The 72,089-nt window shown below is 43.2% G+C and overlaps 1 protein-coding gene across 1 annotated transcript; it reads right to left on the bottom strand.

Moving 5' to 3' along the window:
* Positions 1–22,911: 22,911 nt before the first annotated feature.
* On the bottom strand, positions 22,912–29,156 carry LOC120066578 (prosaposin receptor GPR37-like). Its single transcript, XM_039018004.1, has 2 exons — positions 28,695–29,156; positions 22,912–23,745 (listed from the first exon to the last, which is right to left on the bottom strand). The coding sequence occupies exons 1-2, from the start codon at positions 29,154–29,156 to the stop codon at positions 22,912–22,914; spliced, it is 1,296 nt and encodes a 431-aa protein (XP_038873932.1).
* Positions 29,157–72,089: the final 42,933 nt, after the last annotated feature.

Genomic DNA, 72,089 nt, shown 5'->3' with positions numbered 1-72,089 from the left:
CACTACTTCCTGAATGTAATGTAAGAGAAGCAGAGCAAGCATAGGCCCCTTCCCAGCAATAGGCTTCAGCTGACTGTATGGCTACATCCCTCCAGAGGGTTCACATACTAAGGCATCCATAAAATACATCTGTATAGGTCCCAATAAAGAGAAATGTGTGTCTATGTTTGTGTGTCTATCAGGGAGTGTTGGGGAAGTTGGAGGGACTTTTTTCTATCATCCTCTGGATCTAGGTATTATAGCAGAAGGGGATCAAGGGTCCCAGTGACATACATCCTTAACCCCCCACTTAACTGCTCTGTCCATCTGCTGTGGAGCCTCTGTGGTTCTAAAGCTCTCTCACTCACTTACGCACGCATACACACACGCACGCACAAAAGGAAATGAATTTACAGCTGGAAAGTGTCTTCAACAAACACAACCAGAAGTGGATGTTGATAGATCTCTACCTGATCAGTGAAAACTCACATGCGAGAATTCCTTTTTACACAAGGCTAATTGTGTAATGTGTGTTTAATGACAAAGTGATAACAATAGTAAGTTATAGCTGAATCTGATCCTTAATCATGTCGTTATAAATCCTAATATTAAGATTTTTTTAGGACCCGATTAAGAATCATATTTTGAAGAATCATATCCTTTGTATACACTGTTGTGTGCAAGATAAGGCTTTCATGTGCTTAGGCTTGGTGCCACTTATTAGTTAGCCATTTGTGTTAATCAAGTTGCCTGTCATTATCCCTCCCCATGGCCCTGTAACTCAGTGACAAAATTTAATTCAACTAAATTAAAATAAACTGATTTCAACTGATCTGAATTGAGTTGGAGAGTTGAACTGACTTAACTTGAAGTGAACTGATTGTCTACTGACCCACTTTAGCATCATGAATCACTTTCATGCAATAATAGTTCTCACTGTGACAGAGAATGAATCTGCTCATTAAAAATCTGCAAATGCCTTCACTTTTAGCTTTGATGCAAACACAAGCACTCACTAGCCTCATTGTTTTAGACTACTTGGTTACCTACACTACATGACCAAAAGTATGTGGACACCTGCTCGTCGAAACATCTAATTTCAAAATAATTTGCAGAAGGAAAGCCTTCTGGGAAGGCTTTCCACTAGATGTTGGAACATTTATGTGGGGACTTGCTTCCATTCAGCCACAAGAGCATTAGTGAGGCCGGGCACTGATTTTGGGTGATTAGGCCTGGCTCGCAGTCGGCGTTCCAATTCATCCCAAAGGTGTTCGATAGGGTTGAGGGCTCTGTGGAGGCCAGTCAAGTTCTTCCACACCGATTTCGACAAACCATTTCTGTATGGACTTCACTTTGTGAATGGAGGCATTGTCAAGCTGAAACAGGAAAGGGCCTTCCCCAAACTGTTGCTACAAAATTGGAAGCACAGAATTGTCTAAAAAAAGCCCTAGACCATTATTAGTCCTCCACCAAACTTTACAGTTGGCACTATGCATTGGGGCAGGTAGCATTCTCCTGGTATCCGCCAAACACAGATTTGTCCGTCGGACTGCCAGATGGTGAAGCGTGATTCATCCCTCCAGAGAACGCATTTCCACTACTCCAGAGTCCAATGGCATTGCGCATGGTGATCTTAGGCTTGTGTGCAGCTGCTTAGCCATGGAAACCCATTTCATGAAGCTCCTGATGAACAGTTCTTGTGCTGATGTTGCTTCCAGAGGCAGTTTGGAACCCAGTAGGGTGTGTTTCAACCGAGGACGGACAATTTCAGCACTCTGTGGTCTGTTCTGTGAGCTTGTGTGGCCTACCACTCCCTCTGGTGTCCTTCGCATCTTGCACAAATGCTTAGCATGAGGTTTGTACTGTAGAGTAACCATGTTTATAAGAATAACGTGTTTACATGGCAGTGTCCAAAATAATTAATTTCACAATCATGGAGTTTCCAGATTTTTTTATTTTATTTTTATTTCACCTTTATTTAACCAGGTAAGCTAGTTGAGAACAAGTTCTCATTTACAACTGCGACCTGGCCAAGATAAAGCAAAGCAGTGCGACACAAACAACAACACAGAGTTACACATGGAATAAACAAGTGTACAGTCAATAACACAATAGAAAAAAAGAAAGTCTATATACAGTGTGTGCAAATAGCGTGGGGAGGTAAGGCAATAAATAGGCCATAGTAGCGAAGTAATTACAGTTTAGAAAATGAACACTGGAGTGATAGATGAGCAAATGATGATGTGCAAGTAGAAATACTGGTGTGCAAAAGAGCAGAAAAGTAAATTAAAACAATATGGGGATGAGGTAGGTAGATTGGGTGGGCTTTTTACAGATGGGCTATGTACAGCTGCAGCGATCGTATAGCTGATCTGACAGCTGATGCTTAAAGTTAGTGAGGGAAATATATGTCTTCAGCTTCAATGATTTTTGCAATTCCTTCCAGTCATTGGCAGTAGAGAACTGGAAGGAAAGGCAGCTTTGGGGATGACCAGTGAGATATACCTGCTGGAACGCGTGCTACGGGTGGGACCAGTGAGCTGAGATAAGGCGGAGCTTTACCTAGCAAAGACTTATAGAGGACCTGGAGCCAGTGGGTCTGACGACAAATATGTAGTGAGGGCCAGCCGACTCGATCATACAGGTTGCGGTGGTGGGTGGTTTAAGTGGCTTTGGTGACAAAGCAGATGGCACTGTGATAGACTGCATCCAGTTTGCTGAGTAGAGTATTGGAAGCTTTTTTGTAAATGACATCGCCAAAGTCGAGGATCGGTAGGATAGTCAGTTTTACGAGGGTATGTTTGGCGGCGTGAGAGAAGGAGGCTTTGTTGCGAAATAGGAAGCCGATTCTAGATCAAATTTTGGATTGGATATGTTTAATATGAGTCTGGAAGGAGAGTTTACAGTCTAGCCAGACACCTAGATATTTGTAGTTGTCCACATATTCTAAGTCAGAACCGTCCAGAGTGGTGATGCTAGTCGGGCGGGCAGCGAACGGTTGAAAAGCATGCATTTGGTTTTACTAGCGTTTAAGAGCAGTTGGAGGCCACGGAAGGAGTGTTGTATGGCATTGAAGTTTGTTTGGAGGTTAGTTAACACAGTGTCCAAAGAAGGGCCAGATGTATACAGAATGGTGTCGTCTGCGTAGAGGTGGATCAGGGAATCACCCGCAGCAAGAGCGACATCGTTGGTATATACAGAAAAAAGAGTCGGCCCGAGAAATTAACCCTGTGGTACCCCCATAGAGACTGCCAGAGGTCCGGACAACAGGCCCTACGATTTGACACACTAAACTCTATTTGAGAAGTAGTTGGTGAACCAGGCGAGGCAGTCATTAGAGAAACCAAGGCTGTTGAGTCTGCCGATAAGGATACGGTGATTGACAGAGTCGAAAGCCTTGGCCAGGTCGATGACGACAGCTGCACAGTACTGTCTTTTATCGATGGCGGTTATGATATCGTTTAGTACCTTGATCGTTGCTGAGGTGCACCCGAGACCAGTGGGATTCGAAATAGTCAGTGATCTGATTATTAACTTGGCTTTCGAAAGCTTTAAAAAGGCGGGGCAGGATGGATATAGGTCTATAACAGTTTGAGTCTAGAGTGTGACCCCCTTTGAAGAGGGGGATGACCGCGGCAGCTTTCCAATCTTTAGGGATCTCGGACGATACGAAAGAGAGGTTGAACAGACTGGTAATAGGGGTTGCAACAATGGCGGCGGATAATTTTAGAAAGAGAGGGTCCAGGTTGTCTAGCCCAGCTGATTTGTACGGGTCCAGGTTTTGCAGGTCTTTCAGAACATCTGCTATCTGGATTTGGGTGAAGGAGAAGCTGGGGAGGCTTGGGCAAGTAGCTGCGGGGGGTGCTGAGCTGTTGGCCGGGGTTGGAGTAGCCAGGAGGAAAGCATGGCCAGCCGTAGAGAAATGCTTATTGAAATTCTTGATTATCGTGGATTTATCGGTGGTGACAGTGTTACCTAGCCTCAGTGCAGTGGGCAGCTGGGAAGAGGTGCTCTAATTCTCCATGGACTTTACAGTGTCCCAAAACTTTTTGGAGTTAGAGCTACAGGATGCAAATCTCTGTTTGAAAAAGCTAGCCTTTGCTTTCCTGACTGACTGTGTGTATTGGTTCCTGATTTCCCTGAAAAGTTGCATATCGCGGGGACTATTCAATGCTAGTGCAGTCCGCACCCGGATGTTTTTGTGCTGGTCGAGAGCAGTCAGGTCTGGAATGAACCAAGGGCTATATCGGTTCCTAGTTCTACATTTTATTAAATGGGCATGCTTATTTAAGATGGTGAGGAAATTACTTTTAAAGAACGACCAGGCATCCTCGACTGACGGGATGAGGTCAATATCCTTTCAGAATTCTCGGGCCAGGTCGATTAGAAAGGCCTGCTCGCAGAAGTGTTTTAGGTAGTGTTTGACAGTGATGAGGGGTGGTCATTTGACCGCGGACCCATAGCGGATGCAGGCAATGAGGCAGTGATCAATGAGATCCTGATTGGAAACAGCAGAGGTGTATTTGGAGGGCATGTTGGTCCGGATAATATCTATGAGGGTGCCCATGTTTACAGATTTAGGATTGTACCTGTTGGGTTCCTTGATAATTTGTGTGAGATTGAGGGCATCTAGCTTAGATTGTAGGACTGCTGAAGTGTTAAGCATATTCCAGTTTAGGTCACCTAGCAGAACGAACTCTGAAGATAGATGGGGTGCAATCATTTCACATATGGTGTCCAGGGCACAGCTGGGAGCTGATGCCTATAACAGGCGGCAACAGTGAGAGACATATTTCTGGAAAGGTGGATTTTTAAAAGAAGAAGCTTGAACTGTTTGGGCATAGACCTGGTAAGTATGACAGAACTTTGCAGGCTATCTCTGCAGAGATTGCAACTCCTCCCCCTTTGGCAGTTCTATCTTGCTGGAAAATGTTGTAGTTGGGGATGGAAATCTCAGAATTTTTGGTGGCCTTCCTTAGCCAGGATTCAGACACGGCATGGACATCAGGGTTGGCGGAGTGTGCTAAAGCAGTGAGTAAAACAAACTTAGGGAGGAGGCTTCTCATGTTAACATGCATGAAACAAAGGCTTTTTCGGTTACAGAAGTCAACAAATGAGAGTGCCTGGGGACACGCAGGGCTTGGGTTAACGTCCACATCACCCGAGGAACAGAGGAGTAGGATGAGGCTACGGCTAAAGGCTACCAAAACTGGTTGTCTAGTGCATTGGGGACAGAGAATAAAAGGAGCAGATTTCTGGGTGTGGTAGAATAGATTCAGGCATAATGTACAGACAGGGGTATGGTGGGGAGCGGGTACAGTGGAGGTAGGCCCAGGCACCGAGTAATGATAAGAGAGGTTGCATCTCTGGACGGGCTAGTTATGCTGGGTGAGGTCATCATGTGTGTGGGAGGTGGGGAGGTGGGACAAAGGGGACAAAGAAGGTATCTGAGGCATGCTGAGTGAGACTAGGGCAAGACTAAGACAATAATAACTATCCTAAATAACAGTGTACAAGGAATATTGACATTTGAGAGAGACATAAAGCGAGGCATAAAGCAATCACAGGTGTTGATTGGGAGAGCTAGCTTAGGCAACAACGGGTAAGACAACAACAGCTAATCAGCTAAGACAAAAACAACATGTAAAATGGCGATGAATGGGGAGAGAGGCTTGGTTAACTACACACAGGGCCTGAGTTGGGGCCGACAGATAAACAAAAAATAAACAAAATGGAGTACTGTGATCAATGAACAGTCCAGCAGGCATCAGCTATGTAGCCAAGTGATCATAGGGTCCAGTGAACAGCAATAGATGGAACAGAGAAGCAGCGGGGTAGTCGTTACTACGCTAGCCCGCGGGAGACACAGCGTTTAAAGTTAGCAGGCTGAGGTAAGTAAAAGCGTCTGCTTCGACGTCCGGTGAAGGCCGGTTGAGGGCACAGCGGATGGAGTTAAGTCGGCGGACTAGTCGTGGTGGTACGGCGGGGCACCGTGTCGACAAAGGGTCCAGACCAGATGGTGAAAGAGGTAATTGTAGTTGTAGTAATTTAGTTTGCTAGCCGGGAGATGCGCCTGGCTCGCGGCTAACTGGTGCTAGCTTCGGGGCAGGGGCATTAGCCACTATAGCCACTCGGTAGCAGCGATGATCCGATGCATAGGTCCAGAGCTTACGGCAGGGAACCGGCGGAGTGGTGGATTCTAGCCGTGTTGGGGTAGCGTCCGGAAGGCATCGGCTGGCAGATCTGGCAGATAACTCTCAGAAGACCACATTATAGATATGTTGTTAGCTACACATGTTAGCTACACTCATTTGTTTTTTTGCCAGACAAACAACAAGAAAAGTATTGAAGGCCTAAGCAAAACATATTACACTTGTCTAAGTATCAACAGGGATGGGCAAAACAGCAACAATATTCCCAGTAACGGTTACAGAAACGTTTTACTTGTCACGACTTCCGCCGAAGTCGGCCCTTCTCCTTGTTCGGGTGGTGTTCGGCAGTCGACGTCACCGGCTTTCTAGTCACCATCGATCCATTTTTCAGTTTCGTTTTGTTTTGTCTGTATTATACACACCTGGTTTCAATTCCCCCATCATGTTCCCTATTTAACCCTCTGGCTTTCATTTCTGTTTTGTCCGTGATTGTTTGTGCGTTAGTGGTTGTGGTTGATACGTGTATGTATCTGTTTATTTCCATTTGTGGAATTTTGCCTTAATGTTGAGTAAAACACTGTGGTTTCGCTCAACACCTGTGTCCTGCGTTTGACTCCGAATATTCTCCGCACACAACCCTGACAGAATCACGGACCAACTTCAAATGGAGTCAGCAGGCGCAGCCAGCCCTTCTCTCCCAGTAGAGGAGCAGGTTCAACAGCACGCGACCATATTGCATAGTTTAGGGACAGCCATGGATCGCGTGCTGCAAACTATGGACAGATGGGAGAGAGGAGGTCTCCCAGTAAATCATACCCCAGCACCAATACCCGCACCTCAACCTACACCACCATCCATCCCTCCACCGGTCGGAACCAGTGGAATTCGGCTCTCGCTCCCAGGAGCGTATGACGGAACAGCAGCCGGGTGTCAGGGTTTCCTCCTACAGCTGGAGCTATACCTGGCATCTGTTCATCCGTCCCCTTCGGGACACGAGAAGGTGGGCGCCCTCATCTCCTGTCTGACTGGTAAAGCCCTGGAGTGGGCTAACGCCATCTGGGGAAGAGAGGGATCTACCCGGGATAACTATGATGACTTCTCTCGCCGCTTCCGGGCAGTCTTTGATCATCCACCTGAAGGGAGAGCGGCGGGAGAGCGATTGTTCCATCTAAGACAGGGGATGAGGAGCGCTCAAGATTTCGCCTTGGACTTCCGTACTCTGGCCGCTGGTGCGGGAAAGTATTCAGACCCCTTGACTTTTTCCACCTTTTGTTACGTTACAGCCTTATTCTAAAATGGATCACATTTTTCAAAAAATCCTCAGCAATCTACACACAATACCCCACAATGACAAAACAGGTTTTTAGAAATTTTTGACATAATATGGACTTGGTCTTTTACCAAATATGGCTATCTTCTGTATTCCACCCCTACCTTGTAACAACAAGTCTAAGAAGGAAAGAAATTCCACAAATTAACTTTTAACAAAGCACACCTGTGAATTGAAATGCATTCCAGGTGACTACCTCATGAATATGTTTGGGAGAATGTCAACAGTGTGCATAGATGTTATCAAGGCAAAGGGTGGCTGCATTGAAAAATATAAAATATATTTTGATTTATATAACACTTTTTTGGTTACTACATGATTCCAAATGTGTTATTTCATAGTTTTGATGTCTTCATTATTATTCTACAATGTAGAAAATAGTACAAATAAAGAAAACCCTTTGAATGAGTAGGTGTATCCAAACTTTTTACTGGTACTGTATATTTAGATAATTTAGCAGACACTCTTATCACACCATAGTGCCATCAGTACTCTGATACCAATGCAGGTTGAAAGGGTGCCACAAAATTGTGAACCGCAATAATAAATGGTATACAAAAGTATTTAGTATTTTGAAAATACAAATAACAGCTTTCGAAAGTATCTTGTTACATAAATTGGAGTGGAGTTCAGCCCAGTGTAATATAAATTACAAAATACTCTCAAATACAGTTGAAGTCGGAAGTTTACATACACCTTAGCCAAATACATTTAAACTCAGTTTTTCACAATTCCTGACATTTAATCCAAGTAAAAATTCCCTATGTTAGGTCAGTTAGGATCACCACTTTATTTTAAGAATGTGAAATGTCAGAATAATAGTAGAGAGAGTGATTTATTTCAGCTTTTATATATTTCATCTCATTCCCAGTGGGTCTGAAGTTAACATACACTCAATTAGTATTTGGTAGCATTGCCTTTAAATTGTTTAACTTGGGTCAAACGTTTCGGGTAGCCTTCCACAAGCTTCCCACAATAGGTTGGGTGAATTTTAGCCCATTCCTCATGACAGAGCTGGTGTAACTGAGTCAGGTTTGTAGGCCTCCTTGCTCGCACATATTTTTTCACTTCTGCCCACACATTTTCAATGGGATTGAGGTCGGGGCTTTGTGATGGCCACTCCAATACCTTGACTTTGTGGTCCATAGAACTTCTTCAGGCTAGGGTCTATTTTTCCCCACTTCCTGTCTGGCTGATGTGCCCAAAGTAAACTGCCAGTTACTCAGGCCCAATTGGTACCATTGGATAGAAAACACTTTGAAGTTTGTATAAAAGTTAAAATAATGTATGAGACTGTAACACAATTGATATGGTAGCCGAAAATCCAAAGAAAAATCAACCCGGAATTATTGTTTTTTGAGAGCCAATGCTCTTTCAATGGAAAGCTATGGGTCCTATGCAATTCCAGCACTCAGATTGCAATTCCTATGGCTTCCACTAGATGTCAACAGTCTTTGTTCAAGGTTACAGGCTTGTTTCTTCCCAAACAAGGAAGAATTTTGAGTTTTGGTACAGGGAGTCAGATTTGGAAATCAGTCTGTGCGTGCGCGACGAAGAGGACCCTCACTTGCAAATTTAGCTTTTCTATTGAACAGACTTCTTTCTGTATGAAATATTATAGTTTAATTACATTTTAGGGTACCTGAGGATTAAATAGAAATGTATTTTGACTTCTTTTAATAAAGTTTAGCAGTAGCTTTTTGGATTCCTTTCTCTGCATGTTGAACAAGTGGATTACACAAATCGATTGCGCCAAAAAAACTGACTTTTTGGGAAATAAAGAATAATTGTTTCTAACAAAACGACAATGCAATTTGTAGCTGGGACCCTGCAAATCAGACGAAGATTTTCAAAAAGTAAGTGAATATTTAATTGCTATTTGTGATTTTACGAAACCTGTGCTGGTTGAAAAATATCTTGATGTGGGGCACCGTCCTCAAACAATGGCATGGCATGGCATGCTTTTGCTGTAAAGCCTATTGTAAATCGGACAATGCAGTTAGATTAACAATAATTTCAGTTTTTAACCGATATAAAACACTTGTATGTACCTAGATGTTTAATATCCATAATTTTTATGAGTATTTATTTGAATTGCGCGCCCTCCAATTTCACCGGAAGTTGTCGACAGGTGTTCCGCTGACCTAGGCCTCCTTGCTCGCACATATTTTTCAGTTCTGCCCACAAATTTTCTATAGGATTGAGGTCAGGGCTTTGTGATGGCCACTCCAATACCTTGACTTTGTTGTCCTTAAGCCATTTTGCCACAACTTTGGAAGTATGCTTGGGGTCATTGTCCACTTGGAAGACCCATTTGCGACCACGCTTTAACTTCCTGACTGATGTTGCTTCAATATATCCACATAATTTCCCTGCCTCATGATGCCATCTATTTTGTGAAGTGCACCAGTCCCTCCTGCAGCAAAGCACCCCCACATGATGCTGCCACCCCTGTGCTTCACGGTTGGGACCGTGTTCTTCACCTTTTTTCCTCCAAACATAACAGTGGTCATTATGGCCAAACGGTTCTATTTTTGTTTCATCAGACCAGAGGACATTTCTCCAATAAGTATGATCTTTGTCCCCATGTGCAGTTGCAACCCGTAATCTGGCTTTTTCATGGCAGTTTTGGATCAGTGGCTTATTCCTTGTTGAGCGGCCTTTCAGGTTATGTCGATATAGGACTCATTTTACTGTGGATATAGATACTTTTGTACCTGTTACCTCCAGCATCTTCACAAGGTCCTTTGCTGTTGTTCTGGGATTGATTTGCACTTTTCGCACCAAAGTACGTTCATCTCTAGGAGACAGAACGCGTCTCCCTCCTGAGCGGTATGACGGATGCATGGTCCCATGGTGTTTATACTTGCGTACTATTGCTTGTACAGATTAACGTGGTACCTTCAGGCATTCAGGCACCTCCCGGGTGGCACAGTGGTCTAGGGCACTGCATCGCAGTGCTAGCTGCGCCACCAGAGTCTCTGGGTTCGCGCCCAGGCTGGGCTGGGTTCGCGCCCAGGCTCTGTCGCAGCCGGCCGCAACCGGGAGGTCCGTGGGGCGACGCACAATTGGCATAGCGTCGTCCGGGTTAGGGAGGGTTTGGCCGGTAGGGATATCCTTGTCTCAGTATGTAAAATGTAATGAAATGTAAAAAAAAAAAAAATGTAAGTCGCTCTGGATAAGAGCGTCTGCTAAATGACTAAAATGTAAAATGTAAATTTGGAAATTGCTCCTAAGGTTGAACCAGACTTGTGGAGGTCTACAATTTATTTTCTGAGATCTTGGCAGATTTTTCTTTTGATTTTCCCATGATGTCAAGCAAAGAGGCACTGAGTTTGAAGGTAGGCCTTGAAATACATCCACAGGTACACCTCCAATTGACTCAAATTATGTCAATTAGCCTATCAGAAGCTTCTGCAGCCATGACATCTTTTTCAGGAATGTTCTAAGCTGTTTAAAGGCACAGTCAACTTAGTGTATGTAAACTTCAGACCAACTGGAATTGTGATATAGTGAATTATAAGTGAAATAATCTGTCTGTAAACAATTGTTGGAAAAATTACTTGTGTCAAGCACAAAGTAGATGTCCTAACCGACTTGCCAAAACTATAGTTTGTTAACAACAAGTTATTGAAAAACTAGTTTTAATGACTCCAACCTAAGTGTATGTAAACTTCCGACTTCAACTGTACGTTTAGTTAATTTAGCAGATGCTCTTATCAGACTTTTGATACTAATGTAGGGTGAAAGGGGGCAACAAAATGTTGAACCGCTATAAAGAAATGGTATAGAAACGTATTTTGACAACACAAAATACATTGGAGTTTAGTTCAGCCCAATACATACTTCAAATATATTAAACAGAAATACTGCCCAACTCTGGCCACGATGAGGTTCATTTTGAGAAGTCAGCAAACCTTCTTGTAAGCTACCTATGTAAACTCAGCAAATAAGGAAACGTCCTCTCACTGTTAACTGCGTTTATTTTCAGCAAACTTAACATAGTGTAGATATTTGTATGAACATAACAAGATACAACAACTGAGACATAAACTGAACAAGTTCCACAGACATGTGACTAACAGAAATGGAATAATATGTCCCTGAACAAAGAAATACTGCCCATCTCTGAGCATCAACATTAGTATAGCTAGCTATTTATCTTAACATTTCAGTGGTTATAGCTTTTCAAGGCCCAACCTTTCATAAAGACAATGAAAATATTTCTGCCCCTAGAGCAAATCTGCCCTGGGAACAGTAAAACTGCAATCATACAACCTGTTCATTGCCTTGTACATGAGGAAGACTCAAAATTATAAACTGTGTGGTAAATTAAATCACCACACAGTTTTCAAGTCAAGCCCACAGCTTTCTCAAATATCATGTAGCTACACACGTGACTATTGCTATAAGTGTTAGGATACAGGCAGTGCGCTGGCTGCCATGGTGATTTTCCATTAATCACAGCTGCATTTGGAGATGAGTAATTTCACAAGGTCACTGCAGGTTACCAGAGGCCTCTATGACACAGTAGCCTGCTAATATAATAAAGGGGCCATATGGAGGATGATTATACTAGACTGTAGAAAAACATGATGCTGTCCAGAATGGCTGAGATAAAAGCCTCATGTTCAGAGATCTCAGTACACATAGTGCAAGTAGGTAGGGTATAGCAGTTATAACTTCATATTTCATAATGTACAATGATGCCATATTGCTTTAAATTAAAGCTTTTAATTCCTGAATTAACAAAGTTGATTGGTGATTGACTGGTAGATTGTGTGCATTGCACCTGTGGTATGGAATTGAGGAGAATTGATAGACCAAGAACGTTTCCGTAAACACTGGTAAATTCTCACACGTGTGCACTGTGAAGATACTTCTTTCCTCAATGGGCATTGCTGTTTCCCCCCTTTTATTCAAGTTTTCAAGATATGCAACTTTCAAAATACTGAAATCATCCTGTATGATGCATGTTGCATCATATGATACAAAATGTATCATACGGGAGTATTTCTGTATTTTGAAAGTTACAAATCCTGGAAACTTGATTGCTGACAAACAAAACATTTTGGGACTATCTCAACAATGGACTAATGAAACAAACACCAAAAGATTGCTTTTTGGGTGGAGTTTTCCTTTAAGGCTACTGACATCATCAGAACTAGTGAGATGTGAATCGATCCTCAGAGAAATAATGTGATGCTACTATGGTAATGGAAATACTGTGGGTTTTAGTTCTCAGAAAATCTGTTTTAGACATTTGTGTTTGGAAAAAGTCAAGTTTTATGCCAGTGCTTTGATGTGCCTCAAGATACTGTCACGTTGGTAACAATGATTCGGGAGACAGGCGCAGGAATGCGTAATATTACGGCATGCCGTGTAAGGGCACGGGGACGAAGACCAAACAAACACGTAACAAAAACACAGGGTTGAAACCCAAACAAAAGTGCGAGGAGTACCTTTAATAAATAACACACGGGACGAGATGATTAACACACGGGACGAGACCCGTAACCATCTGCACAATCCACAAGGGCACAAAAGCCCAAAACACACAGCACAGGTACTCACACGCACCAACGGACATTGTAACAATAATCAACAGTCCAATGGAAACCAAAGGGCACACTTATACAAGTCCTAATCAGTGGGAATAGGGGACAGGTGTGTGTAATGAAAGTTCCGGAGGGATCCGTGACAGATACATAGGATACATTGGTTTGGAACTATTCATTACATTAATATTTTGGCAAAATTACACTTGAATAAAGCCCTCTTGAAATCCCCCATGAAGATGACACAATTGCATGCATACTTTTGGTAACATTACTTTAACAGGGCCTTCTGAAATCAAGTGCATAGGTCTGCAAGAGCGGAGCTGCTTTATCGCTGAAGCATCACACACACACACACACACACACACACACCGGCACACACTAACTTCAAGATTCTCCATTCACTCATTGAGAGATGGTCTAAATTAGCAGCTGGCACTGGAGCCAGGTGTACAGCTAAAGTTGGTTAAACACACCGACATAAAGAATAACAGACGCCCCATGGATCCCTGGGGTTGCATCACATGGTAGAAGCTGCTAATCCAATGTGGCTGGAAGCCAACTGTTACTGTGCTACAAGCTGCATACCTTCTAATTAACAAAGATGAAAGGTACAGGACAACTGCTGCCATTGTGGACTTCCCCTGGGAAAAGACAGGAGGAGACTCCAGGCTGGGTAGTGTGTGTGTCTGTGTCTCTGTAACATAATGCTACCTACCTTTCTGAAGGTACGACTGAATTACTAACATGACTGCTAGGCAGCACCATGATGAAATGCTAAAAATAGGTCAGAAATACGTCTTCTCTCTGACCTGATACTAAGCATTATTGCTAAACAACAGAATAATTAGGAGCTGTCATGCATGAGACAGACTTGGCTTGGGGCTTTGGAAATGTTAGCTCGTTAGCAAGGAGGAGAGGAGGGGCCTTGCATGATCACTTCATTAATAATCAAACAGCACATAGGCCAAGCACAGGAACATAAGCAATGTCTCAAAAGCCGTTTTCTATTCCTGGTAAGTGCTGGGTTAGCCTTCATCAGCCATTTGGTTACTGGCTATAGAGGGAGAAGAAGGGAGGGCTGCATTCTGTACCTCCATGCTTTAGCTTATGTAAGGAGGGACAGAATCTGAAACAACTTAAAGTAGACAGTGACTGATTGATGATAGTTCCCCATCAGAGTAAATCTAGATATCATAGGCAAGGAGTGACATTGTCTGAAAAATTTTATATAATCTGAAGCATGATTTCATTATGTTGTAACTTTTTGTCATGAAAACAAGACCAAAGGCTGAAGAGGCCAAATAAGTTCTATATGAAGGTTGATGTTTTTCTCATATTGGCCTGTGGCAGAAGTTGTTTTCACCTATTGTATTGTATTTGTCACATGCACAAGTACAGTGAAATGCTTAACTTTCAAGCCTTAACGAACAGTGCAGTATTCAATATAAAAAAAGTATAACTAATAAGAAAATAAAAATAACATAAAAACACACAAAATAAGAGAGAAAGCTATTTACAGGGTAAATGTACAATGTGCAGAGATACGGGAGCATTTGAGGTAGATATGTACATGTAAGGAGGGATTAGGAGAAAGTGACTGGTAGCAGGATAAATGATAATAATAATAAACAGTATGGCAGCAGCATAAGTGGTGGGTGGGTGTGGAGGGTGTGTATGTAAGTGTAAGTGTGTGGGTGTTTGTGTGAGTGTGTCTGCAAGAGTGTCATGTAAACAGCGTTGAAAAGTGACTGGTAGCAGGAATATATAGTAAATACTTGGTAATATACTAATGGTAATATATGCATGTAAACAGGAGTAATAGTGACCAGTAGCAGGATAAATAGATAGACACGAATAGTTAATCAATAATTAATGAACAGCAGAGTAGTGGTACTAATAAATCTAATCAATAATCATTTTAGCGGCAGCGTAGGTGTGAAGGGGAGCAGTAGTTGTTAGTCATTTAACAGTCTTATGGCCAGGGGATAGAAGCTGTTTAGGAGTCTGTTGGTATGAGCCTTGATGCACCTGTACTGCCTGCCGGACAGGAGCATGGAGAACAATCCATGTCTCGGGTGGCTGGAGTCTTTGGTAATTTTTCGGCATGTACTGCCTGGATGGCTGGGAGCTCACCCCCAGTGATGTGCTGGCCCAGCACCCTCTGTAGGGCCTTCCTCACATTGCTGTGTGCTGTGGCCCCTTGGATCCATGGGGACAAAGCCTTTAATAGAGCCTGATTCATTGTAACACTGCTTAGGTGAACTGACACATTAATTTGTTTCACAGTAGAGATTTATTCCTTGCCAAACTTTTCACTTTGGATTCTCCTCAGCAAACAGCTAACCGAACCACAGACTAACATGATATGGGATGGTGTTGGTAAGGTTACTGACATCCTCTTCTGACTCTTCTGTACCACAGTCAGCTGAGCCTAGAGAAGCATTCTCAAGGATTCACACTTTGTGCTAACGCTGTGCCGTCTGGTTTGTGTCAGTGCCCGAATCATGTCGAGTCAAATTGTGTCTCAGGTCACCAGAGTTCCGCTCCAAGTGCACTCACTCTTTGTGATTCCAACATTAAATGGACAAGTACGTTGCTTTATTTAAAAGGCAATGTTGTTTCACTAAAGCAGTTCTGTGCTAGGCCTCACACCTGGGGCCAGTTTGGCATATGCCTGGTCGTAAATCTACGCCCGACAGAATGCGCTAACAAAAACAATAACAGTGGAGTGAATCTGATCAATTAAGTTGGATTGTCTTAGATTTGTCTTAAACTGTATTTCACCAGGGAAGGAAGAGTGGTTGGAAAAAAAGGCCAAGGTTCATTAGAATGTTCTGCTTGATAGCCACAGTCACAGCACTTCAATTGCTGCTGTAAATGGTGTGTAATTGCTGTGACTGATTGATTCAAGGCATAATGTGCTATGCAGAAGACTTATGGAACTTCATCGTTAGATTCACTTCCTCTGTGTTTGGGAACACCAAAAAAGCTAACAGACGACAACCGTTGGCCAGCACTGGCCGAATTCACAACTATTCCCTTCATCTCTTAAGAGGGGACTCCAAATCTCTTTGCAAAGCTCCTTTAAAGGCTCAAACCAGTCTTGTCAGGATTGATGGTCAGAGTGCAAAACCCCTCCTGTTCATGGATTTTGTTTTTGCTGAAGTCAAGATACAAGCCAAAATTATTTGTTGTTGATTCAAATCATCCTTCTTGCACTACTATGGATGAATCATATTTTTTTTTTTGTAAATTTACAGCAGTGCTATCGGAGTGTATATCACAAAGTAGGAAGCAGACCCTTAGTGCTTTAATGGATGTCTAGCATCAATACCAAACTGTCAATGCCAGATGTGAGCAGTAATATGTGCTTAACCCTACTATGACTACAAATCAGGGTCAGAGGTCAGTAATAATGATGTTGAGGAGAGTGAATGGGACAAAACGAGAGCCTCAATGGCGGAGAAGACAGGGTGAGAGAGTTGAAGAGATCTGAAGGTCCTACAGAACACCAATTATCACCATAATTAAGCCTTTGACAAAAGTTCAAGCAAACATCAACAAAGATTTTTCGTGAAGAGAAAATAAATCTATCATTTGGCAGCTCATATAGCTATGCCATTGTAGATTCTCATTCCAGTAGAGGAGGTGAAGGGGGGACAACTCATTGTACCCTAAAGGAGGGAAGGGGGGGGGGGGGGGATTCTCAGCGCGCAAAATAATAATTTATGCATTCAAGCGTTCAATCACAGGCGGTGACCTAGAAATGAAGAAACTATCCAACAAAGAGCTGAGGCGAGACAATAAAGCCCTTATCCTCCCAGGAGGGCCATCCGCTCCATCAGATGGATCCGATTATACAACAACAGGGCTGAGCCAAGCCGACAGCCGCGTCTGTGCCCGCACTCACAGGGCACTGCCCACAGGATGGTGTGACATGACATGTCAGCCATACTGTACTATGCTGTGTATTCCTCCAAGGGCCTTTGGGATGTGCATGCAAACACACATTAGAGTAGACTTTTGAGGAACATCCAACTGGTCATGCGGACAGAGTGCTAGTGTTAGAGCTCATAGTAGATGTCTGTGTGCACGTATATAGGGGGATTTGACAGAGACCGGGGGACAGCCCTGCTGATCATGGACACATTGTAACATTGGTGGATGAGCATGTTGACATAGCAGCCATAATCCAGATATAGAACTGTTTATGTATATGAGAGAGCACCATGATCCATATACAGGTGAATACAAAGTACACATCACATATAAAAACACACACTATATCCATGTGGACCATCCATGTTGCCCTGAAGTGTCAGGTCATCTCAGAAACAATTAGAGTTTACAAGTATTACATATTCATAAGGCACTCCCCTTACAACAGCATGGCTGTTCACTTGTACAGATTAATTATAAATCATAAATTGTGTGGGTTTGGATACATATGACAATCTTCTGACTGGGAAGACTTCATGAAAATGCATGGGAGTCTTCGAACAATGCCAAATGCACATTTCATCAATGAAATACCACATAGTGAGAAGCGCATCTAAACATAATGTTATGTGAGAATGTGTTTTAAACGATTGGCAGACAAGTCAAGAACATGAAAAAAAGTAGAAGCTGTATTTCTGCATTTTTCAATACTGTATAGTAAGTACCCTGATGAATCCAGCTGTAAGACTAGATACTTGCTTTAGACTCTGCTGTTTACATCCACAGTTACTGTTTTCTAATTTCACACTGTAGTTTGCATGTGGCAGTATACTATCCCAAATGAGGTTTTGGTTGCCATTGCATCCTGGGTCCATGCCAACCATGAGGGATACTGATCACATCTCTCTTTGGGCTTGAAAAGAATGTCCTGCCCATCCCATGTAACCCTGAAAGGAGTTGAAAAGAATGTCCTGCCCATCCCATGTAACCCTGAAAGGAGTTGAAAAGAATGTCCTGCCCATCCCATGTAACCCTGAAAGGAGTTGAAAAGAATGTCCTGCCCATCCCATGTAACCCTGAAAGGAGTTGAAAAGAATGTCCTGCCCATCCCATGTAACCCTGAAAGGAGTTGAAAAGAATGTCCTGCCCATCCCATGTAACCCTGAAAGGAGTTGAAAAGAATGTCCTGCCCATCCCATGTAACCCTGAAAGGAGTTGAAAAGAATGTCCTGCCCATCCCATGTAACCCTGAAAGGAGTTGAAAAGAATGTCCTGCCCATCCCATGTAACCCTGAAAGGAGTTGAAAAGAATGTCCTGCCCATCCCATGTAACCCTGAAAGGAGTTGAAAAGAATGTCCTGCCCATCCCATGTAACCCTGAAAGGAGTTGAAAAGAATGTCCTGCCCATCCCATGTAACCCTGAAAGGAGTTGAAAAGAATGTCCTGCCCATCCCATGTAACCCTGAAAGGAGTTAGGCTAAGGTCACTGAGCAACTTGTTTAGTGGTAATGCATCAATGTACCATCTAGCTATTGTTTCCAAATGAATAGAGGAACCTCTAATTGCAACTAGGGAGCAGGGATGTCCAACCCTGCCTTTCACAGGTTTTCATGGAGAAGAATTACTGCGATTATACTGGCCATTTGGCAAATTGTAAATCCTTCTTGTTTTTGATCATCATTGTGAAAACAATGAAAAGTGTGGCAGGATTTTTTTAGGTACGCTCAGTTGAAGATGTACACACACTTTGGTAACTCTGTGGATCCAACGGCCGAACGACAGATGCCCATCAATTTAGCATCAAAATCACATCCAGCTGCCATGTTCAGTTATAATAAATGCCTCAGGGAAAATGCAGAACCAAACAAATTTGTTTGCCTGTGGATTTAAATAAATCATCCCATTACATGGGCACATAACATAAAGAAGTGAATCTCTATGAACTACATTCCTTACCAACATCAATGCACTGCACGGACAAAATGACCCGACTCTAAGACTGAATATGGGAGGGTGAAAGCTCTAGGGAGCATTTTCTTTTCAGCTTTTGATCAGATTTTGCTTCTCTGACAGCTGGATTTAGGAGTCATGCAGTTCTATTGAAAACACCAGTTCTATCTGCAGCTCACCTTTAGCCAAGACGAACAATACCACCAAAAAGCAAAATGTTGAGCAATGATGGCTAATTTCTGGCAATGTGTTGCCTGTACAAAAAGAAAGAAAGAAAGTTACACACTCTCCATATACTCCCAACAATTTAACGGGAAAACCTAAACAATGTTTCAGCATGCAGTGCCTTCTTCAGGGTTGTCTTAACCTGTAAAATGGGTTGTTGTTCAATGCCCCCTCAGCTACCATGAACTATGTGCAGCCTTTTACTTCATGTGAAGAGAAAAAAAGTCACTATGCATATTACCATCAAGAACAGAGGGAGTGATTGAAAATGAAAGACCGTCTCAGATGCACTGTGGGATGACAGTTTTGTGAGGAGAATAAGGTTTTATGTTATGTTACATAACAAGACCAGATCTGACAGCCAAATGAGTTGGGGCCATCATGACTCTACACATGGTGGATGAATTATATACACTGAGTATACCATACGTTAGGAACACCTTCCTAATATTGGGTTGCACACCCAGGTGTACTGTTTTGTATACTCAGTGTATATAACTCATCCACTATTTTGTTGCACTGTATATGGAAGTGATGGCTACCTTATTGTAGGCTGTTTTGCTACTGTAGTATTGCAAGCAGGCAATATCTTGCTAATGTATTACAAATCAGGACCAGGGAGTAATACTGTAAAACATGTATAATCCTGTTAAACAGAGACAATCCAGTTTAGCCTAAAATATTATTTTGTCCATCTATGCCATTCCTATCAGCGCAGATGTTTCTTGACCATCATTTTTTAAAAGCTTGACATTCAACGTCGAGCATGTTCCAGAAATGTTCAATCTTCACATGATCCTAGGACACTGCCTCAGAAACTGGATAAATATACAAGGAAGACTGAAGTGAACTAGACAGAAACATTCTGGTTAGCAGTTAGCGAGGCTTATGTCTGTAATAAGCTCAAGGGAGCCAACAACCGACCATAACGGACCATCTTCATGTTAATGCTTGAGTCGCACCATACCCTAGTTAAGTCCAATCCCGGGAACCATTCTCTCCATCCATCCTACCATCTGACCTGACTCCCTGCCACTCGGCCGACCATGAAGTCACAGAGACATCTGAGAAGCAGATTCCTGAGGTTGCCTTGGTGACGGGTAGGGAACAAGGCCTGCTGTGTTTACTCTAGGGAGTGGATAGTGATGATGACACGGTGGCCAGATGAGCAGCTCCCCCTCTGAAAGCTAACTGGCCATTATCAGGAAACCACTCTCCTCTGGAGAATATAATCACATATGTTTAGTTCCCAAGACAAACAATAAAGTAATGGTTAGCAGTTTTGATAGGGTATATTAATCCCTAAATAGTAAATGGGTTGTTTATTCCTTAAATGAAGATATCGAATAATTTACATTTTGTCAAAGAAACATTCAGTCAAACTCTTTTTATATTTATTTATTAAAGTGAGATAAAAAAAAACACCACTCCAGTAAGTTTACTGACTGACTGAAGTGTATCGCACAGTTTTCTGCTATCAAATACAGACTGAATAATATACTTACATAGCAAGGGAGCTAGGAATAACTTTGAACTGATTCACAAGAATCACCATTATCAGCAAAACACAATACACTACGACCAGCCATTTCAATATATTGATTTCCATTTGAGACCCTCGGGAAGCAGAAAGAGACAACAAAATAAAATAAAAACATGACAAAAAAACAACAACAAACAAAATAAAGATGGTACATTTCAGTGCAAATTCAAAAATAGAAAATATTGGTGAGTTAATAAATTCAAAATGTTGAGTTGAACTATTCACATTCCTTTCCGTATGGTTTCTGTAAACAAATGGACAATTTATCATACAGTTGAAGTCGGAAGTTTACATACACCTTAGCCAAATAAATTTAAACTCAGTTTTTCACAATTCCTGACATTTAATCCAAGTAAAAATTCCCTGTCTTAGGTCAGTTAGGATCACCACTTTATTTTAAGAATGTGAAATGTCAGAATAATAGTAGAGAGAATTATTTCTTTCAGCTTTTATTTCTTTCATCACATTCCCAGTGGGTCAGAAGTTTACATACACTCAATAAGTATTTGGTAGCATTGCCTTTAAATTGTTTAACTTGGGTCAAACACTTCGGGTAGCCTTCCACAAGCTTCCCACAATAAGTTGGGTGCATTTTGGACCATTCCTCCTGACAGAGCTGGTGTAACTGAGTCAGGTTTGTAGGCCTCCTTGCTCGCACACGCTTTTTCAGTTCTGCCCACAAATTTTCTATAGGCTTGAGGTCAGGGCTTTGTGATGGCCACTCCAATACCTTGACTTTGTTGTCCTTAAGCCATTTTGCCACAACTTTGGAAGTATGCTTGGGGTCATTGCCCATTTGGAAGACCCATTTTCGACCAAGCTTTAACTTCCTGACTGATGTCTTGAGATGTTGCTTCAATATATCCACATAATTTTCCTTTACCTCATGATGCCATCTATTTTGTGAAGTGCACCAGTCCCTCTTGCAGCAAAGCATCCCCACAACATGATGCTGCCACCCCCGTGCTTCACGGTTGGGATGGTGTTCTTCGGCATGCAAGCCTCCCACTTTTTCCTCCAAACATAACGATGGTCATTATGGCCAAACAGTTCTATTTTTGTTTCATCAGACCAGAGGACATTTCTCCAAAAAGTACGATCGTTGTCCCCATGTGCAGTTGCAAACCGTAGTCTGTTTTTTTTTATGGCGGTTTTGGAGCAGTGGCTTCTTCCTTACTGAGCGGCCTTTCAGGTTATGACGATATAGGACTCGTTTTACTGTGGATATAGATACTTTTGTACCTGTTTCCTCCAGCATCTTCACAAGGTCCTTTGCTGTTGTTCTGGGATTGATTTGCAATTTTCGCACCAAAGTACGTTAATCTCTAGGAGACAGAACATGTCTCCTTCCTGAGTGGTATGACGGCTGCGTGGTCACATGGTGTTTATACTTGCGTATAATTGTTTTTACAGATGAATGTGGTACCTTCAGGCATTTGGAAATTGCTCCCAAGGATGAATTTGTGGTCTACAAATTATTTTTATCTGAGGTCTTGGCTGATTTCTTTAGATGTTCCCATGATGTCAAGCAAAGAGGCACTGAGTTTGAAGGTAGGCCTTGAAATACATCCACAGGTACACTTCCAATTGACTCAAATTATGTCAATTAGCCTATCAGAAGCTTCTGAAGCCATGATATCATTTTCCAAGCTGTTTAAAAAGGCACTGTCAATTTAGTGTATGTAAACTTCTGACCCACTGGAGTTGTGATACAGTGAATTATAAGTGAAATCATTTCTATGTAAACAAATGTTGGAAAAATTACTTGTGTGATGCACAAAGTAGATGTCCTAACCGACTTGCCAAAACTATAGTTTGTTAACAAGAAATGTGTGGAGTGGTGAAAAAACAAGATTTAATGACTCCAACCTAAGTGTATGTAAACTTCCGACTTCAACTGTATATACACACACAACTTGAGTAAACCGAGACATATGTTCACCAGAGTTTACATCAATTAAATTCAAAGTAAATTCAGGAAATTAAGTGAACATTTAGAATAGGGCGTGTCCTCTAAACTCTAACTTGTTGGGAATAAAACATTTACTAATCCTAACTGTAAGGCTCTCCCAGACTCAGATTAAGCCTATCCCCAGACTAGCAAGCATTCTCAATGGAGTAAATTTAATCCGAGTGCGGGAAATCAGCCCAATAGGTTTACAGTCCGATCTCTTGACCTCTTCACAGGGCAGTTGTAACATCTGATGGAGGTCATGACCTTTTGACTCTTCTTAGCAGTGGGTCGCTGCAGTGGTGTAGGAGGAGGATGCCTCCCTGTGGATGGTGCTGAAGGGCGACAGCTCCAGGTCGGTGGTGGTGCACTCGTGCTCGTTCTCCTCGCTGGTGGTGGCGGTGGTGGAAGATCTGGGCGGGCCACACTCGTCACAGCAGCAGCAGCAGCAGTCCAGGAAGGCCCGGCTGAAGGGCTGGCACAGGCAGAACAGCAGGACAGGTGTCACTGCCGACTTACAGAACAACAGCAGCTGGCTGACCAGATGGAGAATGTCCAGGGTCCGTCTGGGAATTCCCGCCGCCATGTAGACAGTGACGATGTTGCAGATGTTCTCTGGGATGATGCAGAAGCCATAGAGGATGGCCAAAGCCACAACTGTGCAGTTCATCTGGCTCTCCTGATGGATCTGTTTCTTGTTGCCGCGCACACAGGCCCGCTCGGCCTGCCGGATCTTACAGGCGGTCACCAGGGAGCTGCCGATGGTGAACAGCGTGGGCAGGCAGAAGTAGCAGCCAAAGTACCACCAGAGGCGAGCACCATCATAGGTCAGGCCCAGTACGTAGAGCGTGTCAGGGAGCTCGGTGGAGATACGAACCACGCATCGCTGGCAGGGCGTCACATCCGGAGTCTCGCCATCTTCAGTGACCAGCTGGCGGATCAGGAGCTCTGGCAGGGCCAATAGGAGAGCCCCGATCCAGATAACGGCCAGCTTGGCGGCCGTGGAGGCACAGTTCTCAATCATCTCATAGTACATCTGGACGTTGTTGGCAGCGCGGAAGCGGTCGATGCACAAGGCACACAGGGTAAAGGTGGTAACCCCTAGGGAGGCGACCTGGAAGGACAAAGAGAAGGGAGGAGAATGAAAGATACTATCCAGTTAATGTGTTATTACTGCACATTAACAATATAGTGAGAGTTATTTTGTTTTTGATTGAGAAACAAGTATAGAAAATGTATCCAAATGTATCCAGATACTTCTCCTTATTGTATAGCACCTTGGGAAGTCTGGATAAAATACCAAGGCCCCAGAGCCATGTTGCTCTCTGAAAAGACCAAAAGAATGTGTCCACTGTAAACCATCCATGTTTTAAATACCGCTTGGAACAATTTTCAAATGACAATGGTACAGCACAGAATACTAGACGTCAACAGGTTTAGAGAGAGGGAGAGACATCTTCCATAAAGAGGTCCTGTTTTGACAGCTCTCTTACTGGAGAACTCGAATGTCCACACTTGTTTTAATAAATGACAAACAGATTTTTCCGTCCTTCATCGCACACTAGATCCTCATTTCCTATACTGAGATGTTTGAAAGTAGCCATGAGTAATGTGTTATGAGTGATATTGTTTTAAAGAGTGGGGAGACTATAGTTGGATGCTAAAGGGGATACTTTAGACTTACATTTATTTTTAGAGCAACAGCTTATAATATCGATGACTTTGTAACGTGATAAAGAAGGAGCACAGCATATCGTGCTGTATGCAAGGGAGACCAATTGTAGTCCTCGATGGTTACAGTATGCCGTTCTCATTTCTTAGCCTAATCAACTTATGGACCTGGCAAGAGAGCCAGCTCATATTCATGATTAAATAACATGAAAACAAACTGCAGACCATGAGGCATGGAGATTAATATCTCAATGCAATATCTCTATCCCTACACCCAGATCTCCACTATGCTCCAATCTTTTGCTATCACAATACAGCCACAAAAATGTTGCAAATGTGATTGCTTTTTCACCCAAATCTTACACGCTAATACACGTAGAACTCAGAGACAGCAGATCTGCAGTTTACATTGAGTATTAAGTTCAGTGTTGTCTTCTAGACTGTGTAGTAGTGCTATGTTCTTTTGTTGCTAGGCTTGATCATTGTGACTGCCTCCTTATGGGCCTTGGCAGAGGAAGGTGTAAACACAGGAGCCAGTGCCTGAGCCAGAGAAGCCATGAGTACTGTCAGACGTACAGGGGCAGGCTTTGATCTGTTCGGTCCTTATGGCCTCAGAGAGAGAGAGTGATCTGTTGCACTTCACAAACAGCACCATTTGTATGTAGCCCTTTACACTCCTACCCGTATACGGGTTGAAAATGGAAGATTTGGGCATTGATAAGCGTTTCAATTGGAACGCAGTGGCTGTACAGCAACATGCTATAAATGATGTCAGAGCTCAGGCTCTGCAATTCACAGCGCTGTATGGGTTTTGACTGACAGCTGTTCTTAACTTGAGCACCCCTACGCGACAAAAAGTTGACCCCATCCCTCCCTCTAATTGGTCAACTTTTGCAAGAAAAAAAATGGTTGTCTGGGTGAGGGAAATGCTGTAAATTAAGAGGAATCTATGTATTTGAAATCTGAGACGTTGAGGATTATAATAAACACCGCTTTGATGTCATACAAGCAAGCCAGACACCCTAAATTCAAATGTGCACTTCACATTTCCATGTCATAAAACTCATGTCATATCATGTCATGTCACGTCAATGTTTATGATCACTATGTTAAATGTACAGTTACAAGATGACATGGCGTCATACCCTGGATTGTCCTGAACAAAATTAGCCTTTGTTTGAATCAGGAGAATAGAATTATGGTAAGATTTGCCAAATGGAGGGTGGGGGAGAGCTTTGTATGCATCTCTGTGTGTTGAGTAAAGGTGGTCTAGAGTTTTTTTTCTCTGGTTGCACATGTGACATGTTGGTAAAAATGTGGTAAAACCGATTTAAGTTTGCCCGCATTAAAGTCCCCGGCCACTAGGAGCGCCGCTTCTGGGTGAGCATTTTCTTGTTTGCTTATGGCCTTATAGAGTTGGTTGAGTATGGTCTTAGTGCCAGCATCGCTCTGTGGTGGTAAATAGACGGCTACGAATAATATAGATCAGAACTCTCTTGGTAGACAATGTGGTCTACAGTTTATCATAAGGTACTCTACCTCAGGCAAGCAATACCTCGAGACTTCTTTAATATTAGACATCGCGCACCAGCTGTTAGTGGCGGGCAGGCCTTGTGTAACTAACCTCTGTCACCTTTGTGTCCATAATGACACATTTTCATGTGACAGAGTACTTCAGTTGCCACAGGAACCATTAGAATTAATGTCCCCACTGTTTCTGTAATTACGCTCCATTAACTGCTTGATTACCGAGTCACTTAACATAACGAGGATGCCGCTGCCACTATGCATTTAATGTTCTTACCATAGAGGTAGGCGACTCAAAGAGACTTAAAGTGCTAGGTCTGGGACTGTGGTTTTAAATTGCCTACAGGGCGGCAGGTAGCCTAGTATTTAAGACCATTGGGCCAGTAACTGAAAGGTTGCTGGTTTGAATCCCCGAGCCGACTAGGTGAAAAATCTGTCTGTGCCCTTTGGTAAGGCTCTCAATTGCTCTGCATTATGTCAAATGTAAATGTTGTACTTACAAACCTTGTCACTAAGCAGCTTACAGACATATTTGGATTGTCTGGGTCTTTGTGTGGTGGTTTATCTGTCTTGTTGCCATTATGTACAATATGTACGCCCGGACAGATGAATTTAGCCACCCGTAGAAGCTTTATCATCTAGATAATTTCCTCTTCTAAAAGGAGTGTGCTTCCTTCTCCGGGTAAATAATTAACACATTTCCCATGAAAGGCACTCAGGACCCGCAGTATGACAGTGAACCCCTGCAAGATTCATCCATCTTACATGAAGTACATTTCTGTGACTGTCAGAAAAGACAGACTGGTAAAAGGCAGGAGATTAAGTCAAAGAGGTCTGTGGAAGAGGAGAGGATTGGACTTTATAAAATAGAGACAGGTACACCCAGCCCTAGGGTTTTGCACTTGTGGAGATGTGAAAGGATTGGATAGGTGTAAACAGTAGGGAAAATTGCACCTAGCCTATCAAGGACAAGGTGGGTTCGTCAATGTGTTGATTATACTCATCCAATCTCTTCACATCTGCGTTTATTCCAATCAAAGCTACTTTCACCAAGAAAGTGCATAGTTGTTGAGGTGCATAGTTTTAACGCTGTGACCTTAATCACAGTTTATTTTGCAAACTGTATAAGGTGTTCCAAGTTCTTGGAATGCATAAGATCTAGGGCAGGCATCATCAACTAGATTCAGCCATGGGCTGATTTTTTTCTTGAGCGTTTGGTCGAGGGGCCAGAACATAATTATAAATAATTTATAGACTGCAAATTGACCGCAAGAAGCCCAAACATATATAATGTTTGAATAAAACATAATAATTTTAAACCTTGTATACCACATTTGTATACCATCTCTATATGTGTGAGATTACTTGGGAACATATTTCTTAAATCAAAATCACTTGGAGCTGATTTCCTGGTGTTTTTACAGACTTTAATGTCCCAATTTTTTTTCTTCTTAAAAAACGTTTTGCTCAGAAAGATTGGGGGGTAGGGGGGGTAGTAACAAGTGTGCTAATACTAATACAGAGCCTTTAGTTGCCTATGCTATGGCCACAATATATATACTTTACTGTGTGTTTAGAATTGTGTAACTCTGTAAAACATGTTATTTTAGAGGCTCTGCACAATGTCTATGTGATCCCTCAAAACCTAATTTGACCATTGTATATTTTACAATAGATGGCTGACAAAAGAGCTGCCTTACTGCTGAAATAGACATGGTAAACTGATGCAATATTAGGTGTGGGTCTGTGCAGTAATTACTGAGGCCCACTGTCTCATTGTTTAGACTAGAGAGAAAGTAGGACTGTAACTATCTCTGACCATAGATTGCCTTAGGGGCATTTACTTCTGTATCTAGCCAGTGACAGGTCACCTAAGAGTTTGAAACAACATGTTGAGGTGACATTGGAGAACAAGTAATCTAAACCTGGTACACTGCACACTAACCTGGTCTCAGAGCATTTTGTATTGTTCTGTACGTACACCTGTGACACTCCATTTGGTGTGATATGTTACGTATGGTATGTATTAATCTGTGGATGTCCATCATCCATTTTCATGATATGTTACGAATTTGCAAAATGTACAATATGTTAAGAATTTACAAAACATATGATATGCTAAGAATTCTAATTTGTTGTGGCTAATGTTAGCTAGCTGGCTAACGTTAGCTAGGCTAGGGGTTAGGGTTAAGAGTTAGGTTTAGCAAAACAAAAATGTAGTCATTTAGCAGACACTCTAATGCAGAGCGACTTACATGAGCAATTAGGGTTAAGTGCCTTGCTCAAGGGCACTTTGCAGGTGATTCACCTAGTCGGTTCAGGGATTCAAACCAGCAACCTTACGGTTACTGCCCCAACGCTCTTAACCGCTAGGCTACCTGTGTTAAGTGTTAAGGTTAGGGGAAGGGTTAGCTTACATTCTAGTTGCAAAGTAGCTAAACATTTGTAAGTGGTTAAAAGTTTCTTATTAGCTAAAATGCTAAAGTTTTCCCATGATAAGATTCGAACATGCAACCTTTGGGTTGCTAGACATTCGCGTTATATGCCCGACCAACCACCCTCCTTTATTTTTTGCCTTAAGTAACCTTCTGTTTTATGTAACCATACCAAACATAACACATCATACTAAATTCAGTGGCCCAGATTTACCCTTACTATGCAACGTCTAGTTTATGAGACCAGGCTGTGCACATAATTGAGCACAGATCATTGCATATCATATGAAGTACCTACAATGCAGAATAGAATGTAGATATGACAAGTGACAAGGAAGAGAGTTATTGACAGCAGACTTTGAACAGGGACCCCACTTCAACACCCAATCATAACACTCACTCAAGTAACACAATAGCTAGTGGGAATTACCTCAATATAGGGGATGATTTTACAGGAGAACTCCCCCAACAACCAGTTCTTGGTTAGTTCATGGAATATCACCAGCGGCAGGCAGAAAAAGATGACAACAAAATCCCAAAGTGCGAGATTGGCAAGAAGAGAATTTGAAATACTTCTCATGTAGTAGTTGTGGCACACAATGCACATGATTGCCATATTCCCAATTATTCCAACAGTGAAAATGATGACTGAAATGATCATGATGGCATATGATTCTGCTGTTATGGGGTAAAAGTTAGTTTTTATTACATATTTTCTCTTTGTTTGAGGATTGAGAGGAATCGGTGTGGTATAGTCCTGGGGGTCTGGCACAGTGAACTGTTCATAATCACTGGCATCAAATGGCAAGTCTGTTGACTGGCTCTGTGCCATAGGTTTAGGCAGCGGTTTCCACATGGCCAACAGTACATCCAAAGACGCATCTGACAGCATGGTTGGCTCACTTATTTTGTTATCTTTTTTACTGCCATCCTTCACATTTCTTCTCCGAAGGCTTACAGTCCCTCTTTTGTGTCTGCTGATCCGTTTGTGCTCGTTACGGTGGTGTCCTCCTCGCGTGTGTCTCATGGAGGGGTTTAAATGACCATATACAAAATCCAGCGTTTCCATGGTTGCATGCTTCTCGGTGTCCAACTTTTCCACCTTGAGGCTCTCTGACTTTCCATCCTTGAGTAACGTAACATAATCGGTTCCATTTGATGAATGGCTTTTGCGCACTATTGCTCTTTCATTCATAACTCTTTTCATATTAACAGTCCCATTCATGTTATCCACCCATGTCCTAACCACATCCCAAGACGATGCACTTGAGGTATGCACCCTTTTACTGTCCATTTCTTTGACAACTCTGCCATACGCCGAGTACCAGCTCTGCCTACTATTGGTTTTGTTTACGTTCCCGTTAGTGACGGCATCATGTCTAGGAGTAACATTTGTCTTTGTCTTCTCCCGGTGTATGTGAGTGAAAACAACCTCGCTACAAAGTGAAAAGCACAGTAATCTCAATAGTAGTACTAGCATTGTGTATCCTAAAACACGCGACAATAGGGGCTTGTATTCCAAATTGATGTATCCATTGATGTTTAGGCTACCAAATCGGAGACGACAGAACCAACGCCAAACCTCAATTCGCAAGTTTCAGACATTGTTATTTGACAGCGTCATTCAATAGTTGTCAAACCCTCATCCAATTAGATAAAGGGCACTAGGCAATTGTCAGGTGCTTCTCAGAATTCAACGTGGTCTCAGAGTATTTCGTATTATTGCAGAATTGCGCCAAAGGGAAGTTCAGCAACGTTTCTTTCCTAACCCTGTGAAGGAAGTATCCTTGAATCTCGGCACTGCCTCTCTGAAGATTGTATAGATTGTAAAAGATTTAAGTGGCCACAACATCGCATTTCCAAATCCAAATCATACCCGTCTGAAGTCTGCAGTTTTCTGGTGAGGTAGCATGTCCGAATAGCACCCTGGGCAGTTACTGGTATCCTCAGGTCCGAGGCGCCGAGTCCGAGATGAAGTGCGTTATTGTCGGGGACGTGCCAAGCTCATTCTGGAGCTGCACCACGCTTGTGATATGAACATCGCGGAGAGAAAAGAGAAGAGAAGGGCTCCCCTGGAGGCCTCCCAGATCTGTCACATTACTAAATCAGTCAGCATCACCACCTCAGACAAGTACAAACATATAATACATTTTTCTTTTTTTGAAGGAGGTTGATCTCCGTTGCTAACCTGAGAGGACTCACAAATGAAAATAATTTGCCAATGACATGATGTCATGTTATATCACTGTACACATCAAGGGATAGGGCCCTGGAGATGACAGGCCTCAGAATCCTTGAGTTCAAAAGGCATTTCACGGTTGCGCGTATTGGGGCGCTCGGTTAATGAATGCACTCATTGTCTTTTTTTTTTGGAACTGAACAGGTGCCCCTGGTATCAGCGATTTAAAAAATACCAGCGTACTATTCGACACTTCTATATTCATGTGGATGATACCATGATTGTGGATAATTATGAATTAATCATATATAATGATGAATGAGAAAGTTACAGAGGCATAAATAGCATACCCCCAAAAATGCTAGCCCCGCCTCTTATTGGTATTGGTGAGAGGTATGGTTAGCATGTTTTGGGGGTATGATCTTTGTGGCTCTGTAACTTCTCTCTCATCATTATTTACAATGAATGCAGGATTATTCGTAATCATGGAAGCATCCACATGAATCTAGATTTGTTCAGAAACATATTCTATTTTTATTTACAATAAAAGTGACTCCAAAATGACACAATGCATTATTTACCATTGATTTCTATTGGGCACAAAATAATCTGACACACAACCAAAACAAACTGCAAATGCATCAACAAGTTTGTCGAGTCACAAGCTTGATGTAGTCATTGCTTGCTAGGAATATGGGACCAAATACTAAACCTTTGACTACTTTAATACAAATACTTTTGGTTCCCTAAAATGGGGGAACTATGTACAAAAAGTGCTGTAAAAGGGTAGGGGGGTGGATCAGAAAACCAGTCAGTATCTGGTGTGACCACCATTTGCCTCATGCAGTGCGGCACATATCCTTCGCATAGAGTTGATCAGGCTGTTGATTGTGGCCTGTGGAATGTTGTCCCACTCCTCTTCAACGGCTGTGCGAAGTTTCTGGATATTGTCAGGAACTGGAATACGCTGTTGTACACGCCGTTCCAGAGCATACCAAACATGCTCAATGGGTGACATGTCTGGTAAGTATGCAGGCCATGGAAAAACTGGGACAATTTCAGCTTCCAGGAATTGTGTACAGATCCTTGCGACATGGGGTCGTGCATTATTTTGCTGAAGCATGAGGTGATAGCAGTGGATAATGTCACGACAATGGACAGGATCTCTTCACTGTATCTCTCTGCATTCAAATTCCCATCGATAAAATGCAATTGTGTTCGTTGTCTGTAGCTTCTGCCGGCCTATACTGACCACACACGACGCTATACACGTGGTCTGCGGTGTGAGGCCGGTTGGACGTACTGCCAAATTCTCTAAAACAATGTTGGAGGCAGCTTATGGTGGAGCAATTAATATTAAAATATCTTGCAACAGTTTTGGTGGTGGACATTCCTGCAGTCAGCATGCCAATTGCTGGCTCCCTGAAAACTTAAGATATCTGGGGAATTGTGTTGTGTGACAAAACTGCACATTTTAGTGTGGCCTTTTATTGTCCCCAGCACAAGGTGCACCTGTGTAATGATCATACTGTTTAATCAGCTTCCTGATATGCCACACATGTCTGGTGGATGGATTATCTTGGCAAAGGACAAATGCTCACTAACAGGGATGTAAACAAATTTGTGCACAACATTTGAGAGAAATAAGCTTTTTCTGCATATGGAACATTTCTGGGATCTTTTATTTCAGCTCATGAAACATGGGACCAACAATTTACATGTTGTTTTTATATTTTTGTTCTGTGTATATACAGTTCCTTCAGAAAGTATTCACACCCCTTGACTTATTTCACATTTTGTTGTAATACAGTGTCACGTCCTGACCATAGTTCTTGTGTGTTTTGCTTGTTTAGTGTTGGTCAGGACGTGAGCTGGGTGGGCATTCTATGTTGTGTGTCTAGTTTGTCTGTTTCTGTGTTCAGCCTGATATGGTTCTCAATCAGAGGCAGCTGTCAACCGTTGTCCCTGATTGAGAATCATATATAGGTGGCTTGTTTTGTGTTGGGGATTGTGGGTGGTTGTCTTCTGTCTTTGTGTTCTGCACCAGATAGGACTGTTTCGGTTTTCACATTTGTTATTTTGTAGTTTGTATAGTGTTCACGTTATTGTCTCTTCTTTATTAAATCATGTTGAACACTAGCCGCGCTGCATTTTGGTCCTCTCCTTCATCCCAGGAAGAAAGCCGTTACAGAACCACCCACCAAACTCGGACCAAGCAGCGTGGCAACGGGCAGCAGCGACAGCAGCGACAGCAGCGGCAGCAGGAGCAGAGAAAGGAGGAATGGACATGGGAAGATGTTTTGGACGGCAAGGGAGGGGAGGAGATCCTGGCTGGAAAGGATCGCCTCCCATGGGAACAGCTGGAGGCAGCTAGGAGAGCAGAGGCAACCGGAGAGAGGAACCGGCATTATGAAGGTACGCGGCTAGCACGGAAACCCGAGAAGAAATCCCAAAAATTTCTTGGGGGGGGGGGGGGGGGGGGGCTAAAGGGTAGTGTGGCGAAGTCAGGTAGGAGGTAGGAGACCTGCGTTTTGAGAGTCCAGTGTGCCCTGTTCCTGCTCCCCGCACTAGCCTTGAGGTGCGTGTCTCCAGTCCGGTACCACCAGTTCCGGCACCACGCACCAGGCCTACTGTGCGCCTCAGCAGGTCAGAGTCGGCCGTCTGCCCAGCGCCGTCTGAGCTGCCTGCCTGCCCAGCGCCATCTGAGCCATCCGTCTGCCCAGCGCCATCTGAGCCATCCGAGCCATCCGTCTGCCCAGCGCCATCTGAGCCATACGTGTGCACAGCGCCATCTGAGCCATCTGTCTGCCCAGCGCCATCTGAGCCATCCGTCTGCCCCGAGCCGTTAGAGCCGCCTGTCTGCCCCGAGCCGTTAGAGCCGCCTGTCTGTCCCGAGCCGTTAGAGCCGCCCGTCTGTCCCGAGCCGCCAGAGCCGCCAGAGCCGCCAGCCAGTCAGGAGCCGCCAGAGCCGCCAGCCAGTCAGGAGCCGCCAGAGCCGCCAGCCAGTCAGGAGCCGCCAGATCCGCCAGCCAGTCAGGAGCCGCCAGAGCCGCCAGCCAGTCAGGAGCTGCCCTCCAGTCATGAGCTGCCTTCCAGTCATGAGCTGCCCTCCAGTCATGAGCTGCCCTCCAGTCATGAGCTGCCCTCCAGTCATGAGCTGCCCTCCAGTCATGAGCTGCCCTCCAGTCATGAGCTGCCTCTCTGTCCGAAGCTGCCCTTCAGTCCGGAGCTGCCCTTCAGTCCGGAGCTACCTCTCTGTCCTGAGCTACCTCTCTGTCCTGAGCTACCTCTCTGTCCTGAGCTACCTCTCTGTCCTGAGCTACCTCTTTGTCCTGAGCTACCTCTCTATCCTGAGCTGTCTCCTCTATCTAGGGGGGACCTTTGTGAAGGTTCCTAGACCAGGGTCGGGGGTGAGGGTCGCCACTCAAAGGACGCTAAGGAGGGGGACAAAGACAATGGTGGAGTGGTGTCCTCGTCCTGCGCCGGAGCCGCCACCGCGGACAGATGCCCACCCAGACCCTCCCCTTGAGATTTAGGGGTGCGTTCGGAGTCCGCACCTCAGGAGGGGGGTACTGTCACGTCCTGACCATAGTTCTTGTGTGTTTGCTTGTTTAGTGTTGGTCAGGACGTGAGCTGGGTGGGCATTCTATGTTGTGTGTCTAGTTTGTCTGTTTCTGTGTTCAGCCTGATATGGTTCTCAATCAGAGGCAGCTGTCAATCGTTGTCCCTGATTGAGAATCATATATAGGTGGCTTGTTTTGTGTTGGGGATTGTGGGTGGTTGTCTTCTGTCTTTATGTTCTGCACCAGATAGGACTGTTTCGGTTTTCACATTTGTTATTTTGTAGTTTGTATAGTGTTCACGTTATTGTCTCTTTATTAAATCATGTTGAACACTAGCCGCGCTGCATTTTGGTCCTCTCCTTCATCCCAGGAAGAAAGCCGTTACATACAGACAGAATTCAAAATGTATTAAATTGTTATTTTTTCCGCACAGATCTACACAAAATACGCCATAATGACAGAGTGGTTTTGGAAAATTTAACACATTTATTGATAATTAATTACAGAAATATCTCATTTACATAAGTATTCACACCCCTGAGTCAATACTTTGTAGAAGCACCTTTGGCAGTGAATACAACTGTGAGTAAATCTAGGTAAGAGCTTTCCACACCTGGATTGTGCAACATTTGCCCATTATTCTATAAAAAAATATTCAAGCTGTCAAATTGGTTGTTGATCATTGACAGATAAACACTTTCAGGTCTTGCCATAGATTTTCAAGTAGATTTAAGTCAAAACTGTAACTCAGCAACTCAGGAACATTAACTGACTTCTAGGTAAGTAACTCCAGTGTGGATTTGTCCTTGTGTTTTAGGGTATTGTCCTGCTGAAAAGTAAATTCATCTCCCAATGTCTGGTGGAGAGCAGACTGAACCAGGTTTTCCTCTAGGATTTTGCCTGTGCTTAGGTAAATTCCATTAATTTTATCCTGAAAAACTCCCCAGTCCTTAAAACTTCTTATGGCTTGGGTGCGCTATTTTCACGTCCGGATGAAAAGTGTGCCCAAAGTAAACTGCCTGCTACTCAGGCCCAGAAGCTTGGATATGCATATAATTGGTAGATTTTGATAGAAAACACTCTACAGTTTCTGAAACTGTTTGAATAAAGTATGTGAGTATAACAGAACTGATTTGGTAGGCGAAACCCCGAGCACAATCCATCAAGGGAATTTTTATTTGAGGTCAATCTGTTTTCCATTGGTTTCTATGGCAAGGCCGTTTTAATAGAAATATCCTTGCAGTTCCTATAGCTTCCACTAGATTTCAACAGTCTTTAGAAATTGGTTGATGTTTTTCTTTAGAGAAATTAAGAAGTAGCCCTGTTATTTTCCTGTGTCACTCCAGGTGCGCTCTAATGATTTGGTGCACGCGACCTAGAACATGCTTTCTTTGTTTTCATCCGGTATTGAACGCTGTTTATCCCGTTTTAAATTGTATCGATTATTTACGTAAAAAAATACCTAAAGTTGTATTACGAAAGTTGTTTGAAATGTTTGGACAAAGATCACAGGTAATTTATGAGAGATTTTGTAGTCATGTAGCGTGAGTTGGAACCTGTGTTTTTCTGGATCAAATGTGTCAAATAAATTGACATTTTGGATATATAACGACGGAATAAATCGAACAAAAGGACCATTTGTGATGTTTATGGGACATATTGGAGTGCCAACAGAAAAAGCTCGTCAAAGGTAAGGCATGAATTTTATCTTTATTTCTGAGTTTTGTTAGTTTAGTTTAGTTAGTTTCTTTCTGCTTCTGGTCAATTAACATTTTTATATTTTTTTCAGAATATATTGGATTTTGTATCTGTTTTAATGACATTAAAAGGCGGCTGGCGGGTTGAATTATGATTGTCTGTCTTTGTTTGATGGGGTCCTGTCCTCAGATAATAGCACGGTTTGCTTTCGCCGTAAAGCATTTTTGAAATCTGACACTGTGGCTGGATTCACAAGTGTAGCTTTTATTTGGTGTATTGCATGTGTGATTTCATGAAAGTTAAATTTTTTATAGTAATTTAATTTGAATTTGGCGCTCTGCCATTTCACCGGATGTTGTCAAATCGATCCCGCTAAAGGGATTTGATCCATTTAAGGATTCCAACCATACCAATAATATGATGTAGCCACCACTATGCTTGAAAATATGGAGAGTGGTACTCAGTAATGTGTTGTATTGGATTTGCCCCAAACATAACACTTTGTATTCAGGACAATTTTTTTTTTTGCAATATTACATTTTGCAAACTGGATGCATGTTTTGGAATATTCGTTATTCTGTACAGAATTCCTTCTTCTAACAGTCAATTAGGTTAGCATTGTGGAGTACCTACAACGTTGTTGATCCATCCTCAGTTTTCTCCTATCACAGCCATATATATACTGTACATACGTACATTGAGTATAAAAAACATTAAGGACACTGTACAACACTGTACATGTCACACCGTGATCTGTTTAACCTGTCTTTGTGCTTGTCTCCACCCCCCTCCAGGTGTCGCCCATCTTCCCCACTTATCACCTGGGTATTTATACCTGTGTTTTCTGTCTGCCTGTGCCAGTTTGTCTTGTTTGTTCCAAGTCTACCAGCATTTTGTGTCTCAGCTCCAGGTTTTTCCAGTCTCTCTTTTCTCGCCCTCCTGGTTTTGACCCCTGCCAATCCTGACTCCGAGCCCGCCTGCCTGACCACTCTGCCTGACCCTAAGCCTGCCTGCCGTCCTGTACCTTTGCCCCACTTCTCTGGATTATCGACCCCTGCCTGCCTTGACCTGTCGTTTGACTGCCCTGTTGTTACAATAAACATTGCTACTTCTACACAGTCTGCACATGGGTCTTACCGGATAGTACAATTCAATGCTATCTCTTCAGACAACAACATTTTCCCTCATAACACCTTCCTAATATTGAGTTACACCCCCTTTAGCCCTCAGAACAGCCTTCATTCGTCGGGGTATGGACTCTACAAGGTGTTGAAAGTGTTCCACAGGGATGCTGGACCATATTGGTTCCAATGCTTCCCATAGTTGTTTCAAGTTGGCTGGATGTCCTTCGGGTGGTGGACCATTCTTGATACACATGGGAAACTGTTGAGCATCAAAAACCTTGCAGCGTTGCAGTTCTTGACACAAAGCGGTGCTTAAATCTTTTGTCTTGTCCATTCATTCTCTGAATGGCACAAATACACAATCCATGTCAATTGTCTCAAGGCTTAAAAATCCTTCTTTAACCTGTCTCCTCCCCTTCAGCTACACTGATTGAAGTGGATTTAACAAGTGGAATCCATAAGGGTTCATAGCTTTCACCTGGACTCACCTGGTCAATCTATGTCATGGAAAGAGCAGGTGTTCCTAATATTTTGTACACTGAGTGTAATATAATATACAGTGGGGCAAAAAAGTATTTAGTCAGCCAGCAATTGTGCAAGTTCTCCCACTTAAAAAGACGAGAGAGGCCTGTAATTTTCATCATAGGTACACTTCAACTATGACAGACAAAATGAGAAAAAAAAATCCAGAAAATCACATTGTAGGATTTTTAATGAATTTATTTGCAAATTATGGTGGAAAATAAGTATACTTTCTGCTGGGTGCGTGTTGGCCAGTTCAATGAGAACGGCATGAGACTGCTAACTCTATGTGTCGAGAACTATCTCATTGTCACTAACCGAAGACTCCCACCATTAGCTCTGACAAATTGAAAACCCTAGTCATTGGCGACTCCATTACCCGCAGTATTAGACTTAAAACGAATCATCCAGCGATCATACACTGTTTACCAGGGGGCAGGGCTACCGACGTTAAGGCTAATCTGAAGATGGTGCTGGCTAAAGCTGGCGAGTGTAGAGAGTATAGAGATATTGTTATCCACGTTAGGATGAAACAGTCAGAGGTCACCAAGCGCAACATAGCTTCAGCGTGTAAATCAGCTAGAAAGATGTTTCGGCATCGAGTAATTGTCTCTGGCCCCCTCCCAGTTAGGGGGAGTGATGAGCTCTACAGCAGAGTCTCACAACTCAATCGCTGGTTGAAAACTGTTTTCTGCCCCTCCCAAAAGATAGAATTTGTAGATAATTGGCCCTCTTTCTGGGACTCACCCACAAACAGGACCAAGCCTGGTCTGTTGAGGAGTGACAAACTCCATCCTAGCTGGAGGGGTGCTCTCATCTTATCTACGAACATAGACAGGGCTCTAACTCCCCTAGCTCCACAATGAAATAGGGTGCAGGCCAGGCAGCAGGCTGTTAGCCAGCCTGCCAGCTTAGTGGAGTCTGCCACTAGCACAGTCAGTGTAGTCAGCTCAGCTATCCCCATTGAGACCGTGTCTGTGGCTCGACCTTGGTTGGGCAAAACTAAACATGGCGGTGTTTGCCTTAGCAATCTCACTAGAATAACGACCTCCTCCATTCCTGCCATTATTGAAAGAGATCGTGATACCTCACATCTCAAAATAGGGCCACTTAATGTTAGATCCCTCACTTCCAAGGCAGTTATAGTCAATGAACTAATCACTGATCATAATCTTGATGTGATTAGCCTGACTGAAACATGGCTTAAGCCTGATGAATTTACTGTGTTAAGTGAGGCCTCACCTCCTGGTTACACTAGTGACCATATCCCCCGTGCATCCCGCAAAGGCGGAGGTGTAGCTAACATTTACGATAGCAAATTTAAATTTACGTCTTTTGAGCTTCTAGTCATGAAATCTATGCAGCCTACCCAATCACTTTTTATAGCTACTGTTTACAGACCTCCTGGGCCATATACAGTGTTCCTCACTGAGTTCCCTGAATTCCTATCGGACCTTGTAGTCATAGCAGATAATATTCAAATTTTTGGTGACTTTAATATTCACATGGAAAAGTCTACAGACCCACTCCAAAAGGCTTCCGGAGCCATCATCGACTCAGTGGGTTTTTTCCAACATGTCTCTGGACCTACTCACTGCCACAGTCATACTCTGGACCTAGTTTTGTCCCATGGAATAAATGTTGTGGATCTTAATGTTTTTCCTCATAACCCTGGACTATCAGACCACCATTTTATTACGTTTGCAATCACAAAAAATAATCTGCTCAGACCCCAACCAAGGAGCATCAAAAGTTGTGCTATAAATTCTCAGACAACCCAAAGATTCCTTGATGCCCTTCCAGACTCCCTCTGCCTACCCAAGGACGTCAGAGGACAAAAATCAGTTAACCACCTAACTGAGGAACTCAATTTAACCTTGCGCAATACCCTAGATGCAGTTGCACCCCTAAAAACTAAAAACATTTGTCATAAGAAACTAGCTCCCTGGTATACAGAAAATAGCCGAGCTCTGAAGCAAGCTTCCAGAAAATTGGAACGGAAATGGCACCACACCAAACTGGAAGTGTCACGACTTCCACCGAAGGTGGCTCCTCTCCCTGTTCGGGCGGTGCTCGGCGGTCAACGTAACCGGTCTACTAGCTGCCACCGATTCCTTTTTCTTTTCTGTTGGTTTTGTCTTGATTGTTTTCACCTGTACCTTATTTGTTGTTAATTCGGGGCTATTTAAACTTCCAGGGCCCTCCTGCTTTTGGGCGGGCTTATTCCTCTCTGTCAGTGGTAGATTTTTGTTTTGCTTATACGTATTTTTGCTGTTCGTTATTTTCCCTAGTTTTGGGGAACATAACTGTTTATTGGTTATTGTGCCTGTATGTTGGCTAGACCCAGCTGAAAAAATAAGTCTACATTTGAAGCTTTGCTCTCTGCGCCTGACTCCACACCCACCACTCCTAGCTTTCGTGACAGGAAGTCTTCCGACTAGCTTGGAAAGACAGTACCGTGCAGTATCGAAGAGCCCTCACTGCTGCTCGATCATCCTATTTTTCCAACTTAATTGAGGAAAATAAGAACAATCCAAAAATGTATTTTTGATACTGTCGCAAAGCTGACTAAAAAGCATAATTTCCCAAGATAGGATGGCTTTCACTTCAGCAGTAATAAATTCATGAACTTCTTTGAGGAAAAGATCATGATCATTAGAAAGCAAATCACGGAGTCCCCTTTAAATCTGCGTATTCCTCCAAAGCTCAGTCAATTGTCCTGAGTCTGCACAACTCTGTCAGGACCTAGGATCAAGAGAGACACTCAAGGGTTTTAGTACTATATATCTTGACACAATGATGAAAATGATCATGTCCTCTAAACCTTCAAGCTGCATACTGGACCCTATTCCAACTAAACTACTAAAAGAGCTGCTTCCTGTGCTTGGCCCTCCTTTGTTGAACATAATAAACGTCTCTCTATCCAGCGAATATGTACCAAACTCACTAAAAGTGATAGTAATAAAGCCTCTCTTGAAAAAGACAAACCTTGACCCAGAAAATATAAAAAACTATCGGCCTATATCGAATCTCCACTTCCTCTCCAAATAAATTGAAAAATCTGTTGCGCAGCAACTCACTGCCTTTCTGAAGACAAACAATGTATACAAAATGCTTCAGCCTGGTTTTAGACCCCATCATACCACTGAGACTGCACTTGTGAAGGTGGTAAATGACCTTTTAATGGCGTCAGACCGAGGCTCTGCATCTGTCCTCGTGCTCCTAGACCTCAGTGCTGCTTTTGATACCATCGATCACCACATTATTTTGGAGAGATTGGAAACCGAAATTGGTCTACACGGAAAAGTTCTGGCCTGGTTTAGATCTTATCCGTCCGAAAGATATCAGTTTGTCTCTGTGAATGGTTTGTCCTCTGACAAATCAACTATAAATTTCGGTGTTCCTCAAGGTTCCGTTTTAGGACCACTATTGTTTTCACTATATATTTTACCTCTTGGGGATGTCATTTGGAAACATAATGTTATCTTTCACTGCTATGCGGATGACACACAGCTGTACATTTCAATGAAACATGGTGAGGCCCCAAAATTGCCCTCGCTGGAAGCCTGTGTTTCAGACATGAGGAAGTGGATGGCTGCAACCTTTCTACTTTTAAACTCGGACAAAACAGAGATGCTTGTTCTAGGTCCCAAGAAACAAAGAGATCGTCTGTTGAATCTGACAATTAATCTTGATGGTTGTACAGTTGTCTCAAATAAAACTGTGAAGGACCTCGGCGTTACTCTGGACCCTGATCTCTCTTTTGACGAACATATCAAGATTGTTTCAAGGACAGCTTTTTTCCATCTACGTAACATTGCCAAAATCAGAAATGTTCTGTTCAAAATTGATGCAGAAAAATTAATCCATGCTTTTGTTACTTCTAGGTTAGACTACTGCAATGCTCTACTTTCCGGCTACCCGGATAAAAGCACTAAATAAACTTCAGTTAGTGCTAAATACGGCTGCTAGAATCCTGATCATATTACTCCAGTGCTAGCCTCCCGACACTGGCTTCCTTTTAAGGCAAAGGCTGAATTTAAGGTTTTAACCTACAAAGTATTACATGGACTTGCTCCTACATATCTTTCCGATTTGGTCCTGCCGTACATACCTACACGTACGCTACGGTCACAAGACGCAGGCCTCCTAATTGTCTCTAGAATTTCTAAGCAAACAGCTGGAGGCAGGGCTTTCTTCTATAAAGCTCAATTTTTATGGAATGATCTGCCTATCCATGTGAGAGACACAGACTCGGTCTTGACCTTTAAGTCTTTATTTAAGACTCATCTCTTCAGCAGGTCCTATGATTGAGTGTAGTCTGGCCCAGGAGTGTGAAGGTGAACGGAAAGGCACTGGAGCAACGAACCGCCCTTGCTGTCTCTGCCTGGCCAGTTCCCCTCTCTCCACTGGGATTCTCTGCCTCAAACCCTATTACAGGGGCTGAGTCACTGGCTTACTGGTGCTTTCCATGCCATCCCTAGGAGGGGTGCGCCGCTTGAGTGGGTTGAGTCACAGACGTGATCTTCCTGTCCGGGTTGGTGCCCCCCCTGCGGTTCATGCCGTGGGGGAATCTTCATGGGCTATACTCGGCCTTATCTCAGGATAGTAAGTTGGTGGTTGAAGCTATCCCTCTAGTGGTGTGGGGGCTGTGCTTTGGCAAAGTGGGTGGGGTTATATCCTGCCTGTTTGGCTCTGTCTGGGGGTATCATCGGATGGGGCCACAGTGTCTCCTGACCCTTCCTGTCTCAGCCTCCAGTATTTATGCTGCAGTAGTTTATTTGTCGGGGGGCTAGGGTCAGTCTGTTATATCTGGAGTATTTCTCCTGTCTCATCTGGTGTCCTGTGTGAATTTAAGTATGCTCTCTCTAATTCTCTCTTTCTTTCTTTCTCTCTCTCGGAGGACCTGAGCCCTAGGACCATGCCTCAGGACTACCTGGCATGATGACTCCTTGCTTGCCCCAGTTCACCTGGCCGTGCTGCTGCTCCAGTTTCAACTGTTCTGCCTGTGGCTATGGAACCCTGACCTGTTCACCGGATGTGCTACCTGTCCCAGACCTTCTGTTTTCAACTCTCTAGAGACAGCAGGAGCGGTAGAGATACTCTCAATGATCGGCTATGAAAAGCCAACTGACATTTACTCCTGAGGTGCTGACTTGTTGCACCCTCGACAACTACTGTGATTATTATTATTTGACCATGCTGGTCATTTATGAACATTTGAACATCTTGGCCGTTCTGTTATAATCTCCACCCGGCACAGCCAGAAGAGGACTGGCCACCCCTCATAGCCTGGTTCCTCTCTAGGTTTCTTCTTAGGTTTTGGCCTTTCTAGGGAGTTTTTCCTAGCCACCGTGCTTCTACACCTGCATTGCTTGCTGTTTGGGGTTTTAGGCTGGGTTTCTGTAGAGCACTTTGATATATCAGCTGATGTAAGAAGGGCTATATAAATAAATTTGATTTGATTTGATTCCAGCAGACTATTTCATAGTGAGACGTTCTGACACTAATGGCGTCCTGCTGACACATGCCATGAGGGGTACAGAATGCTGGACAGAACACTGTATGATACTGGCTAAACTCCAGATGAGAATATGTCTCCCCCAACGGCTGCAGAAGTCAAGTAAGAGGCCTCTGCACCATATCTGGCTTGAGAAAGCTGCAGTAAGGGACGAGTTCCGTCGCTCTCTCGCTGAAAGGCTGAGGGAGACTGAGCCTTTTCTGAGTGCAGAGGACCCCATGGACCAGAAGTGGGCATCTATTAGGTCAGTGCTCTATCAGGCAGTGGCCCACTCCATTGGCTATAGAGGTAGGAAACATCAGGACTGGTTCGATGAGAACTCTGACACCATCACAGCCTTACTGGACACTATGCACAAAGCGCACACGGCTACTCTCAACAGCCCCACATCTGCTACCCTTCACAAGCAATGGCGTGCATCGAGCAAGGAAGTGCAATCAGCCTTGCGTGCTCTGCAGAATGAATGGTGGATGAATAAGGCACAGGAAATCCACATTTATGCCGACAAAAATGACATGCACAATTTCTACAACTCAACTAAAGCTATCTATGGCCATAGAAGTCGCTCCTTCACCCCCATGAAAACAGCTGATGGTATGACTCTTTTGAAGGACCAAAACTAGATCCTGATGAGGTGGGCTGACCACTTTGAAGGACTACTCAATCAACATTCTCCTACAGACTACTCCATCCTGGCAGAACTACCTGTCCGTCCACCCATTCAAGACCTCAACCATTCGCCAACCTTCCAAGAGGTGTTATCAGCTATTCGTTCCCTCAAGACCAACAAGACTGCTGCTGCTGACAGCATCCCGGCAGAGCTACTTAAGAAGGGAGGTTACTTCTGCACCAGAACACTCCACCAGTACATCACTGAAGTTTTGGACCGGGAGATCGTCCCCCAACAGTGGTGGGATGCAAACATTGTCACCATCTATAAGAATAAGGGTGACAAGTCCATCTGCGGCAACAGCCAGGGATATCCCTTCTGGCTGTTGCCGGCAAGGTCCTGGCCAAGGTGATGCTACACAGGCTGGTAAACAACATCACAGAGGAAATGCTGCCAGAGTCACAATGCGGCTTCAGAAAGAACAGGAATACGGTCGACATGATATTCATGGCACGGCACGACAACTCCAGGAGAAGTGCCGTGAACAACATCAGAACCTTTTCGTGGCCTTTGTCGTCCTCTCCTTCGACACTGAACAGGGAACTACTATGGAGCTTTCTACAAAAATGTGGCTGTCCAGACAAATTTGTCAACATCCTTTGCCAGTTCCATGATGGGATGATCGCTCGGGTGGCCATAGGAGGGCAGGAGTCAGTGCCCTTTGGAGTAAGCATCGGTGTGAGGCAGGGGTGTGTGCTGGCACCGGTACTCTTTAACATCTTCATCCTATGTGTCACCCAGCTTCTCCACAAGGAGCTTGAGGACAGCAGCGGTGTTGCGGTGGACTTCAGGCTGAATGGAAACCTATTCAACATCAGGAGGCTCCAAGCAACCACCAAGGTTTTGATGGAGCCGGTTCTTGAGCTGCAGTATGCTATACGACTGTGCTCTTATGGCCCACACTCCGGAAGACCGTCAGTCCGTCCTTGTAGCGGCTGTGAGCGTCAATAGCAGGATGGGACTGTATCAACACCACCAAGACAGAGGTGGTCTGCCAATAGAGATCCAGCCCTCCACAAATCACTGGCAATAGTTCCGTTGTCACGTTCCTGACCTGTTTTCTGTTGTTTTTGTATGTGTTTAGTTGGTCAGGGCGTGAGTTGGGGTGGGAATTCTATGTTATGTGTTTCTATGTTGGGTTAAATGTGTTGCCTGATATGGTTCTCAATTGGAGGCATGTGTTTGACGTTTCCTCTGATTGAGAACCATATTAAGGTAGGCTGTTCTCACTGTTTGTTTGTGGGTGATTGTTCCTGTGTCTGTGTATGTCGCACCACACGGGACTGTTTCGTTTGTGTTCGTGTATGTGTTCGTTCCTGTTCGTGCGTTATGTTATCTCGTTCAGGTTTGTTCACATCGTTTCTTGTTTTGTAGCTTATTCAAGTGTATTTCGTGTCAGTGTTCGTCTTGTCAATTTAATTAAATCATTATGTCTACATACCTCGCTGCATGTTGGTCCAATCCTTGCTCCTCCTCATCTGAGGAGGAGAACGACTTAGACGAACGTTACAGAATCCCCCACCAACAAAGGATCAAGCAGCGGGGTAACGGGCAGCAGCGACAGCAGCGGCCAATTACACAGGACTCCTGGACATGGGAGGAAATTTTGGAGGGAAAAGGACCCTGGGCTAAGGTTGGAGAGAATCGCCGCTCTCGGGAGGAGAAGGAGGCAGCTAAAGCCCAGGAGCGGTGGTATGAGGAGGCAGCACGTAAGCGATGCTGGAAGCCGGAGAGTCAAGCCCAAAAATTTCTTGGGGCGGGGGCTAAAAGGGAGTGTGGCGAAGTCAGGTAGGAGACCTGCGCCAACTCCCTATGCTTACCGTGGAGTGCGAGAGTACGGGCAGACACCGTGTTATGCGGTAGAGCGCATGGTGTCTCCTGTACGTGTGCATAGCCCGGTGCGGGTTATTCCACCTCCCCGCACTGGCAGGGCTAGATTGAGCATTGAGCCAAGTGCCATGAAGCCGGCTCAACATATCTGGCCTCCAGTACGTCTCCTTGGACCGGTGTACATGGCACCAGCCTTACGCATGGTGTCCCCGGTTTGCCTACACAGCCCAGTGCGGGTTATTCCACCTCCCCGCACGGGTCGGGCTACGGGGAGCATACAACCAGGTAAGGTTGGGCAGGCTCGGTGCTCAAGGGAGCCAGTACGCCTGCATGGGCCGGTATATCCGGCGCCACCTTCCCGCCCCAGCCCAGTACCACCAGTGCCTACACCACGCACCAGGCTTCCAGTGCGTCTCCAGAGCCCTGTTCCTCCTCCACGCACTCTCCCTGTGGTGCGTGTCTCCAGCCCGGTACCACCAGTTCCGGCACCACGCACCAAGCCTCCTGTGCGTCTCCAGAGCCCTGTACGCACTGTTCCTTCTCCCCGCACTCGCCCTGAGGTGCGTGCCCTCAGTCCAGTCCCACCAGTTCCGGCACCACGCACCAGGCCTATAGTGCGCTTTGAGAAACCAGTGTGCCCTGTTCCTGCTCCCCGCACTAGCCTTGAGGTGCGTGTCTCCAGTCCGGTACCACCAGTTCCGGCATCACGCACCAGGCCTACTGTGCGCCTCAGCAGGTCAGAGTCGGCCGTCTGCCCAACGCCGCCTGCACTGCTCGTCTGCTCAACGCCGCCTGCACTGCTCGTCTGCCCAGCGCCGTCTGAGCTGCCTGCACTGCTCGTCTGCCCAGCGCCGTCTGAGCTGCCTGCCTGCCCAGCGCCGTCTGAGCTGCCTGCCTGCCCAGCGCCATCTGAGCCATCCGTCTGCCCAGCGCCGTCTGAGCCATCCGTCTGCCCAGCGCCGTCTGAGCCATCCGTCTGCCCAGCGCCGTCTGAGCCATCCGTCTGCCCAGCGCCATCTGAGCCATCCGTCTGCCCAGCGCCATCTGAGCCATCCGTCTGCCCAGCGCAGTCTTAGCCATCCGTCTGCCCAGCGCCATCTGAGCCATCCGTCTGCCACGAGCCTTCAGAGCCGCCCGTCTGTCCCGAGCCATTAGAGCCGTCCGTCAGTCAGGAGCTGCCAGAGCCGCCAGCCAGTCAGGAGCTGCCAGAGCCGCCAGTCAGTCAGGAGTTGCCAGAGCCGCCAGCCAGTCAGGAGCTGCCAGAGCCGCCAGCCAGTCAGGAGCTGCCAGAGCCGCCAGCCAGTCAGGAGCTGCCAGAGCCGCCAGCCAGTCAGGAGCTGCCAGAGCCGCCAGCCAGTCAGGAGCCACCAGCCAGTCAGGAGCTGCCAGAGCCGCCAGCCAGTCAGGAGCTACCAGAGCCACCTTCCAGTCATGAGCTGCCAGCCAGTCATGAGCTGCCTTCCAGTCATGAGCTGCCCTTCAGTCATGAGCTGCCCTTCAGTCATGAGCTGCCCTCCAGTCATGAGCTGCCCTCCAGTCATGAGCTGCCTTCCAGTCATGAGCTGCCCTTCAGTCATGAGCTGCCCTCCAGTCATGAGCTGCCCTTCAGTCATGAGCTGCCCTTCAGTCATGAGCTGCCCTCCAGTCATGAGCTGTCCTCCAGTCATGAGCTGCCCTCCAGTCATGAGCTGCCCTCCAGTCATGAGCTGCCCTCCAGTCATGAGCTGCCCTCCAGTCATGAGCTGCCCTCCAGTCATGAGCTGCCCTCCAGTCTTGAGCTGCCCTCCAGTCATGAGCTGCCCTCCAGTCATGAGCTGCCCTCCAGTCATGAGCTGCCCTCCAGTCATGAGCTGCATCTAGTCCGGAGCAACCATTCAGTCCAGAGCTGCCTCTCTGTCCGGAGCTGTCCTTCAGTCCGGAGTTGCCCCTCTGTCCTGAGCTACCCCTCTGTCCTGAGCTACCTCTCTGTCCTGAGCTACCTCTCTGTCCTGAGTTGTCTATATTTAGGAGGGGCCTTGGTGAAGGTTCCTGGACCATGGTCGGGGGCGAGGGTCGCCACTCAAGGGACGCTAAGGAGGGGGACAAAGACAATGGTGGAGTGGTGTCCTCGTCCTGCGCCGGAGCCGCCACCGCGGACAGATGCCCACCCAGACCCTCCCCTTGAGTTTTAGGGAGGCGCCCGGAGTTCGCACCTTGAGGGGGGGGTTCTGTCACGTTCCTGACCTGTTTTCTGTTGTTTTTGTATGTGCTTAGTTGGTCAGGGCGTGAGTTGGGGTGGGCATTCTATGTTATGTGTTTCTATGTTGGGTTAAATGTGTTGCCTGATATGGTTCTCAATTGGAGGCAGGTGTTTGACGTTTCCTCTGATTGAGAACCATATTAAGGTAGGCTGTTCTCACTGTTTGTTTGTGGGTGATTGTTCCTGTGTCTGTGTATGTCGCACCACACGGGACTGTTTCGTTTGTGTTCGTGTATGTGTTCGTTCCTGTTCGTGCGTTAAGTTATTTCGTTCAGGTTTGTTCACATCGTTTCTTGTTTTGTAGCTTATTCAAGTGTATTTCGTGTCAGTGTTCGTCTTGTCAATTTAATTAAATCATTATGTCTACATACCTCGCTGCATGTTGGTCCAATCCTTGCTCCTCCTCGTCTGAGGAGGAGAACGACTTAGACGAACGTTACATCCGTCCTTCAAATATTTATCTCGGAGGTCTGCAGCATCGACCTCGAAATTCAAAATAGGATCAAGCAAGCATCAGCTGCCTTCGGGAAACTCAGAGGCAGGGTCTTCCAAAACAGGTATCTCCACACCAAAGTCACCGTCTATCAAGCCCATCTGCATCACCACACTTCTTTACAGCTGTGAAGTTTGGGTCACTTACAGTCGCCACAACTAGCAGCTTGAGCGATTCCACATAAGATGCCTGCAGCGCATCCTGGGAATCACCTGGTGCAACCGTGTGCCCCATACAGAAATACTTGCTAAGACCAACTGCAAGAGTATGGAGACCATGGTCACCAAACACCAACTGCACTGGCTTGAGCATATGCATATGTAATGTCAAATAAATGGAAAAACACAACGGAAAGAAAGAAAGAAAGAAACAGTAGACTGCATTTTAAATTTGAGTAGTCTTAGATAATTGAAATTAGATTGTGATTAGACCAATTGCCTTGGGATAAGCATTGTTAAAGCCCTTAGGCAATAATTAATGTCATTACAGGAAATGACCAAAAGTGGAAAGAGTCCTGAAATATCCTACTCAAGTAGAAGTACTGTTACTTTAATGACATTTTACTCATGTAGCAGTAAAATTACTGGGGTATTTAACGACTCAGGTAAAAGTAAAAAGTAGATAATGTAATAAAAAGTCCTCAGATAAAATGTAATTACACAATTTCCATGCATAGTAGGAACTAAGTTCATTTATTTCATGAGTTTCAAAAAGGCACATATCTATGTAAAAAAAAGTTACGATTTATCAGAAATATACTATTAACATTTGAAAATAAATTTAACATTCAATGCAATTAAAATCAGGAGTGGAAAGAGTACTGAAATATCCTTCTCATGTAGAAGTAGTGTTACTTTAAAGATGGAATCCTCAGTAGGGGAAACAGCAACACAAAAGATACTGGTAACTAAGATATCTCATAGGTGTCTTTCCACTTTCCAATGGAGAGCAAATTAAGCATAGTGGGTACAACAAGCAAGGAGGTGAGCAGAGCCAAGCACGAGTTAGCGAGATCCTATTGGCGCATTTTAGCATGTATTTGCATCAGGGGTTGTAACCGGCTCAGGGAACAGAACAGAAAACTGGAAAATAACAAAAAAAATTGAGGAACAGAATCAAAACCAGGAACGAAAGTGATCTATAATGTTCCGGAACAGAACCATTATTTTAAAAGCATGCGAACCGGTAAATAACGTTGTTTTATGTGACGGAGAAGTCCGTCACTGGCTGCAGGCAGCATTTGGTAAACTAACACACCCACCCACACACACACACTCATCTCACCCTCCCTGCTCCGTTTTCAGCAATGTTAGCAATGTGGATTGACACACAAATTAATTTAGCAATCTTCATTCATAAATTACACATATTATTCTTACCTCCCGTCAGCAACAGTATGGTATGGTATGGTATGGTATAAGGAATACACAGACAAGCTTTCATGTTTAATTTAAGTGACATTTATTGTACTTATCAATGTTATGAATGAGCGCTCTGTTTGTTTGTTTCTGTTCCTCTCTCTCTGTCTCTGTAGCTTCCGTGTATGCTGGAATTAGGACCCGAGCTGCGACAATCTGGCAGGCTTGTAGTGACTGTCCCGAATGGCTCGTTCATGTGAATGGGCGTATTGGAAGACACCATGTCAGTAGTGATGGGATTCTGTAAATGTGTTATATTGTGTTATATTGTATTATGATAAACCGATTGCAAAGGTTCAATGAATATAATTCATGATATGTTGAGCTGAGTGGAAATTGGCTTTGATGTTGGTAATTGCCAAATTAATGAAAGAGTTTGGTATGTTCTGATGGGAGGGCCTCACTTTTGGTTCGGGGGGGGGGGGGGGGGGGGCGTTTTGATTGAGCTGTTGATAGGCAGCACTGTTTTAGCTGTCCCATAATGTATACTTTGGTGGCAGTATTGTTTTTCTTCCAGAAGAACTGTAAATAAACACCCTTGCACAGAAGTACTTTTATGGCTCCGCCATCGTTTTATTTGATAGAGGTTTTATTTTTCAGTTTAGCCTTCTGGCCTCCTCTAGGCAACCAGCCCCTCCCCTTATGAAGCATAGTCTACTAGCCTACTACTGACGCTATAAGTTTGATTCAGAAATTAGGGAGAATTTAAGAACAATGGATAAACTTTTTCAACGCTAGTTAAGGATACTATAGTTACTATAGTATCCTAGTTGCTATAGTATCCTTAACTAGCATTGAAAAAGTTAATCCGTTGTTCTTTAATAAATTTTTTATTTCTGAATCACTTTTGTAACGTTTCTCATTGAATTTATGAACTATTATTTGAATTCTGGTGCCGCTCTGCACACACGAGCTTGTTAGCTAGCTAATTAGTTTTGGTAGAACGTTTAATCTACTCTCTGAAGTTCAAAGACATTCAAATATCTTTCATAGAAGCTAGTCCTCCGTAGGTATAATTCTGTGGACCTAATTCAGATAATGCATGTCATAACAAGAAGGTGCCCAGTGCTTCAAAGCAAGCCTACTCCTCCACCCTCTCTCGCTCTCTCCCCACCTGCAAAATTTCAGTTGTATCTCGCACCCTATACTTGCATGTAAACAACTATAACTTTTGCCCGCTCCATAGCAAGCTGCTCTATCCACAGTGGTTAGTGAAGTAATTTAATGTCAAGCTAAATTAAGAAAAAAAACCTGTGCAGAACTTAATTTTTCTGGTTGGAACAGTGGAACAGAAAGAAAAAAAATAGTTCTGTTCAGAACGAAACAATTCAAAAATTATTTCTGTTCCAACCCCTGATTTGCATATTTCCAATATGGACCGCATACTCTGAAGTGTGCGTGTGCCAGCGGCGGCTTGCTAATAAGGGTGTTAGGGGCGGCGCCCCACTTGTGATTGGTCAAAAAAAGTTACAAATATATATTACATAATTCATGGATTAGGTTTTAAATGCTCATAAAAGTGCTGTAAATGTGTACATTTTCCAGTTTAAAAAATAGCTGTTCAATTACTCACTACTCTGCCCCTCAGTGACAGCCAGCTCTGCCTCCGTGGGCACATAGGTCATGTGACTATTGCTTCAACTGTTTTGACAGCTATTTTCTATGAAGGGGAACTGCCAAAATGAATTCGCAGGAGTTCATAGCATAAATTATAACAACACAAAGTAAATGGACCGTCCTGGGGTGCTCACATGTGCGTTCGTTCAGTCAGAACTTCTGGGTCTGCTCCTAGTCTCCTCCTCCGAATGAGTCTCTTGCACCAGACGGCTTACTTCCGCACGTGAGACTAGATGTGCTCCATCAGGTACAGATGTTGCTAAACCAAAATGCTAATCGTAACTAACTTGTAAATAAATAATCATAACACTCATGGAAGCCTGGGACCTGATAAACCGGACAACTACATCCAATAAGAGTCGAAGGACAGAGAGATACACTAGCTCAAACCTTCTCATCCTGGATCTGGAAGGACAAAAAGCATGTCCAATTGTATTTTTTCCCCCTGATGTTTATAAGGTTCAACTGTCGGTCACAGGGTGAAATGTTGTGTGAACTAAAACAGCATAAAACAGGTTTATCACAAAGCATGATCAAATGTTTTAGCCAGCTACAGAAACATTGAGAAATTGTTAGGTTTATTTTTTTGTAAAATTATCCAGCTAGCTATCCACCTTTGATAAGCAGCTAGCTAGCTATAGGAAGCAGGTAGCGTGGTAGCTAGTTCATCTTTCTAAATTAATTTCTGACCAACTCAGAAATATGAAGTTATTTCAGAATGAAAATTAACACATTATGTTAGGTAGCTTTCCTGGTACACTCGTTCTTTCGTGAGCTGGCTGCTCATTTTAAGTAGTATAATGCAGCATTGGTCATTTGTTTTTTGACATTCAAAAGTGAATGCTGTTGTTAAAAATGCAAATATCGCTCTACAGTTGAAGTCGGAAGTGTACATACACCTTAGCCAAATACATTTAAACTCAGTTTTTCACAATTCCCGACATTGAATCCAAGTAAAAATTCCCTGTCTTAGGTCAGTTAGGATCACCACTTTATTTTAAGAATGTGAAATGTCAGAATAATAGGAGAGAGAATCATTTCTTTCAGGATTTATTTTTAGGATTGAGGTCAGGGCTTTGTGATGGCCACTCCAATACCTTGACTTTGTTGTCCTTAAGCCATTTTGCCACAAATTTGGAAGTATGCTTGGGGTCATTGTCCATTTGGAAGACCCATTTGTGACCAAGCTTTAACTTCCTGACTTATATCTTGAGATGTTGCTTCAATATATCCATATAATTTCCCTACTTCATGATGCCATCTATTTTGTGAAGTGCACCAGTCCCTCCTGCAGCAAAGCACCCCCACAACATGATGCTGCCACCCCGTGCTTCATGGTTGGGATGGCGTTCTTCGGCTTGCAAGCCTCCCCCTTTTTCCTCCAAACATAACGATGGTCATTATGGCCAAACAGTTCTATTTTTGTTTCATCAGACCAAAGGACATTTCTCCAAAAAGCACGATCTTTGTCCCCATGTGCAGATGCAGTCTGGCTGTTTTTTATGGCGGTTTGGAGCAGTGGCTTCTTCCTTGCTGAGTGGCCTTTCAGGTTATGTCGATATAGGACTCGTTTTACTGTGGATATAGATACTTTTGTACCTATTTCCACCAGCATCTTCACAAGGTCCTTTGCTGTTGTTCTGAGATTGATTTGCACTTTTCGCGCCAAAGTATGTTCATCTCTATTAGACAGAGCGTGTCTCCTTCCTGAGCGGTATGGTGGCTGCGTGGTCCCATGGTGTTTATACTTGCGTATTATTGTTTGTACAGATGAATGTGGTACCTTCAGGCATTTGGAAATTGCTCCCAAGGATGAACCAGACTTGTGGAGGTATTGGCTGATTTCTTTTGATTTTACCATGATGTCAAGCAAAGAGGCACTGAGTTTGAAGGTAGGCCTTGAAATACATCCACAGGTACACCTCCAATTGACTCAAATGATGTCAATTAGCCTATCAGAAGCATTTTCTGGAATTTTCCAAACTATTTAAAGGCACAGTGAACTTAATGTATGTAAACTTCTGACCCACTGGAACTGTGATACAGCGAATGATAAGTGAAATAATCTGTCTGTAAACAATTGTTGGAAAAATGACCTGTGTCATTCACAAAGTAGATGTCCTAACCGACTTGCCAAAACTATAGTTTGTTAACAAGACATTTTTGGAGTGGTTGAAAAACGAGTTTTAATGACTCCAACCTAAGTGTATGTAAACTTCCGAGTTCAACTGTATATATCCCCTCAAAGAAACTACCAATAATGTGAAAACTTGGCAGGATATTTCTGTCATGCTGCTTTGTTGACAACTCCAACCACCAGATGTACTCAGCAAATCAGTTGCCAACGCTGGCATGTGCAATAGCTTATTTTGTGAATAAAGGAAAAACCTGCAGTCACAGAATTATTCTTTAAGTTCACAGTTTTTTTAGCGGAGGTCAGAACACACTGCATTTTTAACAAAACATGTTCTGACTTCTTTTGCTCAAAAAATTATTTAAAACTTTAGTCAAGTATATCCCTTTTGAACCCAGAACCCAAATACTTTTTGTTACTACAAACATTTGAGTTGAGCACACCACTTTCTCTTTCTACAATAATTAAATTCGCCCTCCTTATAAACAATGCCATTTTTAGAAACTTTTAGAAATGGTCAAGTTTACAAAACTTAGTGCACTCTCTTCATAACAAAATGTTGTTTTGGGAAGAGAAAACTGTATTGAGATAAAAAATGCTTTACAGATGAGAAAATTATCAGAATGTCGGACAACTTTCATCGTGCTCCATCTTCTGCCACTTCCCGCCACTGGACTTCCTCTCATCATCATATTTTGTGGCAAGAACAAGTTCTAAACGGATGCTTCAGGTTTATACTGCATGTGAGAGATGTGGCACCTTCTATCTGTGGCGCCACTGTCCACCCCACCGCCATTGTTATTGTTTTTCTTTTGTTGACAAAGGGGAGGTGAGGAGTATTGCATTACATAACCCTGATTCTGCTAGTGTCTTGCGGGTATCAAGAATGATGCGGTGACCAAAGATTATCAGAGGGATTTTCAGGCTGAATTGATGGGGAATTCATTTCTAAGCTGAGAAGTGATGCGATAGCATCGATTTTTTGGGGTTCCCAACTAAACGGAATATTCTCAATTAGAGGTAACCTAAAGTTAGCTAGCTTGCTAGCCTTGTTGGACCAGCTGGGTAAATTAGCTAGCTAGCTAAAGTTACAGTCCTGTATTGAACTCTTTAAGCCATCAGCTAAATAATATACTGTAGCTATCTTTTGGTATACTGTAAACACTGTCAATTGATTTCGCTAATGCCATTGTTGTAGTCACTGCTAGCTACCTTCAGCAGAGTGAACATGTATGTTTATTCGTTCTATCTTTGACTGACATTAGCTAACATAAGCTGGCTAATGTTACTCTTATTTGGCATCTCAATTTGGTAGCCATCCTTTCCAGCCTTGTCTGGGAAACACTCCACTTCACTAAAAATAGAATTGTCAATAAAGCTAACTTATTCTCTGTTTGTGTGTTGGTAGCAATGATGAATGTGTGTGTATACATTGTCTATGGTTGGTTAATTGGTTCTCAGCCAGTCTCAGCTGGCTAGCAATCTTGCTGCCAATTCAGTGATGCTATTTAGCGAACGGCAAGCTGACAATATTGAAATGACCATGTTAGGTATGCTTACCAAGCCAGTCTAATAGATATCAATACAATTAGTGGGGTGGTTACTTTGTGTATTGTTCTGTATTCTCTTGGCGGTGATAGATAATCTGATTCCACCAACATGCACTTTTGTCACGATCGTCGTATGAGTGAGACCAAGGCGCAGTAACATTCTCTTTTAATGAATGACCACATAACAAAAACAAAAAAATCAACGGACGAAACGTGAAGCTATACAAAATACTGCAGACAGGCAACTAAACATAGACAAGATCCCACAAACACAGAGAAAAAACAGCTTGCTATGTTCAGGGCGTGACAGCTTTCAACCCCTAGCTTTGCATAAGGTGAAGGTAAATTGGCCAACATTTTTACAAGCTGACGGCTAAGACAACAACATTTACAGTAAGCATGGTAAAAACATAAATTGGGTAGTGTTTGTAGGGTTTGTGATTATATTACGGAGATATAGGTGGTTAGAGGAGCCTGAGGACCACAGATTTTCTTTCAGACCGTGTAATCAATTTAGTCTACCCCTCTTCTCTTTTTACCTTTTCTTTTTGAATAATTCTGCTTATCTGGAGTCATTCCACAGTGCCCTGCTGAAAAATACCCCAAAGCGGGGGAATTTTGGACACAAGCGAACACATCTTGCGGTTATGGAGCTCAACAAGATTGTGGGCCAGAAACCAGCAATGGACACTGAAAGGTATAAAATCAAGACTACAACAGTAATGACACAACCACTTCATTCTTCTCTCTGCAAATTCTCAAAAGACAATACAAAGACATGTCTAAAAAAATCCCCTGTTAAGGGCTACAACTGACTAGAATGATCGGTCAACGTTTAAAGACAGTACTTTGAGGTGAGGAAGGGGTTTTTGGTTGTGCTTAAACAGTAAATGTAGTGTTATGTATGAGAGCGATTGGGGTGCCATTTGTCATTCACAACAAGTAATACTTTGTTAGAACTGCCTTCCTAAGAATTTTCGCACGTTCTTCAGTTCTGAAAAATATCTGATGTGGTAAAGACCAATTAGTGGAAAAAATATCAGAATTGGGCTGCCTGTTTAAACGCAGCCAGAGTGGCTCAGCATAAGACCATGTAGAACACACAGGAGGCTGCTGAGGAGGAGGAAGACTCATAATAATGGCCAGAACGGAGCGAATGGAATGGCATCAAACACATGGAAACCATGAGATTGATGTATTTGATACCGTTCCACTCCAGCCATTCTCACGAGCCCGTCCTCCCCAATTAAGATGCCACCAACCTCCTGTGGTAGAAAAGGTGTGTCACCCTGTTCCTGGAGAGCTACCCTCCTTTAGGTTTTCGCTCCAACCGAAGTTGTAACTAACCTGGTTCAGTTTATAAACCAGCTAATTATGCTAGATTAATGGTAGCTCTCCAGAAACAGGGTTGGAGAGCTCGGATTTAGAACCACCAAATAAAAATTGATATTTTCTATCAATCTTTAAAATGTGTCTGCCCTTATGGATCCACAGAATATATTTATATAAGCTGCACTGGGCTCTGTAGCATCAAATAGATGCTAGACATTCAGATATCCAATGAATGTTTGTTTATTTGTCTAATTCTAAAAGACAGGGGAGTGTACACTATTTAATGCTAACTCAAGAGAACTGGGTATTCAATAACAATGTTATATGATAAAAGTAACATACAAAAACATTGTATGAAAAGTGTAGTTCAGTGTGTCCGAGTGTGTCTCAGGTGTTGAGACACACAAGTGCAGAAAACTGTAGCTACAGATTGTTATACCAGATAATGTGATTTACCCAAAGATTTTCTTGTCTATTCAAGTCTTCTCTCATTGATCGAGACAGATGGGTGTCCACCCCAATGTGCTGCATGTCATGATGACAGAGACCTGTCTCGATCAATGAATGAGAAGACATGAAATAGACACGATGGCGGCAAACATATTGTTGGATAACTTTATGGAGCAAAAAATAATGGGGCATTTTCTAAATTCAAACTGACCACTGACATTTTATGAGACTCCTGTTTCCCTGAATGGAGGACAAAGTGGGCATCGCTAAGGTTGGTTGAAAATTCTCTGTGCTTCACCGTACAGTACCTATCCTGTAACTCCCAGTATTGGATACCAAAAAATCTTTGGTTAAATCCCATTATCTGGTGTAACAATCTGTAGTTCAGAGAACCTCCCCCACTGTAACACAGTAGTATGTTAGCCAGCACTACTAAATACGTGTTTCAGTAGATCAACTGAAGTTAGCTAGGTGGCTTTCAGGAAAAATAACTTATTTAGATAGGCACCGTATTTGTCATCTGCCCTCTTGGTGCTGGCATCGGCTGTAGCTGAGCTTCTAACATTAGCTAAATATAACTCTTTGTTTGGAATCCTCTTTGCTATAGATGCTCCATCATCAAATTCGTGTTGATGAGAGGAATCACATGAAGCCATTGCGTCTGATCAGGTCTTTCAGTTTTGCCCAAACGATCGTTGTTAGTGTTCGCGTCCTTTTCAAAAAAGCCAGCCTTTCGGGGAGGGACAGGGGTCAGAGCATGAAGCACCACCCAACACAAATTGGAGTCTTTCAGACTGGAAAAAAATGTCTGCTTGTAGCAATGAATCCACCGATCGGAACATCGCTGAACGACTTCCAATGGCTCTATCAAACAAGGAAAACCATATCTACACCCACAACAATGTATTGTGCGATCAGTATAACATAGATCGTACGCGAAATGCCACAAAGCAGGACTACATACATTTTTTAACTTCGCCCCCCACCAATACACTGGAAGCAGTCAGGGTGTGGGCACCGTTTGTCACTGTTAAAGTGCAATTAATGAATTAGTGTTGTCTAGTGGCTTTGCTGGCATGCATAAAACAACATTGGTTGAGTATACCCCACCAAGATTTACATGCTAAAATCGCCACTGGATGGATCACTCTCCCTGCATCTTCTCGTAAGAAGGAGCGGGGCTCTCTTTCTGACAAGCCTTCAGGCCCTATCTACTCTAAGCAGCCATCCTGGAAGCAGCAACTCAACTCAGTTTACGGCACGGTGTCTGGTTAGACTGTAAACTGTCCTTCCAGACTCACATTAAGCATCTCCAATCCAAAATTAAATCTACAATCAGCTTCCTATTTCGCAACAAAGTATCCTTCACTCATGCTGCCAAACATACCCTCGTAAAACGGACTATCCTACCGATCCTTGAGTTTGGCGCTGTCATTTACAAAATAGCCTCCAACACTCTACTCAGAAAATTGGATGTAGTCTATCATAGTGCCATCCGTTTTGTCACCAAAGCCCCATATACTACCCACCACTGCGACCTGTATGCTCTCGTTGGCTGGCCCTCGCTTCATATTCGTCGCCAAACCCACTGGCTCCAGCTCATCTATAAGTCTTTGCTAGGTAAAGCCCCGCCTTATCTCAGCTTACTGGTCACCATAGCAGCACCCACCCGTACCAGCAGGTATATTTCATTGGTCACCCCCAAAGCCAACTCCTCCTTTGGCCGCCTTTCCATCCAGTTCTCTACTGCCAATGACTGGAACGAATTGCAAAAATCACTGAAGTTGGAGACATATCTCCCTCACTAACCTTTTAAGCATCACCTGTCAGAGCAGCTTACCGATCATTGCACCTGTACAAAGCCCATCTGTAAATAGCCCACCCAACTACCTCATCCCTTTACTGTTATTTTTTTTTTTGCTCCTTTTTACCCCAGTATCTCTACTTGCACATTCATCCTCTGCACATCTATCACTCCAGTGTTTAATTGCTAAATTGTAATTATTTCACCATTATGGCCTATTTATTGCATTACCTCCCTAATCTTACTATATTTGCACACACTGTATATATACTTTTTTCTATTGTGTTATTGACTGTACGTTTGTTTATCCCATGTGTAACTCTGTGTTGTTTGTGTCGCACTGCTTTGCTCTATCTTGGCCAGGTCGCAGTGGTAAATGAGAACTTGTTCTCAACTGGCCTACCTGAAATAAAAATACATTTAAAACATATGCACGCACCACTTTTCTTTTTTTTCTTTTCTTTTTTAAAACGAGTAATTTTTTACAATTTCACTTCACCAATTTTGACTATTTTGTGTATGTCCATTACATGGAATACAAATAAAAATGTATTTAAATTACAAGTTGTAATGCAGCAAAATAGGAAAAACGCCAAGGGGGATGAATACTTTTGCACCTGTAACCTGTTGTGGGCAGTAACTGCCTTATTGATTCCCTATACAGTACTTGATAAAGACTCATGATTGCATAAATCAAAATTGTGCATTTAGTAATTAGGCACTTGGTTGTTCATAAGCTACGTATAAATAATTTGTTACCAAAATTCCACGAATGACAAGAATGTTACGTTACAACCTAAAATGATATTTTTTTTTAAAATCCCTCATCAATCTACACACAATACCTCATAATGACAAAACAAAAAACAGTTTTTTATTTATATTTGCAAACTATTCAGAAACTATTCAGACCCTTTGCTATGAGACTCGGAATTGAGCTAACGTGCATCCTATTTCCATTGATCATCCTTGAAATGTTTCTACAACTTGATTGGAGTCCAATTGTGGTAAATTCAATTGATTGAACATGATTTGGAAAGGCACACATCTGTCTATATAAGGTCCCTTAGTTGACAATGTATGTCAGAGCAAAAACCAAGCCATGAGGTCGAAGAAGTTGTCCGTAGAGCTCCGAGACAGGATTGTGTCGAGACACAGATCTGGGGAAGGATACCAAAAAATAGCTGCAGCATTGAAAGTCCCCAAGAACACAGTGGACCTCCATCATTCTTAAATGGAAGAAGTTTAGAACCGCCAAGACTCTTCCTAGAGTTGTCCACCCGGCCAAACTGAGCAATCGAGGGAGAAGGGCCTTGGTCACTCTGACAGAGCTCCAGAGTTCCTCTGTGGAGATTGGAGAACTTTCCAGAAGGACAACCATCTCTGCAGCACTCCAGCAATCAGGCCTTTATTGTCGTGTGGCCAGATGGAAGCCACTCCTCAGTAAAAGGCACATGACAGCCCGCTTGGAGTTTGCCAAAAGGCACCTAAAGGACTCTCAGACCATGAGAAACAAGATTCTGTGGTCTGATGAAACCAAGATTGAATTCTTTGGCCTGAATGCCAAGCCTCACGCCTGGAAGAAACCTGGCACCATCCCTACGGTGAAGCATGGTGGTGGCAGCATCATGCTGTGGGGATGTTTTTCAGCAGCAGGGACTGGGAGACTAGTCAGGATTGAGGGAAAGATGAACGGAGAAAAGTATAGAAAGATCCTTGATGAAATCCTGCTCCAGAATGCTCAGGACCTTAGACAGGGGCAAAGGTTCACCTTCCAACAGGACAACAATCCCAAGCACACAGCTAAGACAACTCAGGAGTGGCTTCGGGACAAGTCTCTGAATGTCCTTGAGTGTCCAAGCCAGAGCCCGGACTTGATCCCGATCAAACATCTCTGGAGAGACCTGAAAATATCTGTGCAGCGAAGCTCCCCGTCCAACCTGACAGACCTTGAGAGGATCTGCAGAGAAGAATGGGGGAAACTCCCCAAATACAGGTGTGCCAAGCTTGTAGCGTAGCGCCATACCCAAGAAGACTCGAGGCTGGTATCGCTGGCAAAGGTGCGTCAACAAAGTACTGAGTATAGGGTCTGAATACTTATGCAAATGTAATATTCTTTTTTTTAAATACATTTGCAAACATTTCTAAAAACCTGTTTTTGCTTTGCCATTATGGGGTATTGTGTGTAGTTTGATGAGATTTCTTTTTCTTTTAACCATTTTAGAATAAGGCTGTAACATAACAACAATGTGGAAAAGGGAAGGAGTCTGAATACTTCCCGACTGCACTGTACACCCCACAAGGGGTCCACATGGCCATTGCATTCCAAACACATTTCACTGATACACCACATGATGGAGCCCTAGTGATACATGTGGAATGTAGAACAGTGGGAAGATAGTGATGGGTCATTCCTTGTTCCCAGGGAGCTATAACCATTTCAGCCACATTGCCTTGGCCATAAACCCATCATAAAAATAAAAAAAATTACACACAGGTTAACTACATTGAGATTGATATGAATGTGCTTTTAGGACCCATTTCAGGTGCCAGTGAAGTGGAAGACGAGGAAGAACTAGGCTTTTTGACCACTGTGAGCGTTATTGACCTGTTGAAAACACTGAACTAACTATCTGTTCAAACAAAATATTGGGTAGAAAAATCTCCCATACCTACAAGGTACCAAACTGTACCATGTGAATTTATATGTGTACCTGTGAATTGTACCTTTGAAATTGTTGTACCCCAGGGTAAAACATTGTACCCTAACCATGCTCTTATTTTTTTGTGTTAATACAGTACATGGTCCAAGCAATCAGTATGAACCTATTGGCACTGCAGAAACCTCAATGCACTCACAACCAAATGTTCAAATCCGCAAATGTATACTCTACATCAAGTATCCTTGAGCACTGCTAGTTTTACATTTTATCAAAAGTGCAGAAATACATTCTTGCCAGTTAGTGTGTGGCCATATATCTTTTATGCTCACAGATCTGGTGGTGTAGCTGTATGGTAGCAGGCTATTTCAGGTTGCTAGTGACCAAGAGGTTCTAAGTTCAAGTTTAATTTAAGGCTGTGCCAATTGTGTTTACAGTACAAAATTATAGAAGATTTTACAAGTAATTGAAATCTGAATACAGTAGCATTCTTTCATTTTATAGAATAAATACCTTCAAGTTGTTGTATATATTTACTTATTTTTGGCAATAAATATCGAGCCAATCTCCAATAAGTCCATAGACCTTGTAGCTCAGCAGGAACTTCAGGTAACTAGCAACAAAGGGGTTGTCAGTTCATAATCCCAAGTGAGGTTGAGTTCCAAGTAATCAGCATACAGCAGCATACTGACCATTAACACCCTAATTTAGCTGTAAAAATACAGTGACTTGCTGTAGATTTTCTGTATTTTCACCTCAACTAGACAAAAATCTCCAGGGGACCATGACACCATTTTTAGGATGTGTTCTGAGAACATCCTAAAAACATTCTTGAGGAAGTCCCTGGAATAAACCGAGACTAGATAAAACCTGCAGGGGACCATGACTGTTTCATGGTTTCACGTGTTGAAATTTTGCATCCTTATGTTGTCACATTCATTTCACATGAGATTGTGTTTTCACATGTGCTCACATGTTGTCACATGTTGAAATTTTGCATCCCCATGTTGTCACATTTATTTTCCATTAATTTCACAAGATCATGTTCTCACATGTGCTCAAATGTTGACACGTGGAGTTTTATGGCATCAGCTACTTCACGTTGTCACGTTAATTCACATGTTGTCACATGTTGTCACGTTAACTTCTCATTAGTTCACATGAGGTCCCACGAGATCATGTGTTCACATGTGATGACCTGTGAAATTTATGTGTTTTTTCCATAAGGGTGCCCTTCCAGTCTCCAAAGAGCCCTTTCGGTGGTGGTATAATTTCACAAAAATTCTCTATATTTTTTACACGTTTTGTCATTGTTGTTCTGAACCTACTGCCCACAAGTCATAGTTAAATTCTCATCTATGATTCAGAATCATAAAGTTGTGCATCTTGATTGTTGGCCAATGACCAGTCATCAGACTTGGCGCACAAAGGCGAGTGTGCATATCCAGATTAGTGAACAGTTTTGCCTGGCAAAAACAGAGTAGGCCTACATTTATCAACCATATGAAATACAGTTTCGCAATCTACTACTGACAATTTTTTTTCCAGAACAATAGGTTACGCTCAAAAAAATGTTGGGTGAAAAACAACCCATTGTTTTCTTTGAGTTGGCTTGTTGATGCTGTGTTATTGTGCTATAATCCACCAGGTCAGATCAGAAGACTGGAGGTGTGGCTTAGTAAGGGTGCAGCGTTCAGATAGTTATTTTGGGCCCCCGTGAGAGTAAATATAATTCCAGTTAATCTGTGCTGTTGTATTGTCAACACATGTTAAGGTAGAGCACTAACACTTTTGTAGCTTTAATAATAATAATAAGGCTTACACTAGATTATGCATATCCCAATATTAGTATAGTTACCATTCCTGTTAATGTTATGTTTGTACAGTATAAATAAAAAGGTCCTTTCAATATTTTTGCACATTACATATTTTAATACACAGTTAACAGTTTTATTTAAATATCATAACAAAGTGTTAACTAGTGATGTTACATTTGATACCGGAGCTCCGATGCGCGTGTCGAAATCGCTAAGCAGTTTACTTCGAAGCAGTGTGCTTGTATCACTTTATCAGAAGCACGTGATCAATGACGTCCGACGCTTTGTTTAGTCTAACAACCACCTGATTGGTTGGGCATTGGTTTCAGTAGAAGACAAAAAGGCAACCCTGCGCACGCGCTACGGTGGGTGCGACGTCCTCTAGAATATGGTTATGATTTGGTTGTTCTAAATTCTTTTGACCAGCTGGTGCCACTAGTGTACAGCCTGTTGATCAAGGCCTTGCGTAGATTAACCTATTTGACACAATTGGCTGGAAATGCTCAATGCTTCAGGAAGCTTCATACTGCCTTCAATGTCATGGGATGAAGATGTAATATATTCTGGCGAGTTATTACGATATTTGTGAGGAAGCACAGGGCTACCCAGCTGGCAACGAGAGCACTCTGCAGACAGGCTGCCCTCCAAAGTGAAGGTGGGTGCAGACAAAACATGCATTCTGATCCTGCAACCTCCACTACAAGTAGGCCGTATGATTTTGCTTGCTCTGAACATGATAGGCCTGTATCCCTAGTTAATATTGACTGCTAACATGAATGACTTGTAGCTCCAAATGCAGATGTAAAACGCAGTATATGTCTGTAGCCTATCTTGCCTTTTTTGAAAATACATCACCGTTTATGGCTGTAATGACAGGCTACATTTGCGCAGCGATTGTGCGTGCATGTTCGCATGTGCGCATTTGCGTGGGTCGCAAGTTTGGTACAACTGCTTTTTGGGGGTCGCAGGTCAAAAATGAAGAAGCTTTGGATCCATGATAGTGGCAATACATGGAGTTGGGTATTGAAAGCCTTACCCATGCTACTCCCTGGTGGACAGAGTCTGTCCATGGTTTCCTGGACTCTGTCCTGTGCCTTCTGGTTGGCTGCTGCATCTTCAGCTGATACGTGGTTGGCTGCTGTGTCTTCAGCTGATACGTGGTTGGCTGCTGCATCTTCAGCTGATACATGGTTGGCTGCTGTGTCTTCAGCTGATACGTGGTTGGCTGCTGCATCTTCAGCTGATACGTGGTTGGCTGCTGTGTCTTCAGCTGATACGTGGTTGGCTGCTGTGTCTTCAGCTGATACGTGGAATAAGAATTCCTGCCTTAAGGTTAATGGAGTTAGCAGTTTGACAACAAGAGGACAAAACACTTAGAGCCTACAGCCCCACGCAGATCTGTAGGTTCCTCTCCCTTACTGCATCTCTCCAGAGTAAGGGTTCCAGTGAGCCGGTCCCATCCTGCAGCTCCAGCTTCGTCAGTAAGCCATACTGCTGCAGCTGCACCCCCAGAGCTGGGTGAGGGAAGAGAGCCGAGAGGAGAGCCATTACACTAAAACCACATGATTTAAGAGAGAGACATGTGACTTTACAACATGAGATGCTGCTGAATAAGGGGGGAAGCCATAACATAAAACTGAGGATTGGTGGAGTGAAGAGACACAGCAGATGGAGCATTAAAAGAGTGAGTGCAAAAGGAGAGAAGACATAACATCTAAACAACTGAGGGTTCAAGAAAGGGGCAGGAGCCTAATAACCACAAATGACAGGGTGAGAGAGAAGATGATGCAGTACAACGAAAACCTCACTAGCTGGGGCAGAGAGAAGGGCAATAATAGCCACTGCATTTAAAAGCAAAGAGAGATGAAGGTAGTCCCAACATGATCAAAAAGGATACTACAACCGTAACATTAACATCTTCAGAAATCACAGACCGACACAACAGAGCAATGAAATAGAAAACACAGCAAAGCCAGAATATCAACAGGAAGAGAAAGCACAGTCAGAACACAAACAGCAACAACATAAACAAAAGCCCAGGTCACAGAGGTCACAGTGAGAGATTTGTCTCGGTCTATAGTAGCTCATGTTCTGCAAAGGCCAGGTGTCAGGTGTTAATGCCACTCAAGCCCTTAAACCGTTCATTTCATTACTAACTACACTGCTAATGAAGCTGATTCATCTGACTGATGTCATTAAATGAAACCCTGTGTCTATGAAGTCCAGGGTCATATTCAGTAAGCACAAAACGTTTAATTGTTTCAACTAATCAAGGGCTTGGTAAATAGTTGATAATTTGGATCAGGTATGTTAGTGCTGGACTAGAGGATTGTGCACTCCCTGGGTGTCCCAATTGATTGAGAGAGACAACAAAAAAATGTAATCTCCGTGGAGAAATAATGTGCGAGTATGTATATAAAGAAGCATGGGTAATACATGACATAAAAATTGGAGCCATGTAGCTAATAAAGTCAAGTGAATGTTGTGTCTTAAGTGTTTGTGTTTGGTTGTCAGCAGTGGTAGAAAAAGTTCCCAATTATCATACTTGAGTAGAAGTAAAGATACCTAACAGAAAAGGACTCAAGTAAAAGTGAAAGTCACCCAGTAAAATACTATTTGATTAAAAATCTAAACGTTTTTGGTTTAAATATACTTAAGTATCAAAAGTAAATGTAATTGCCAAAATATCCTTAATGTATCGAAAAGTAAAATTATAAATCATTTCACATTCCTTATATTAAGCAAACCAGATGGCACGATATTCTTGTTTTTTTATTTATTTACGGATAGCCAGAAGCACACTCCAACACTCAGACATAATTTACAAACTAAGCATTTGTGTTTAGGGTGTCCACCAGATCATAGGTAGTAGGGATGACCGGGGATGTTCTCTTGATACTGTAAGTGCGTGGATTGGACCATTTTCCTGTCCTGCTAAGCATTCAAAATGTAACGAGTACTTTTGGGTGTCAGGTAAAATGTATGGAGTAAAAAGTACATGATTTTCTTTAGGGATGTAGTGAAGTAAAAGTTGTCAAAAATATCAATAGTAATGTAAAGTAAAGTACAGATACCACAAAAAACTACTTAAGTAGTGCTTATTAGTATTTTTAATCAAGTACTTTACACCACTGACTTAAAGCCAGAGTAGATTTAATTTCTTCCCAGTCCTGGACCTCCTGTGTGCACACGCTTAAACATAGAATTACATATACAATAGAATCCCTATTAATTCAATAGGATCTTTTTTTATTTGACCTTTATTTAAATAATGGTGTACTAGCCTACAGTTTTCTTGACATTTTGTTTTAATTATTGTGATAGGGTCATGTTTTACCGGTATGGCTTACCCACACTATTTTGCCGGGATACCGTAACGGATCATACGGCCTTACCTAAATCCTTTAGGTTTGACAAACTGTCGTTTTTGAGTCTTGCATCCAACATCAGTTGACTGAAGAATATTTAATGAATTCCAAAATAAAATGTCTCAAGACATCGCACTATTTTACATTAGTGTCTTGAGATATGTCTTGAAGACACACATAAAATGTCTTGAGTGTCTTGAGACAAAGTCTCAATTGCATGTCTCAAGACATCTCAAGACATCTCAAACCCTCATGACTGAAAGCAATATTAACAGATATTTTTTTTAATATATTGTACAAGTGAAAAATGGATAGAGTCCACACAATCTGAGATTGTCTCCAAGATCCTGAAACAATGAAAGCAATAAAATAAAAGATTGGCATGTCAAGCGATAGTTTCCAATTATTTAGGCCTCTTCATGTTACCACAGCCACAAAGTCATAAACCCAACCTATTTCTAAAATATATCTTATAAAAATGTGATTTTAAACCTAACACTAATATTACCCCTAACCTTAATCATATTGTTAACCGTATGCCTAACCTTAAATTACGACGATAAAGCAATTTTTTGATTCCGTTAACTTTTTTCGACTTAGCTAACTTTGACTTTGTGGCTGTGGTAACTAGTGGAAATGGCAGACAGCCCCCTCTTACTTTTTGAGGTCCTGTATATCTGAGCAGTAGTCAGGCAGCGGGTGCAATACCCCACCGTATGAGGTGCCCCCATCCGACTGGCCAGAGTCGTTGCCAGGTAACCAACTGGTCCCAGGAACTTCATGTAGGTTGTATATCCAAAGTTCTGTCCCGGGCTAACAGGATAAAGAGCGGCCAAAGATGTGTTCGAAAACATGTCTCACTCCAACTCTTCTCATCTACTTATGTGTGTCGAATGCTTTGGTTCAAAATAACATCTGTACATTGGACATGGATGGGCTGAGTCAAAGTGTTTTAAGATTGTATAAGATATCAAATGTTTTCCTTTTTGCAACGCCTGATTGTTAAAAATAAAATGCAGTTGCAGCCTTTGCATCAGACAGAAATCAGCACCAGACATCTGTGACAGGGACCATTGCTCCCATGGTGGTCATTTAATTATTTCACTGTTGCTGAATAACAAGTAACAGGATGCAACAACTTAACTTCACACTTCCAGCCAGAAGAGGGCGATATGGTACCTAATCTTTCCTGTGACGTAAACAACTACAGCTCATCGAGGGTAAACCAATCAGCTAAACTGAATGTTTCTTAACAGATGAGCTTTACTGTCACGACCAGCTTCATGGTGACAGAAACCTAACTTCACCTCTCGTGCTTCATTTGTGAGATCACATGAGTACATGGTAGTTGGGTAGTAGTAGGGCACTGTTTAACACTACTGCTGATCAAGGGCTTTGTTCAGCTTCCAGCCACAACATGGGCTAGTATCTTGTACCTGTCTAGTACCCCTGGCCATGTTTAAATATGTCACTCAAATATCTGTCACATGTTGTTCTTGTTCTTTCAGTAAAGCGACAAAGCAAAGCATTCCAAGTAGCATTTATGGATTTGTGTGAAACTAGGAATTGTATTCTCCACAAGGAGAAAAAAACTAACCCAGCAGGCATGGGGAAGCAGGAGAGGGAATGGTCCAATTCATTATTTATCGTCAACTGCGACGTCTACAGCCGAAAGACATTCCTTCATGTGCAGACAGAGGTAAGCAAGGTTTGCCTGATGATCTCCCAAAACCCGAGTTCCTTGTGCAACACTCAGAGCACAGGGTGTCGATTACATGGCACAGGGGGTGACAAAGAGACAGGAATAACACATCCATCTGTACCAAGACTGTCTTAAAGCAGGGGTGTAAAACCTCCAGCCCTCAAAGGACACCAATATGTCAGCACATTAAAGACATTTCACAGAAACATTATCAGAATATCATAAGATTCCTAAAATGAAAAGTGATCAGCAACTCCTCTTACAAAGATGGGGGCAATGTTTAGTAAGACACCGGCAGTACATTTATTTGAGAGGCACAACAGTTCTGTGAGTTGGCCAGAGTTTTATTTGTGTTTAAATGCCAAAGATTGAAACAGGTGTTGGAGCTGCAGAGTAAATGATTAATGTTCTGAGACTGGTGAGGGAACACAAGATATCCTCAGTGAGACGGTAGAGAAACGGGGGTGATGCTGCATGGCTCTGGTTCAAAGCCAGCCAAGCCCAGCACTGCTGCTAACCCCAAAGCTGTTCCTGCCTTGCTACTGTTATTAAATCTGCCATCCTCTTCCCAAAGTGACCAGGTGTGCTTATAATGAGAACACATACCCGAGTGGCGCAGCAGTCTATGACTGCATCTCAGTGCTAGAGGTGTCACTACAGACCCTGGTTTGATTCCAGGCTGTATCACAACCGGATGTGATTGGGAGTCCCACAGAGTGGCGCATAATTGGCCTGGCGTTGTCCGGGTTAGGGTTTGGCCGGGCTAGGCCGTCATTGTAAATAAGAATTTGTTCTTAAAATAACTGACTTGCCTAGTTAAATAAAGGTAAAAAAAATAATAATTCTGAGCCAAAGATGGGGGTTCTCTTTTGGACAGTCAGCCCTGGTTCGTTATATATAATTGTTGAAGCTTTAGGGTGACGTTTTCTATCCGCTTAAAAGTCATCGTCAAAAAAGACATGTTCAAGTGGGTCTGTTTGACCAAACATCATGAGCACACCGACTGACATTTGAGATGCTGCTGCATTGTCTCATTCTCTGAGTGATGCAAGGATTGCTCAGTAATATATTCTCCAAATTCGGAAGGTTGCTTTGGGGTTAAAAGACTAATCCATGCTTTATAATAGAAGGAAACAAGCTTGGAAGAAAGCAGGCTATTGCATTACCCGGTCTGCAGGATTCAGGGTTGTGGGTGGGGAGTAAGGAGACTCAAAGGAGAGGGTCGAAAAGTAGCAGAATAAATGTGGCTAACTGAGATTAAGCACCTCGATTAAAGTACAATATTTGGGCTTTTCTGGATGGTGAACAAAGTCAGTGCAGGTGTTCCCTAAGCTACAGTCAAATGAGGAAACAAAACATTTTTTTTTTAATAAGGACCATTATAGTAATAAAGGTGGTTTCAGACCACGCTCATGTGACAAGTAACCTTTTTTTGTTGTAAAAAAATGATTTTGTTTATATTTATAGTAGGGTACAAAGAAAACAAGAAAGAGTCACATTAACCCTCTGTCCCACCCACTCTCCCACACTCAGTCATGAAATGAACCAAACAAAAGAGAAAAGAGCAGGATGCTCATGGGAGAGCACATGTGTTCAGACAGCACAGGTGCTCTTTCACTCGCTCATATTTCTCTCTCTTCATGAATAATTGTGTATGGCTAGCCAAAAGGCCACAGTGGTACCACATGGAAGTTACCCCACCATCAGCAGACAGAAAGTTCTCTCTCTGATCAACATACACATTTATCGGGGAAAATGAAGAAAAAAAATGAATGAAGTATCTTACTATAATAGAATAGCTTGAGGAGTTTACCACATCAGTCACTTGCTTCATTAATAAGTGCATCAATGACGTCATCCCCACACTAACCGTACTCACATATCTTAACCAGAAGACATGGATTACAGGCAACATCAGCACTGAGCTAAAGGCTACAGCTGCCGATTCCAAGGAGCGGGACACTAATCCTGATGCTTATAAAAAATCCAGTTACGCCCTCCGATGAACCATCAAACAGACAAAGCGTCAATACAGGACTAAGATTGAAACCTACTACACCAGCTCTGACAATTGTCGCATGTGAAAGTGCTTGCATAATATCACGGATTGCAAAGAGAAATCCATACGCGAGCTGCCCAGTGACGTGAGCCTATGAGAAGAGCTAAATGGCTTCTATGCTCACTTTGAGGCAAGCAAGACTGAACCATGCATGAGAGCACCAGCTGTTCCGGACGACTGTGATCTCGCTCTCCAAAGCTGATGTGAGTAAGACCAACTTCTTCGGGATTGGTGTCCCATCCACGGGATGGTTAAGCTAACGTAGGCTAATGCAATTAGCATGAGGTTGTAAGTAACAAGAACATTTCCCAGGACATAGACATATCTGATATTGGCAGAAAGCTACAATTCTTGTTAATCTAACTGCACTGTCCAATTTACGGTAGCTATTACAGTGAAATAATACCATTATATTATTTGAGGAGAGTGCACAATTTTGAACATGATTTATTAATAAACAAAGTAGGCACATTTGGGCAGTCTTGATACAACATTTTTAACAGAAATGCAATGGTTCATTGGATCAGCCTAAAACTTTGCACATACACTCCTGCCATCTAGTTGCCAAAATCTAAATTGCACCTGGGCTGGAATAATACATTATGGCCTTTCTCTTGCATTTCAAAGATGATGGTACAAAAAAATACTAAATAACAGTTTTTTTCTTTGTATTATCTTTTACCAGATCTATTGTGTTATATTCTCCTACATTCCTTTCACATTTCTACAAACTTCCAAGTGTTTACTTTCAAATTGTACCAAGACTATGCATATCCTTGCTTCAGGGCCTGAGCTACAGGCAGTTAGATTTGGGTATGTCATTTTAGGCGAAAATTGAAAAAAAGTGGCGGATCTTTAAGAGGTTTTAAACTGGTTAACATCCGCAAGGCTGCAGGATTACCAGAACGTGTGCTAACCAAATAGCACGTGTCTTCACTGACATTTTTAACCTACTTGCATGTTTCAAGCAGACCACCATAGTCCCTGTACCCAAAAACGCCAAGGTATCCCGCCTAAATGGCTGTCGCTCCGTACCACTCACATCTACAGCCATGAAATGCTAGTCATGGCTCACATCAACACCCTCATTCCAAATACCCTGGACCCAATCCAATTCACATACCACCCCAACAGATGATACAATCTCTATTGCACTCCACACTGTCCTTTCCCATCTGGACATTTACATTTTAGTCATTGAGTGGACACTCTTATCCAGAGCAACTAAACAACTATCAGTTATTGTTAATCCAGTATTGTTAATCCAGCTCACTTTAACCCAAATCAGTTCATCATAATGAAATGTTTATGCTTTACTCAATTCTTATGCTTAATATTTTGTTTACTCGCACCAGGTGCTGGTTTAGTTCTGATTTTGTTGAAATGTTTTTGTTTTTAATAAACAAATCAATTGAAATGCAGTCAGTGCTCATTAGTCATTCTACAGATGCCTCCAATCTACAGGCCCTAAGACATCCACAGGCACTCAACACATCTGATTCACAGGGTCAAACCCAAACCAATCTATTCATCTCAGCCTTCTCCATAAGATCCTAGACATAGGGAAACGTTATGGGGAGGAAAATAGCTTGATGAAAAGAGTCACTTCTATTAATACTTTTTCTGTTGATGTTGTGCAGAATTGTAGCCACCCATTCAACTATCAGTGACTTGCCAAAGGGCACGTCGGCAGATTTTTTTACCTAGTCGGCTCGGGGAATCAAACCAGCGACCTTTCGGTTACTGGCCCAACGCTCTTGACCGCTAAGCTACCTCCCAGCTAACTGCTGGACAACAGGAACACCTACCTGAGAATGCTGTTCATTGACTACAGCTCAGCGTTCAACACCATAGTGCCCTCCAAGCTCATCACTAAGCTAAGGACCCTGGGACTGAACACATCCCTCTGCAACTGGATCCTGGACTTCCTGAAGGTCCGCCCCAAGGTGGTAAGGGTAGGTAACAACACATCTGCCATGCTGACCCGCAACACGAGTTCCCCTCAGGGGTGCGTGCTTAGTCCCCACTTGTACTCCCTGTTCACCCAAGACTGCGTGGCTGCACACGACTCCAAC

This window comes from Salvelinus namaycush, chromosome 21 (assembly GCF_016432855.1).
Source record: "Salvelinus namaycush isolate Seneca chromosome 21, SaNama_1.0, whole genome shotgun sequence".
Lineage (NCBI taxonomy): Eukaryota > Metazoa > Chordata > Actinopteri > Salmoniformes > Salmonidae > Salvelinus > Salvelinus namaycush.
The sequence above is the reverse complement of the archived record's forward strand: the minus strand, read 5'-3'. Positions and strand labels throughout refer to the sequence as shown.

Bases quoted from the DNA above. Each gene is read 5' to 3' on its own strand.
- LOC120066578 (XM_039018004.1), bottom strand. From the start codon at position 29,156: ATGCTGTCAGATGCGTCTTTGGATGTACTGTTGGCCATGTGGAAACCG. The intron at 23,746-28,694 runs GTAATTCCCACT...TTGTCCTTCCAG, and splicing joins AAATCATCCCCTATATTGAG to GTCGCCTCCCTAGGGGTTAC.